Source organism: Nesoenas mayeri, assembly GCF_963082525.1.
Source record: "Nesoenas mayeri genome assembly, chromosome: 9".
Lineage (NCBI taxonomy): Eukaryota > Metazoa > Chordata > Aves > Columbiformes > Columbidae > Nesoenas > Nesoenas mayeri.
The window spans coordinates 30681213-30753047 of NC_137557.1; the positions used below are offsets into that span (position 1 = coordinate 30681213).

Sequence of the window (71835 nt, forward strand, 5' to 3'; positions counted from 1 at the left end):
CACTGCCCTTCCAGTCACATATCTTCCTCCTTATATCCATTCCTCACCTTCCAAGTAGACTTCTTTTTTTACTTTCCTGCTTCTTCCCACTATCAAGAAAAGCTCGACCATCTCATAAACTGCCCTTCATGCGGGGAACTCAAGCCGATAGGCTTCTTGTGGACTTTTACCTGACCAGAGAGAAGTCACCTCACCATGGTCTTCTAAGTCCCATGAGTACTGCTGGCCTTTAAGCTTCTCTGACAGACACAACCATGTCCCAGCCAATTTCCCATCGTGTTCTCAGGTGGGATGGACTTGACAACCCGTCTCTCTTCCTGGGAAAGACCTGTGGGCACTTGGGCAGAGGTTCTTTCCCAGCCATGTCCCTGCTGCTGGGCTGTCACCTCCAGACACAGACCTGACCCCACTATCCCCTTCACAGCCACATGATTCCGCCTGGATTATGAGTGTCTGAGACTCAGCTGACCTCGTAATACGGAACCCATCCATCCCCCTCCCCATAGCCCAGGGCCTGACCAGATAATAGTGTGCTTGTTGTATCAAATTAAACAAATGTATTTCTCTCTAAATGTTTGAGTGCAGAAACTTTCTCTGCAGTAACTGTTGTTTTTGTTTTGACATCATTTCTATCTCCTCTTCTGCCTCCTTTTTTTTTTTTTTTTTTTCCTTCTCTGCAGATATTCTATCTTCAAAAACATGTCCAGGAGAAAGATTCTTTGAATCATAGAGTCAGTCAGGTTTGAAGAGAGCCCTGAACATCTTCGTGCTTCACTCTCCTTCCCAAAGCAGGGTGACCAGGTGAGGTTCTTCAAGGTCTTTGCTCAGCTTTGCATCATCTCCATCACAGCACAGAAGGGAGAATAAAGACCTTCAGCAGTTTTGGCCCAAATGCTGGTCACTGGGGGATGACACACTAACTGCACAGACGACATTGCATCGCAGATGATATTTGGGCTTGATGTTTCAATGAACTTCCCACCAAGCATCCACTTCTTCAGCCCAGACAGCACCAATCCATCTATAAGAACACCAGAAGAGACCATGTCCAAGGCCTGGCACAATTTCAGACACACAACATGCCTATCTTTCCCCCACCCATTTTGATTCACAAGTCTCTTTCTTGTCCTTCAAGTGCCTGCAGATGGCTGCAGGAGGACTTGTCCCATCACCTTCCCAGGGACAGAGACAAGCTGAGCAGCCTGTGATTCTCCCCATTCTCCTTCCTGCCTTTCTTGAAGGTGGGTTTGACGGATGCCAGGACCTCCTCGATTGCACTGTCATTTTGAAAACACAATCCAGAAGCACAGGGCAACTGAGGTGAATCTCACTGGGTTAGTGGGGTTTGTTCTCAGAGTCACACACACAAATGTCAGGGTTGTGGCAGGTGTCCATAACTGAGTTGGCTTTGTGGACTCTCATCTGAGGTAGAATCATAGAATCATAGAATACTCTGATAGGAAGAGAGCCTTGGGATCATTGAGTCCAACCACAGCCCAGCTCTCGCACCAAACCATGTCCCTGAGAACCTTTTCTAAGGTCCTTTTAAACCCCTCCAGAGGTGGTGACTCCCCAATGCCCTGGGCAGCCTGTTCCAATACCTGACAACTTTTTCCAGGAAACATTTTTTTCCTAATATCCAATCTAAACCTCCCCTAGTGCAATTTGGGGCCATTTCATCCTGTCCTATCGCTTGCTACTTTCGAGAAGAGATCAACACCCTCCATGTTCAGCCTCCTATCAGGAATTTTTAGACAGAGATAAGGCTTCCCTCAGCCTCCCGTTCTCCAGGCTGAACAGCCCCAGCTTTCTCAACAACTCCTCATCACACTTGTGCTCCGGACACTCAGCAGCTTTGTCACCTCCTCTGCACTCTCTCTAGTATTTCAATGTTTTTCTTATGATGTGGGACCCAAAACTGAACTCAGCATTCAAGGTGCGTCCTCACCAGTGACGAGCACAGTGGCACAATCACTTCTCTAGTCCTGCTGGCCACAGTATTCCTGATACAAGCCAGGAAGCTGTTGGTCATTTTGGCCACCTGGGAACACGCTGGCTCCTGTTCAGCCACTGTCAGTCAATACCCACAGATGCCTTTCCACCAGGCAGCTTTCCAGACACTCTTCCATGAGCCTGTAGTGTTCATAGAGTTGTTGTGATCCAAGTGCAGGACCCAGCACTTGACCTTGTTAAACCTCAGACAACTGGCCTCAGCCCAACGATCCAGCCGCTCCAGATCCCTAAGTATGGCCATCCTCATGTTCCACGTCATGAGGAATGGACATAGCGACCTCAGTTCAAGGCAGCACATCCTAGTGCTGCACTCAGGCCTTCATGGAACCTGCAGGAATAGTCGATGGGGTTTGTACTGAGTCGGGTTCATCTTATGTACATTAATGCATGCTCATATCTTATCCATACAGTGGAAACATTGGCTTCTGACTTACTCATTCAGTGTTCTTGTGTTGAGGGATGAATAACCTCTCTCAGCTGGGGTGAAGGGCCAGTGCTGGAAATGGTGGTTTTGAGGGGCTGGTCTGTGGTGACTGTGCTGGGCCAGTTTCCCCAGGTTCTCCCATGAATATGGGCACACAGCAGCCCCTGCTCTGCTGGTGCTTCAGGGCTCTCCCAGGAGGCCTGGCTGGGAGAGGACCCTGCTGTGTGCCAGCCCTGCACACTCACACACTTCAGCCCTTCACTGGTATTTTCTTCTCTGGGGCATTTGCCAGTTCAGCCCTCCCACCCCCTCCTGAATTGTGCCACCCCCTGCCCTCTCCCCAGCCCAGCCCAGCAGAGCAGCCACACTGGAACTGGAACTGGTCCCACAGCAGTGGGGACCAGCGAGAATGAAGGACAGTGAGAATGTTCATCCAGCCAGCAAACTGAGTGGGTCTCCAGCACAGGCAGCTTGCAGACCCAGGTCCAGACTGGCTCTCCAGGACAGCATGAGGCATTTGGCCTAGGGGATCCTCAGAAAGGTCCTGTGGCCACAGTGATAGGGCCACCTGCCCCAAGCTGCCACCTGCAGCAAAGGGTTTACATTTCCATGTCTTCTCTGCACACATACAGTGCCCCACGCTTCTTCCATTTCCCCACAGAGCCCTTTGCCAAGACAGCTGGTCTGTGCTGACCTGGCCAGGTGTTCCTGCACCCCCTTCCCATGCTCCACACAGCCCCAAACTGGCGGTGCTGCTCTGCAGAGCAAGTGGGCTGTGGTGACCAGGGCCATGGGGTGAGTCCACAGGCTCATGCTGGGCAGGAAGGGAGGAAGACCCAGCTCAGGGTGGCTCCTGCTCACTCCCCCACAGCACACAGACATGGCTCCTGCAGCCCCAGAGATGTCAGAGAGAGGATTCTGGGCAAACAAGGCAGTGCAGGGTCCTTTATTTCATTTAAACACACAGAGAATACAGCTCTGCATTTACACAAAGATTATGCGTCACATAAGAGAGGTAGATATGGACATAGACATAAGATGATAAATGATTTTGCTTGCAGAGAGCATTAATAAAACCAAGAAAAGCTAAAACCAAAGAAAACAAAAAAACCCTACAAAACTCAGGCTGAGCTGTTTATGAGTTATATTAGAGATAACATGCAGAAGAAAGAGGTCAACTCATGACTGCTTTTGAAAAGCAAACAGTCATCAGTTTCCTTATGGCATCCTTGAGCTCCTGGTTCCTCATGCTGTAGATGAGGGGGTTCACTGCTGGAGGCACCACTGAGTACAGAACAGACACCATCAGGTCCAGGGATGGGGAGGAAATGGGTGAGGGTTTCAGGTAGGCAAACATGCCTGTGCTGACAAACAGGGAGACCACGGCCAGGTGAGGGAGGCAGGTGGAAAAGGCTTTGTGCCATCCATGCTCAGAGAGGATCCTCATCACGGCCCTCAAGATCTGCACATAGGACACCACAATGAACACAAAGCACCGAAATGCTAAACAGACACTGACCACAAGAAGCCCAAGTTCCCTGAGGTAGGATTGTGAGCAGGAGAGCTTGAGGATCTGGGGGATTTCACAGAACTGGCCCAGGGCATTGCCCTTGCACAGGGGCAGTGAAAATGTATTGGCCGTGTGCAGCAGAGCATTGAGAAACCCAGTGGCCCAGGCAGCTACTGCCATGTGGACACAAGCTCTGCTGCCCAGGAGGGTCCTGTAGTGCAGGGGTTTGCAGATGGCAATGTAGTGGTCGTATGACATGACTGTGAGGAGACAATACTCTGCTGCAATCAAGAAGAGAAACAAAAAGAGCTGTGCTGCACACCCTTGAAAGGAAATGACCCTTGTGTTCCAGAGGGAATTTCCCATGGACTTGGGGACAATGGTGGAGATGGAGCCCAGGTTGATGAGGGAGAGGTTGAGCAGGAAGAAGTACATGGGGGTGTGGAGGTGCTGGTCCCAGGCTATGGTGGTGATGATGAGGCCCTTGCCCAGGAGGGCAGCCAGGTAGATGTCCAGGAAGAGCCAGAAGTGCAAGAGCTGAAACTCCCATGTGTCTGTGAACGTCAGGAGGAGGAACTGGGTGATGGAGCTGCTGTTGGACATTGGCTGCCTGTGGGCATGAGGACCTGTGCAAGGAGGAAAAGGCAGTGACAAGTTAGGGGAGACTTCTCTGAGGAAAATCAAAGCAATTTCTCATACACCCTCCCCTGCTCCACAACCCCTTGTCCTTTTCCAGACCTTCCTCCAGCTCGGTGTCTGAGCCCTGTGTGGTGCTGGCTGGAGGTGTTATGAGGAGCAGGGCCTGTGCCCGCTGGCTGCTGAGGAGTCAGCCCTGCAGCAGCGGGCATGGGAACGGGGGGCAGGGGACAGTCCTGGGGTTCAGCTGTGTCAAATGGAGCCACAACACATATCACCCTTTCCTAAGCTTTCAACACCCCACGTTTAGCTCAGGACACACACAGCTTGTTTCACAAACCCAACAGCATTTTATCCATCATCTGTGCTTGTCCTTGGGGCTTTCCGATAACACAGAGATGCTATAGGACAGGTTTACATCCTGGAGGGAAGCTCACAGCTTGGAAGGAAGCCCCAGGGAGATATCCAAGTGTCCTAATGATGGTATTTGATTCAGGGAGACTCAGCTCAGTCCCGAGTCCCACAGACTGCATTGCCCACAGCCCACAGGTCAGAGCAAAGCTGGAACACCTGTTCCCATTGACACACCTGCAGGAAAGGACTCACAAGATCAGGCTGTGACTCTGCAGCTGAAACTGCCATGCCCAGAGAGCCTGACAGCAAGAACAAGACCCCAACAGCAGTGACCCAGAGCACGGGAGCAAGAAGGAAAATGCGGTGAGGGTGGGTGTGAGAGAGGCCAGGGCAGGGGCAGCCGGGCACTCAGACAGTGTCCCCCTTCCCCAGCTGTGCAGCCACCTCCCAGACAGCAACACTGCCGGGCAGCTGCTCTCAGCCCCTGTGCTCTGCAGAGGAACTGGAGCTCTGGCTGCACAGGAGCTGCTTCATGCCTTGGAGCCCCCGGCCCTGAGGGCAGAGGCTTTGCTGGATGGGAGAGGAGGCCAGGGGGCTGCTCACAGGAGGGATCTGCACTGCAGGGGATCATATTGAATTGTCTGTGTTCTCCCTCCCACAATATATCTGGTTTAAATTTCCTCTCCTTCCCAGATTATATCCCTGCTACCTGGAGATTCTCCCTCTGGGAGTTGTTTCCCTGTCCATGTCTGTTCCCTGTCAGTGCTCACAGACCATCCCACCCTCTGTGCCCTCCCCCTGGCCCTACAGATCCTGCCTGTTCACAGGGCAATGCCTGGGGGCATCTTCCTGTCTGCAGGCTGGAAAACAGGACAGGTCAGACTAAGGCTGAGGGGTCCAGCCAAGGTGATGCAGGCGCTGTGCACAGGCAGAGGGGTGGTGAAGGGATGTCATGAGCCTTCTGGCAGATGTACTGATCACTCAGAGTTGCAGTTCAGGAGTCTCAGTGACTTGTTTAAGCATGAGAGCTCATTTTCATTTTATCATTTCCTGCACCCCCCACCCCTTGGGAAAGGAAACTGGAAAGACAGGCTCAGGAAAGCTCCTTATCTGTCTGGTAATCCTTGCACTGATCTTGTCCTTGAGGCATCTTTTTGGAAAAATGCTGGAGGTGATCTGGATGTGTGAGCAGCGCTGACCCACACAGCACCCTCTCCACAGCAGAAGGACCTTTACTGTCCTGATAGTGGTCTCTCCTTCCTCCCACAGCTTCTCCCCACAGCACTGTGGGGATCTCCTGGGCAGGCTGAGCACTGATCCTGGCAGGCGGCAGAGTCCCTGCCCGGCACAGCCCTGGGGTGCAGGGACCCTGCTCTGCAGGACAGCCCTGGGCACCCCTGCCTGTGCAAACAGCTTCACACACCTGGAGTCATCCTCAGCAGGAGGCAGCTGCCATGTGTTATTGCTCTGATGGTTTAAGGAGGAAATCCCTGCTCTTCTGCAGGTCCTCCTTATCTATACAAGAAAGTCTCTAATATTTTTACTTATGCATGTCGTTTAATGTGCCAGTCTCAGGAAATTCCAGCATAATCTACAAATGCAATAACGTGCAGCCACAGACTTACTGTCTGTGAAGATTTCTCTCCTTGTGAACTCACAGCAATCCTCCCCCCAACATTGCCTTTCCACTCTCTCTGCCTGGCTCCTGTGCCCTCGGTGCTGCAGGCAGAGCCCTCAGCCCTGCTGCGTGTGCAGAGGAGCTGCTCCTGGGCAGAGCTGTCTCTCTGCAGCGCTGCCACTGCCATGAGCTCCCTGTGTCCCAGGAGCCCAGCCCAGCTCAGCAGCACAGGAGCAGCCCATGATGTCCCTTTCTCTGTCCCCTCTGGGCTCCCTCGTGGTGTCCCTGGGGCTCCACTGGAACATCCTTTCAAATAACCTGAAGTAATCAGTGATGTTGATTCTCTCTTCTCTGCAGAGGCACTTCTTGCCATCATAGTGTTCTTTCTATTAAACAATAACTTGGTATGAGAATCAACTTTTCTTGTCCCACCATTAGTCAGGACAGCAGGGATGGCAGAGCAAACCTTCTCCAAGCTGGGGGAGGAATATCTTCAGTTGAAGGAATCTGGGCATTTTATTCTGGTTTTATACTCCTAGGTCTAGAGAGACATTCATCAATCTTTGGCCATATCATGTCTGTGCTCTGATTTAAAGCCTTTGCACACATGGGCTCTTGGACACTTGGTACCAGGTTTCTTGTGGCAGGTCAGAGCTGGGCTGGTGCCACAGCTGGGGTGGTTCAGCCCAGATGTGAGGCCATGTCCTCAGCCAGGGACCTGACTGAGGGAGCTGGAGCTGTCAGTGCTGCAGACAGAGCTGTGACATGGATGGAATAAACTGCCAGGCAGGGTGGCAGGAGTGAGTTCATCTGGTCTGCAACGACAGCAGCCTCCAAGCACAGCAACAGTCCAGATCAAAGCTCAGTCCAGACCTGTAAGGAAATTAAAAGGCCCCATAATGAGCTGTTACTACTGCAGGAACAGTTAAAGGAGAAACACAGACACTGTGTGGACACTGATTAGATAAAAAGAGGTGAGAATCCCTGTGTCCTCTTGTCCTCCCTCTTCACCAGCAAGGTCTCCCAGGCCTCTGTGACTAGAGGCAGAACAATCAGCAGTGGATGTGGATCAAGTCAGGGGTAACTGGAACTAACACAATCCTTTCCAGTCTATGGGACAGCAGGGGCAGCATCCCAGGAGCTGGGACAGCAGGACCATGTCACAGTGAGGCCACTCTCCACCATCTTGGAAAGCTCATGGAGACTGGGGGGACTCCCTGACCACTGGCAGCTCTCACACAGTGTGTGCACTTTTCAAAATGGCCAGTGGGTGAGCAGGGGAACTAAGGGCTGTGCTCCAGAGCATGTCCACTGGGACCCCATTTCTGGGTGTCTGGAAGAGAAGGTGATGGGGTTTGCCCAGGGCAGGTTGTGCCTGTCCATCCTCTTTGCTTTCTGTGAGGAAAGGACAGGGTTGTGGATGTGGAGTAACAACGATGGTCTGATACGTGAATGTCAGCAAGGCATTCAGTGTCATCTCCTGTAGCATTATTGTGTCCAAGGTAGGATATTATGGTCTGTGTCAGTATTTAAGTAGATGGGTAAAAAGCCAAGTGACCAAGATGTGTCTGGATCAAGACTGAGTAATCTGGTCTGACCCTGCTTTGATCAGGAGGTTGGTCAAGACACCTCTCGAGGTCCCATCCAGCCTGAATGACGCTGTTCTTCCTACCCCTTCATGTTTTCAATTTAGACAAAGCTCTCAGGTTCTCTGTGACCACAGGAATAATTCACATGAGGTGCAGGGCTGCTTTACAAGTGCCCCCGAACAGTCCTGACCGCAACTTTTCCATCCTTTCTCTTTTGCCCTGACCCAAGGTCTTCTTTTTTTGCTGTCCTAGTGCCTCTCCAGAAAGAACAGCCCATGTTGTTAACCCTTTCAGAGCAGGTTGCTCAAAAGGTGTCAGCATCCATGTACAGATTCTGTACATCAGCCAGGCAGCAAATCCATCATTATAGAAATGGAGACGAGGCTCTCGACCAGCTCCTTGCACCGAGCAATTGGCACAACTTGTCTGCTGAGATTCCAGGGAACACCTGAACTTTAAAAACCAAGAAGTTTTAGTCCTCACTGAGTATCCTGGTTCATCTCTTGAGCCATGTGGTGCTTCTGGCTGTGAAGAGAATCAAAATCAGCCATTTGATTGGGCTAGTTCCATTTTACATGGTGCCAAACAGGGCAGATGAAGGGGGCTTATAACTCCAATCTCTGCTGCACAGTTGGGACTTCAGAGATTAGAAATGTAGGGAACCATGTATTGTCAGTGCACACCACATAAAGATTCTGGCTTCCTTTGTGCCTTTTCACTAACCTGGGATCTGTTCCTTGGCTTTCATTGGCTACAAAGGAAACAACTCCCCTATGCTGTCTGCCCCTCACACCAGAAAAACAAAAAAGGAGAAAATGGATGGAAGAGGGATGATTTGGGAAAAATTCTGACCAAGAGGTGTATTCTTTCAATAATAAAAAGGTGGAAGTGGGAGAAAGCACTGTTCTAAGGACTTCATAGAAGAGGCCAACTACTGAGATGCAATATGTATTTTGAGAAGTGAGAATGACTGCTAGGAGGGAAATTAAAGAGCTTTAATTCATCAACATAACCGAGAATACGGAGTATTCTGTTGCTGTTATTAGTGATAGTACCACTGTTCAAAAACATCCTTGAAAACGTCACTGTCATCCCTTGGCTTCAAAGCTCAGCCTGCTCAGTATTTGACAGGACTGCTTCAAACATCTGTGACCCAAGTCTTTTACCCAAGGAAGGGAAAAACTTCCAGTGCAGGCACCAAACCAGTACCCAACCTGCCTGGAGAGCCAGGACAGTTGTGCTACACCAGAGCCACCCTGGACAGAAGCTACAGTTAGTGAGAATTGAAATATTTAAACTCCAATCATACAATCACAGCATTATAGAATCATTTAGTTGGGAAAAGACACATGAGAACATGGAATTCAAACATAAGAATTCCACATAAGAACTCCAACAATAAACCATATCCCTAAGTGCCACATCTGCACGTCTTTTAAACACCTCCAGCAATGGAAGCTCCAGTCCTGAGCTGGCAGGACACCACTGGCTACAGTTGGACATAAGATACTGGTTATGGCTGTGAGTTCAACCCTCGCTGGCAGAATGTCTCACACCCTCAATGAGGAGGGCAGGGGGCTGGGAGATGGGAGCATGTTTCAGTTTCCTGATTCCAGCACAGAGCCCAAACCATCCTGCCCTTGGACTCTGGATCCCATTTCCTGAGATGCAAAGCTGGTGGGGCTTCTGTGGAAAATCATGTTAAAAGGCACATCTAAGTACACATCTAAGTGGTTCAGATGACGGGTGGTCTGGCAAACATCACCCTTTGTGTCCCCAGGTGATGGACACTGCTCATGTGCCTCTGCAGAGAGTGGCAGGAGCTGGATCCCCTTCTCGGGACAGACTCCTTCCAGGAGAGACACAGACACAGGGGGAACTCATCAGGGCTTTACGGCATTTTGCTCAGCATCAGTATTGACATATTGGGTGCTGTCCTGTGACTGCCCTTTCTGCACAAATGATCATATAAACACAACCATTTAGTGAAACATGGTCATAAAGGGGCTCTTATGGACAAGAAAGCTCACCGTGAACTCTGGAGAGAGCGAGGAAGTTCATAATAAGCACCAGGAAGAACCAAGAAGATTGAAACCTCTTATGAAGGGCCTGAGCAGCCGTGATTGGCCACTGTTGGTGTGGGAGAGGGTCAGGACATGTCAGGGAGAAGCAATGAGATGGCTGGTGGCTTCAGTGAACCCTTCCAGCCATGTCTGAGCCCAGAAATGGAAAGCAGTTGATGTCTGCAGGTGGAGGAGGAACAGGAGGAAGATTTTCCTGGGAATATGGAAGGTAGAAAGGCCTCTCTTGGTCTAATCACGTATGGCAGTGACATTTCCATCTTGTGGGCATGGCTGTGCCTGGGAGATGGGGAACGGCTGCTGCTGGGGTGGCTGTGCTCAGTCATGGCCCATGAGCTGACCCTGCTCTGCTCCTCTCTTACACTACCCACAATTGGATGGTCCTCAGGAATCATCCATGAACCTGGTGGATCCATGAACCTCCTGGAGTGATGGGTACAGATCCAAATAGGGGATTTGAGCAAGTTTGGGACTGGGACAGCTTAGGTGATTGGTGACCATTGCCAGGTGTATGAAAGAAACTGGATGAGTTGTGAGGAACTCACAGGCATTTCAAACTCCACAGAAAACCAGAGCCTTGCAGTTAAAGCAACAGCACTTGACATAAACACCACCCCCAAAACACAAACCACTCACACTGACCACAGGAAAAGCCTTGAAAAACATTGGAGAAAAATCTACCAGGTCCCAGGGGTCAGGGCTCAGCCATTCTGGTGATGAACAAGCATCAAGGGCTGACATGACACCAGAGCCACCTCCAAATGGCCCTCACCACCTGGAACTAGTGTCTCCAAGTCTTTCCTTCACCCGCCTCCAGGGACAGGGACCTGCACTGGTTGTTTCCTTCACAGCTGTGTCAGTGATGGCCCTTCATGGGGTCAGAAACTTGGGATTTGCTTCTGCCTTTCACTTCATTAGAGGTTTGTTCATTCTTTCAGCATCTGCAGTTCAGCATCATGGCAGCAGAGGGCTCATTAACATCGAAAATGCTCTTACAAGCCAAGGCTCTGTGCATCGTTTTCCTAAAGGCTTCAAGTCTGGTGTGGATGACTAAAGAGATTTCAGGAATAGCCAAACAGAGACCATTTCCACAATAAATAGCAATAAAGCCCAATTTCTTTTGTTTCCTTCCCTGCTCACCCTTCCCTCCCTTTCCAGAACAGGTGGCATCAGCATCCTTCAGTTCATATTGATGTGGAGCGACTCTTGATAAAGATTGGATATGTCACAAAAGGGGGTGCCTGATTCACCTTGTGAGTGAGGAGACAGTCCAGGACAGCTCAAGAGGAGTCACACTCCTCTGGACCAAGAGGTGGGTGTTCCTGGGTATCTCAGGTGCCACAGCACAGCGATACTTGTGTTCAGGGAGCTGGTCAAGTGACCCATCTCCTGTTCTGTAATGGTGTCTGAGTTTGCTCAGGTCACCCCTGACTTGAGCACCATTCACTGCTGGGTGTTCTCCAGACTCCTGCCTTCAGGAGGAGTCCCAGGAGACCTTGCTGGTGAAGATGGAGGCAAAGAAGCTATGAAGTACCTCAGTCCTGTCTGATTCTCCTCCTATGAAGTTCAGCAGCAGGCCCACATTCACCCTGTCTACTGTTTTACTGTAAAGAAGCAATGTCAGCTCATCTTGATTCCCTCAGCCTCCCCTGCAGGTATCAAGTCCAAGGCAGCTTTGGCATCATCCCCACATCCATGGACAAGGTTTCTAAATTCCTCCTTTGCAGCTTCCCCTGCTCCCACCTCCTGTGTGCTGCCTTTTTGCCCTGCAGCTCCAACAGTTCAGATGTGCAGCCTTACAAGATTAATGCTTCTTTTCATGGGAATTCGGAGAGATCATTCTTGCGCTTGGAGCAGGCTGTCCTGTAAGGTTTCTCAGATTTCCTGAGCTCCTTCACCCTTCACACCTAATTCCATGTCACAACCTTTATCGGCCACCATCCCCCAGTATGTCTAAGTGTTCTCCTCTGGAGCCCACCAGCCTGTGCTCTGCTGCTGGCCTTCCTCCCTCCCCTCTGGTGCCTGGGACCCCACTGTGTCCTGCTCACAGCAACCAAGGTTGACACTGATGTTCACATCCCTCACCAGTTCTTCCTTGTTTCCCAGTTCCAGATCCAGGTGAGCATCACGCTTATTGACCCACCAGGCAGACATGTTAAGCAGCTGGCCAAAAATCTTCTGGATTGTTGGCACCTGCAGATTTGTCAGGCCAGTGACTGTCATGGCAATTACGGTTCCGCATAGGAAGCTGCTCATTGACTGGTGACTTCTTCAGGTTACTGACAGAAGATCTTTTCCAGTACTTCTCCATTATCCAGTAGTTTGCAACACTCAAAACATTGTCACCCTATGCTGGGTTTCCATGCCAAAATCTTGGAACGGGGGGTGAGTGCGGCTGTGCTACAGTTGTCACCTCTCTGAGAAGACAACAGGAATTTGACCAATGTCAGACAGAGCCAATTTCAGCTGCTCCAAGATGGACCCATTCCTTGCCAAATCTGAGCCACTCAGTGATGTTGGCAGCACCTCTGGGATATTGTATTTGAGAAAGGGTAAAAAATGCTGCACAACAACAGGTGGGAGAGAGGAGGGAGGAAATGGGAGAGAAAAGCACTGCAGACACCAAGGTCATATCCCATAGGACCCAAACAGGTCCCTCAGCAGGCCAAATCCTGCTCTCCTGAAATCCTGCTCTTGTCCTTGTGATCATCTCCCAGGAGCCTCAGCTCCACTTTCCCATCCCTGACTGTTCCATCCTTAACAACTCTTTCTGGTTTGTATGTGTGAAGTCCCACAGGGCACTTGACCTCACTGACTCCTCAGTCACCCATGTCAGGAAGATGTTGTCAATGGGCTCCAAACCTCCTGGATGGCTGCTACCTTGCAGATATTAGGATATCTTAGGTCTGCCATGACAACATGGCCCTGGAAACATGAGGCTTTTTTCATTTGTCTGAAGAAGGCCTCATCTCATTCCTCTTCCTCATCACTGAGTCAGTAGCTGATGTACAGTCACCACAACGTTGCCCATGTTGTTCTGCCCTCTCATGCTGACTCCTCAACATTCAGCTGACATTGTCTGTCCCCAGGCAGAGCTCCACGCATTCCTGCTGCTCTCCCACATTAAGGGAAACCATCCCTTTGACTCCAGACCTCTGCCATTATGAACATCAGACCCCCAAGATCACACTTTTCCTCCAGGAGATGGTATTTGTAGTGTCCTGTAACTCCTCATGCTGTTATCTTGGGAGAGACACCCTCATCAGGATAAGCCATCTGTGTGCAAACAGCTGAGTAAATGGAGCTTCAGTCCAGGGAGAGTCCAGACCTTGTGAATACCTGGTGTTCGCCCATCAGAAATCTCTGAAGGTGTACAAGGAGAAATGAGCAGTGCTGTATCAGAGTGGGACAATAACCCCATCCATCAGGACAGAGCAGGACCTGACACGCTGAGCAGTGACCCTGAGGAGAAGGGTCTGGGCACTACAAGGTCCCCATACCAGCCCGTGGTGCACGCTCACCATGAACAAGGCAGCTGCACATGGGGCTGCATGAGGAGGAGCGTGGGGACCCAGACACCTGCAGTTCTCATCCCATTCGGTTCAGCACTGGTGTGACCCACACACACGGGTGTGTGACAGTGTGCGGCTTCCCAGTCTGGAGCAGCAGGGAGGAACTGCAGAGTGCAGGGCTGTGCCAAGGCAGGTTCAGCACCTTGTGCACATGGTGTGGGGTGCTGAGGGATCTGGGCTGCTTTGGCCCAGCAGCGCTGGGGAGACTGCAGCAGTGCAGGAGTAGCCTGAGAGTGCTTGAAGGGCGGTTTCAGAGGTGGTGGAGGTTTCTTCATAGTGGGAAAGAGCATGAGAAAGAAATAATGGCCCAAAGTGCAGCTGGGGAGGTCCAGGCTGGCCATAAGCAGAAAGGAATGTGAGTGGAAGGGCGGTGCTGTGGTGGAGCAGGTCAGCAGAGGGAGTCTGCATCAGCCCAAGGCTTTGTGCTTCAAGGAACAGCTGGGGAGGATGGAGAGATCTCAGCAAAGGAAGGAAGATGCTCAGACAAGAGCAAGGTGGGGCAGCAGGGGGGATGTCTCCAGCCTGCAGGGACAGAGGTGCAGGGGATGCCACAGCACAGGACAGGCTGTCGTGGAGATGATCAAGGGATGTAAAGAGGCTGAAAGCCCCACCAGCCATGAGCTCCTTCTCCCCTTGGCTATGGCTGTTGTCTGCACCTGTGATGCCTGTGAGGAGACACCTTGTCCTTCCAGCACAGGGGCCTCATGGCCTCCTTGTCCCCAGCCAGGAACCTGGGAGTTGTGGGACCATAGTCCTGCCCTTGGCCTTGCACAGCCCCACATCACACTGTCCCAGGAAGGGCCTGGGCAACGTGGACGGGACAGGATTTGATTTCCAAAGGGGGGTCAAGGTTTGGTCCTTTGGTTAATGAAACATATTCAGCTTTACTGAGCATCAAAGAGACCTTTACTTTGCTTTTCCTGATCTGTCATCGCTGCCTCCAGTTTTCTGCTCTAAACAGACCCTGGGACAATTTCTCAGTAGGTTCCCTCAGGGGGACTCATTAACATTACAAGAAACTTTGGAGCTTTCATCTGACTTTGACTTCTTGACAAGTTTCTTCAGCTTCCCCTCAGGGTCTGAGGTTCATGGACTCAGCATCAAACCCACTAGAGGGGTCATTAAAGCGCCTTGGGCTGCTCCTGTGCTGCTGAGCTGGGCTGGGCTCCTGGGACACAGGGAGCTCATGGCAGCGGCAGCGCTGCAGAGAGACAGCTCTGCCCAGGAGCAGCTCCTCTGCACACGCAGCAGGGCTGAGGGCTCTGCCTGGGGATCTCAGGAGACGAGCAAGGCAGAGAGAGATTAAAGGTGGTCAGGACTGGGAGGAGGGAATAGAGTGCACTATCAGCAAGTTTGCTGATGACACTAAGCTGGGAGGAGTGGCTGACAGGCCAGAAGGCAGTGCTGCCATCCAGCGAGACCTGGGCAGGCTGGAGAGTTGGGCGGGGAATAACTTAATGAAATTTAACAAGGGAAAGTGTAGAGTGCTGCATCTGGGCAGGAACAGCCCCAGGTTCCAGTATAGGTTGGGAAATTACATATTAGAGAGCAGTGTAGGGGAAAGGGACCTGGGGGTCCTGGTGGACAACAGGATGACCATGAGCCAGCACTGGGCCCTTGTGGCCAGGAAGGCCAATGGCATCCTGGGGTGTATTAGAAGGGGGGTGGTTAGTAGATCGAGAGAGGTCCTCCTTCCCCTCTACTCTGCCATGGTGAGACCCCACCTGGAATATTGTGTCCAGTTCTGGGCCCCTCAGTACAAGAAGGACAGGGAACTGCTAGAGAGAGTGTCACGGAATATTACCCCGAGGTTAATTTAAGGGACAACAGGGTCCAAAGCAACCTTTATTAAACCGGTGAAAAACAGGGTTTTAGCATTCCAAAAGTGACTTAAATAAAGGTTCGGATATCAGCTGAGGAAAATTATTTAGGGGCAGCAACCACTACAACAGGCGGTCCACAGAGTGCATGCACGTGGCTTCACTCAAAACAATGCCGGAGTCGCCCCTGAGTCCCGGAGAAGAACACACTTGCCCAAGCCCATAGCAGGATTATTTTTAAAGAGATATGCGTACTCGTAATGAGTACGGAAAGTGTACACTCGCGATTCTGCGAGGGTAAATTTATAATACACTCGCAATCCCGCCAGAGTTAATTTACTTACACGTGCAAATGTGCACGGAATATTACACGTGCTTACGTGGAAGCACGGGAGGAAAATACACTCGCGGTTCTGTGAGGAAATAATTTAAAGTACGCGTGCAAATGTGCACGGAAAGTATTAATATACTCGCAATCCTGCGAGAAGTTTTACTCACAGCCGTGGCGGCGAGGAAAGCGGAGACTCCATTCCGGGGAGCCGGAGGGGCCGTGGCTCCTGGCTAAGCTTGTGCTCCGAGAAACTCCACGACAAAAGGGGGGGAAAGTTTCGACGAGAGTCCCATTTTATATAGCCTTGACCTGACTGTAGTCAGTGTTAAAGCTCCTCTGCATCCCCTCCACTCGCTGTGGGTGCCCCGAAGCCTCCCAAAAACATCCCCCACCCTGGGCGTGGGCCCCAGCGGCTCTGCTAATGGCTCTGGCCAGGGTGCTCTGGGGCCAAACAAAAGAAGCTATTAGGCCCACGGGAGCCGGGAGAGAGGGGGATGTGCCCACTCCTCCATACTGAAGGAGGGAGGGGGAGAGTGGGGGCAGAGAGGGGGAGAGAGGCGAGGGGGGTTGCATTCTGCCACAGAGGGTCCAGCGTAGGGCAACAAAGATGATTAAGGGAGTGGAGCACCTCCCTTATGAGGAAAGGCTGAGGGAGCTGGGGCTCTTTAGTTTGGAGAAGAAGAGACTGAGGGGTGACCTTATTAATGTTTATAAGTATATAAAGGGTGAATGCCACGAGGATGGAGCCAGGCTCTTCTCAGAGGCAAACAATGATAGGACAAGGGGTAATGGGATCAAGCTGGAACACAAGAGGTTCCACTTAAATTTGAGAAAATACTTCTTCTCAGTAAGGGTGACAGAACACTGGAACAGGCTGCCCAGGGGGGTTGTGGAGTCTCTGTCTCTGGAGACATTCAAAACCCACTTGGACATGTTCCTGTGCGGCCTCACCTAGGCTTTCCTGCTTCAGCAGGGGGATTGGACTAGATGATCTTTTGAGGTCCGTTCCAATCCCAAACATACTGTGATACTGTGATGACTGAGAGCTCACTGTGTTGGCAAAAAGAACACATAACCACGGACGTAGTTATATGCGGTGCTTTTATTCCAGCGCTGGGAAACCAGGGGTTCACATCCAAAGCTGGCTTCGACCACCGATCCAAAACTCACTACATTTATACAACTTAGTTACATACATATTCATCACAACTCTTAACAACCATTAGCATATTCCACACCTATTCTAACACAAACTGTCTATCTAGCCGATGCTAAGTAACATTCGCATGTTTTTGGTTATTTCTAAGTTACCTGTTTTAAGAGAATATATCATAAATCTTTGTCAACTAGAAGAATAGGGTACGGTTATATAAGACCATGCCTGAATGCACATCTCCCTGGACACAGTCCGAAAACTTCAAAATAAGGTAAAAATCTTGGATATGGCATCTTAGATACAGTTTACTAAACCAAGAATCTTAGATACAGTTATATAGTTTACGAAACTAAGAATCTTAGATACGGTTTGCAAAACAGAAAACTGATTCAACCATAAGAAAACTAATTTCAACTATTTGATGCAAAACTTATTTCAACTATAAGATGTAAAAACTAATTCAACTATAACATTTCCCCCCTTTGAAAATGCTTTTCTATTCTTAGACAATGCATTTTCACTTCATTGTTTCCTTATCAGCTGGAGGGTTGTCAATGAGTGGATTAGTATTTCTGCTAAGGACAGTAAAGATGCGATCGTTCCTGGCATTTGATTGATTTACTTGACGCTTAACACAAGCGTACAGCAAAAAGAGAAGAGTGACTATAACTGCAAGCAGGAATAAGTTTTCTAGTAATGAATGTACACATCCTCCCAAATTCAGGTTCAATTTACCTAGTAAGGCCCCAATCCAGCTCTGCTCTGCATCTTGCTTTTCCTTTTGTAGTTCCTTTTCTGTTTGGGTTAATTGGGAAATATCTTTCTCCACTTCAGAAGTTACATTTGGGATATGAATGCAGCAATGATCAGATCAACCCTATCTTTTAAATATCCGCAAACACCGTTTTCTTTCAGCAACATTATGTCAAGTGCCATTCTGTTCTGCAAGGTCATTCTGGTTGTAGCTTGCAATTGTATATTGAAATCTCGAAAACCCTTTTTGGTTATCCTTGCCAATCGATCCATCTGCCCAATTAATTTGTCAATCATTTCTCTGTTTCTATAAGCTGCAATCGGTGCAAAGAAGGATTCTAATGCCCAGCCAAATTTAACACTGCTTGACGGTTCATGCCACACATCATCTTCATCTATCTCTCGCTTGTGCCTAACTTGTAGAAGTTCCTGCCTATTCTTCAAGGGTGACTTTTTCCAAATGGGACATAGGGTTGGTAACCCCAAAGTAATTTCCCTTGCAGGTCCTGCTACCGGTAAATGTGTTGTCCAGGTTCCATTGCTTAAGGCCCAAACTAAATGTCCCACATCCGTCTGGCAGGTTATTACTCACGAGCAATTCCACCATGGTACTGTTATCCCTCTTGTTACATTGGACCATTGTACACACCATGGGAATGCTTCACTATATTGATATTGTTGTACAGTACTCAACATCCACATGTTATTCCATAATTCAGTTATGTTCTGATTATCCTGATCTTTACATTCCCAATAGGTTCGGTTGACTTTTTCATATACTATCTTTTTGGTCCAACTTTCTTTGAGAACTATCTTTCCTCCAAATTCCACTGGTTCGGGTCCTGGTTTTTTTTTCATTGTTCAGTTGGCACTTGCTCTAACTTAGTGTGAGATTCACACACTATCCTACCAGTTTTGTTTATTTCTGGTAAGGTTGTAGATATTATTCCCCATTGTATTGGGTCTTCGGCCAATTTCGGAATGGGAAGGCAAGCAGTGATGCTACTGGTGTTCTGGGTTCGTGCAAAATTTCGAATCAATCCTATCATTAGGTTCTCTGCCTGATTCTGTACACTCTGCACTACTTGTGGCATTTAAGTGTCGTCACCATTTCCTATAGCCCTTCGTGTCCTACATAATTGTTCTCCAGTGACTTTGCAAATCAGAGTGGCATTCTCTGTTCCTTCTTCAAGAAGTGTTCCCACAAAAGCAAACAGTCTGGGTACATTTACTACTATAAACACAATATGGTAACAAAAACTAGACATCCTGTGTCGTAATTTTAAGTGTGGTAGGACCCACTACTTGCGATTGCCACAGTTTTGGGACTTTCTTTACTCGGGTGTAGTGTATCCAGGAATCTACTTCAGCAACCTTGATTGCGGTGAATGTAGTTAAAAGTACTTGATAGGGTCCGTCCCAACGTTCTTTTAAAGGATCCTCTCTCCAGGTCTTTATATACACTGTGTCTCCAGGCTCTATATCATGTACCAGATTCTCGAGTGCTAGTGGGCGATTCCACACTAGTGTGGATCTGAGTTGATTCAATATCCTGCCGAGAGACAACACATAACTGTATACATCCTGATTACCTTTTACATGTACACTTGGATTTGGATCAGGTGCTTCATATGATTTGCCATACAAAATTTCGTATGGACTTACTGACATTCCGCTCCTGGGTTTAATCCTAATTCGCAATAACGCTATTGGTAAGGCCTGAGGCCATTGAATTTTTGCTTCCTGGCAAATTTTGCTAAGTTGTCTTTTTAATGTCTGATTCATTTTCTCCACTTGTCCACTAGATTGGGGTCTCCATGGGGTATGTAATTCCCATTTGATTCCTAAACATCTACTGACTTCCTTCACCACTTGAGCAACAAAGTGTGGTCCCCTGTCGGATGATATTCCCAATGGTACCCCAAATCTTGGAATTATCTCTTTTAATAGCCATTTTACAGTTTCTTGTGCCTGGTTGGTGCGACAAGGAAAGGCTTCTGGCCATCCTGAAAAGGTGCACACCCCAACTATTAGATATCTGAATCCTCGAGTTTTGGGGAGTTCTACATAATCTATTTGCCAATAATCTCCTGGTTGTATGCCTGTGTTAATTTTTCCCATATCTACTTTTCTTTTTACTAAAGGATTATTTTTCAAACAAATTTCACACTTAGCCGTAATAGACTTTGCCATTGTTAACATCTGGACTGAGATAATCCATTTTCTCAGGTATTTTACCAATGCTTCTGCACCCTAATGACACTTCTGGTGCTCCACTTGAAGTATTCCTCTCATAGTCATGGTTGGCACCACAACTTGTCCGTTGGTGGTTACATACCATCCAGAATTATCCTTGACAGCTTTTACTAATTTTGCCAATTTCTCGTCTTCTGTAGAATATTTAGGTGCCTCTAAAGGTGTAGGTAATAAATCAATTGCTCTTACCTTCTGGGAGATAAGACCCACCATTGTCCAGACTTGTCGTGCCACTGATCGAGCTGTTTGATCAGCAAGTCGATTTCCTTCAATAATTTTTGATGTTCCACTCTGATGAGCTTTGCAATGCATGATGGCAACCTGCAATGGTTTCTGAACAGCATTAATTAAGTTTAATATTTCCCTCTGGTATTTGATGTTTGTTCCTTGGGAGGAAAGTAGTCCACGCTCTTTCCAGAGAGCTCCGTGCACATGAACAACTCCAAATACATACTTTGAGTCAGTCCAAATATTGACCCTTTTGTCCTTGCTGAGCTCTAATGCCCTAGTTAGGGCAATCAACTCAGCTTTCTGTGCTGATGTGTTTGATGGTAGGGATTTGGCTTCAATCACTGTTTTGACAGTAGTAATCGCATATCCTGCATACCGCACTCCGCTTTCCACGAAACTACTGCCATCAGTGAAAAGTTTCCAATCCGTCTCCTCCAATGGAGTATCCTTCAGGTCAGGACGACTTGCGTGGGTATATTCGATGACCTCCACACAGTCATGTTCCAAATCCCCTTCTTCTGTTTCTGCATTTAAAAACACAGCTGGATTCCTTAGGTTAGTTGTTGTTAAAATAACATCATCTTGTTCTGTCAAAATCGCTTGATATTTCATCATTCTACTTGGGGAAAGCCAATGGCCCCCCTTTTGTTCCAATACAGTAGTCACCATGTGGGATACAAATACTTCGATCCTTTTCCCCATGGTCAGTTTCCGAACTTCCTGGATTAATATCACGGTAGCAGCCACCGCCTGCAAGCACGCCGGCCATCCAGCACTTACCGGGTCAAGTTGTTTGGAAAAATAACCTACGGGCCGTTTCCAAGATCCCAGCCGTTGGGTTAACACCCCTAGAGCAAGTCTCTGTCGCTCATGTACAAATAACTGAAAGTCCTTACTCAGATCAGGTAGGCCCAAAGCAGGCGCTTGCATTAAAGCTTGTTTCAGTTTTCGGAAAGCTTCTTGTTGCGGTTTTTCCCACACCAAAACCTTATTCTTCTGTGCCTCATATAAAGGTTTGGCAATAAGTCCATAGTCCATAATCCAGAGCCTGCACCATCCTGCCATTCCTAGAAAAGATCTTAATTCATGTAAGTTACACGGTTCAGAGATAGCACAGATAGCATGCACACGGTTTATAACTAGTCTTCGTTGTCCTTGAGAAAGCTCGCATCCTAGATAGATCACAGTCGTGGATGCAATCTGAGCCTTATTTTTCGACACTTTATATCCATTCATTCCTAATTGATTCAATATTTCAATTGTTACCTGGATGCAAAGTTCTTGGGTTTCAGCAGCAATCAGAATGTCATCCACATATTGCAGCAACAAATACCACTGTCGGGGAATTCCGATATGGCCTCTTGTAGTCCACTCCTCAAGCTCTTTGGCTAGTTGATTTCCAAAGATGGTCGGACTATTCTTAAATCCTTGTGGAAGACGTGTCCAGGTCAATTGAGTCTTTCTGCCGTTGTGAGGATTTTCCCATTTGAAAGCGAATAGCTTTTTGCTTTCCTGGTCAAGGGGTATGCAGAAGAAGGCATCTTTTAAATCAAGTACTGTAAACTATTTATATTTCTCCTTCACAGATGTTAACAAGGTATAGGGATTTGCAACTACTGGATGTATGTCCTTAGTGATCTGGTTTATTGCTCGTAAGTCTTGAACTAGTCGATAACTACCATCCGGTTTCTTTACTGGAAAAATTGGAGTATTATACTCTGATTCACATTCTTCCAGAATTCCATATTTCAAAAATTTCTTAATTAAAGATACTATTCCTAATTTGGCTTCCAATTTCAATGGATACTGTCTCAACTGTACTGGTTTAGTATCCTCCTTCAGCTCCACTTTCACAGGTCTAGCTGGTTTTGACCTTCCAGGTATGTCAGTTTCCCATACTGTGGGAATTACTGCATCTTCTATTGCCTGTGGTATTTTTACAAACGATTTTTCTTTTAATAGTAAAATCTGTCCTACCTTTGACTCTGGAATTTCATTACCAACTCTCCATCCTCAAATGTTATTGTGGCATCCAATTTAGTCAGCAAATCTCATCCTAAAAGAGGAACTGGACAATCTGGAACATACAAGAACTCATGAGTTAGTTCCTTTTCTCCAAAACACAAATCCAAGGGTTGCAGGAATGGCCGTACTTCCTCCTTCCCTGTGGCACCAACAATTGTAGCTCTGTGACCTACCGCCCCTTGTAAGGAATTCAGTACAGAGTAAGTAGCCCCTGTATCTACTAAAAATTTTACATCCCGGTTTTGGCAGCTTCTTTTAATCTTTCTAAAAAGGCCGAGGGATATTCATTCTTTTCCTGCCTCACATTATACAGTTTTGACCAATTCATTTGCTTCAGCATAGCAGTTTAAATGCCAATCAATAACCAATCCTGATATCTCCAGAGACGGCATAACCCGCCTCCTGTATTATAATTCCATCGGGGATCTTCTTTTGGAAAGTTCTCATCAACGTTACCCTCTACTTTCCCATTCCGAATATCTTCTCTCACTTTATCCCTCGAAACCTGTATAACCATATATTTTCTGTAGAGTCCATTAATGTATCCAAAATCACTTGTAAATAATCCCAATGAGGATTCTGCATTTTAATTATCATCTTAATTATTGCAACCTTATCTGGATTTTCCCGATAAGGACCAGCTGATTGCTTCCAGGTTACTAAATCCCCTGGCGAAAACGGAACTTCTACATAGACTGGTTCCCCCCCCCCTTTTCATCCCCGCGGGCGGCAAGCCCGGAGGAGAGGAGCTGCAGCTCCAGCTCTAGCAGCCGCCGCTCCCCCCCCGGCTTTTCCACCGCTTTAGCAGACAGTCAGCTTTTTACCCTTCTTTTTTTTTTTTTTTTTTTTTTTTTTTTTTCTCTCCGCAGCTTATCAAAGAGAAGCTGCCGGGCACAGGTTTGGGCTCCTTTTGCCCTTTTTCTCTCTTCATTTAATTCCTGCGATTATAAACTTTATATGTAATTCCAATTAGCTGAACAATAGTTACATTCCTCAGCTGCTACCTTTTGTAACTTCTTACAAATATCAATCAACAGCACATTAAGCATCAATCCCTGACATTAATTTTAGATCCAAATCAGTCTATCCACAGGACAAGCCTAACTGCAATACAGATAACTCAATTTACTTTCATGTATACAGATGCATCTGAAGGGGGAGCAAGGTGATACTTTAGTAACAGAACCGGTTCTTATTTTGTAATTATTTCCCCAAACGAATTCTTTTGGTACCAAATATAAACATACAAACTAAAATACTGAGCTCAGACACACAAACCAAATACAGAAACCAAACCAAATTAACACAAACACAAAGACAAACACAAGAACCAGCTTAAATATAGAAACTAATGCAAAAACCAGACCAAAATAGAATCAGAAACCAAGGTTCAGGACCTGCCACGAATACATGAACCAGACCAAATAGCACCTAGGAACTGAACCGAACCAGAACAAGTACAGAAACAAATACAAGAACCACACCAAATACAGGAACAAATACAGGAACCAGACCAGAACAAATTCAGAGACCAAGATTAGGATGCCGAGCCTGCAGCAAATACACAAACCAAACCAAATGGCGCCTAACCAAGTGCTGAACCTTTCAGCTACACAAACTAATTGGCGTCTAACCAAATGCCGAACCTGCAGAAGTTTCCCTCTGTCTGACGGACGGCGCCTATAGGCTTTACCGAACGGGAGCTCCCTGCCCAACCGAGCGTGGCTTTCGCCGCGTCTGACCGACAGGCTACCAAACCAAATGGGGTACCCCAAATCCAAAAATAAAAGCACCTTCTTACCAATCAGAGGTCCGTCCAGAGCAGCGGAGGGTCGGTCGCGTCCGATGCGCTCCCCAAGAATATCTCGGTGCTAGCCGGAGCAGGATCAAGACGCGATCCGCCTCAGCAGTGCTCGCGAGGTCCCACCTGGGTCGCCAAAAATGTTGGCAAAAAGGACACATAACCACGGACGTAGTTATATGCGGTGTTTTTATTCCAGCACTGGGAAACCAGGGGTTCACACCCAAAGCTGGCTTCGACCACCGATCCAAAACTCACTACATTTATACAACTTAGTTACATACATATTCATCACAACTCTTAACAACCATTAGCATATTCCACACCTATTCTAACACAAACTGTCTATCTAGCCGATGCTAAGTAACATTCGCATGTTTTTGGTTATTTCTAAGTTACCTGTTTTAAGAGAATATATCATAAATCTTTGTCAACTAGAAGAATAGGGTACGGTTATATAAGACCATGCCTGAATGCACATCTCCCTGGACACAGTCCGAAAACTTCAAAATAAGGTAAAAATCTTGGATATGGCATCTTAGATACAGTTTACTAAACCAAGAATCTTAGATACAGTTATATAGTTTACGAAACTAAGAATCTTAGATACGGTTTGCAAAACAGAAAACTGATTCAACCATAAGAAAACTAATTTCAACTATTTGATGCAAAACTTATTTCAACTATAAGATGTAAAAACTAATTCAACTATAACAACTGGAGGAGAAACATTTGCAGCCATGGTAAGTCTCTGGGTGCAAAGCAGTGCAGCTGTAGCTCCTGGAGGCATCTCCTGCAACTGGCACAGGCACAGCTTGTGGGATCTGTAAGGACGGGGCTCTTGTCAGGCCATGTTGAACAGCTGTGAAGCCGGGTGAGCACCCAGGGGTGCCCAGGGCTATCCTGCAGAGCAGGGTCCCTGCACCCCAGGGCTGTGCCGGGGCAGGGACTCTGCCGCCTGCCAGGGTCAGCGCTCAGCCTGCCCGGGAGATCCCATGGCAGCAGCTGTGGGGGGAAGGAGCAACCCCCGGCAGGGTAGGCAGGGAGCTTGTGGGGTTGAAGGGGGCTGTGTGGGTCAGGGCTGCTCAGATCTCCAGATCCCCCCACAGACACGGCAGATGGTCCTTCTGAACAATGACATAGAGACAGGAACAGCAGCAAGGGAAAGCGTCTGTGCTTTCAGTTTTTTACTCTTGGTTGGCTGGGTGTGCAGTGGAGATGGGGATTTATTTCTCTCTTTGGAGAAGACACTGAGACCCCAGTTCTCATTAGGACATGTCTGAGCTGCTCCTGAGCCCCTGCACACACAGAGCTGCCTCTGGGCAGGGCCAGGAGGTGTGAGCAGGACAGAGCTGAGCACACAGCGAGTGGGACGGGGTCTGTGACACTGACAGGGAGCAGACCAGGGACAGAGACATAGCTGCAGGCATCACAGACATGGGCAGGGAGAGGGAGATGGACCAAAAATGCTGGGACAGGATTTAGGAACTTCTCTCTCATGCTTTTGATTGCAGACACATTTCCCAGTGCAACCCCTGGTCTCCTCTCCTCCCCAGCAGACCCTCTGCCCCAAAGCCATGGGCTCCAGGTCACGAGTCTACCCCTCAGCAGCTGGATCTCCAAGTGAAGGGTTCCTGGAATGTGGTACACAAAAAAGGTGCTAAAAGAACTTGTTCTCCAGTGTCATTATGTGAGTGGCAGCAGCACAGCTGGGTAAGGAGAAGGTTCCACAGCATGCCCATCTGCCTTTCTGTCCCTGCTTTATTTTCTGGTAGGACTGCAGTGCCCTTCCCTGTTTCTCCACCTATCCCTGGTGCTCTTGCTCTCTGGGGTTGGGGTGCGAGTGTCAGTCACTTCTTGTTCTGACATCAAGGGGTCTTGCCCCAGAGGTGTGTTCATGGAAACTAGATGCCCAAGCTGCATTTTAAGCTGTGATGAACTGTTTTTCTCACTTGGTAGAAAGCGAGAATGAGCTGAAACATCCCTCCATCAGGGAGGGGGTTTTCCATGAGAAACACCGTGATATTTTCCCCAGAGAAGTCTCCCTTAACTTGTCACTGCCTTTTCCTCCTTGCACAGGTCCTCATGCCCACAGGCAGCAAATGTCCAACAGCAGCTTCATCACCCAGTTCCTCCTCCTGCCATTCACAGACACACGGGAGCTGCAGCTCTTGCACTTCTGGCTCTTCCTGGGCATCTACCTGGCTGCCCTCCTGGGCAATGGCCTCAACATCACCACCATAGGCTGGGACCAGCACCTCCACACCCCCATGTACTTCTTCCTGCTCAACCTCTCCCATATCGACCTGGGCTGCATCTCCACCATTGTACCCAAGTCCATGGCCAACTCTCTGTGGGATACCAGGGTCATTTCCTACGCAGGATGTGATACACAACTCTTTCTGTTTGTCTTTTTAGCTTCAGCAGAGTTTTACATTCTCACCATCATGTCCTACGACCGCTACGTTGCCATCTGCAAACCCCTGCACTATGGGACCCTCCTGGGCAGCAGAGCTTGTGTCCACATGGCAGCAGCCGCAGGGGCCACTGGGATTCTCAATGCTCTGCTGCACAGGGCCAATACATTTTCACTGCCCCTGTGCAAGGGCAATGCCCTGGGCCAGTTCTTCTGTGAAATGCCCCAGATCCTCAAGCTCTCCTGCTCACACTCCTACCTCAGGGAACTTGGGCTTCCTGTGGTTAGTGTCTGTTTAGCATTTGGCTGTTTTGTGTTCATTGTGGTCTCCTATGTGCAGATCTTGAGGGCCGTGCTGAGGATCCCCTCTGAGCAGGGACGGCACAAAGCCTTTTCCACCTGCCTCCCCCACCTGGCAGTGGTCTCTCTGTTCATCAGCACTGTCATGTTTGCCAACCTGAAGCCCCTCTCCATGTACTCCCCATGGCTGGACCTGGTGGTGTCTGTTCTGTACTCGGTGGTGCCTCCAGCAGTGAACCCCCTCATCTACAGCATAAGGAACCAGGAGCTCAAGGATGCTCTGTGGAAACTCGTATCTTAGTGTTTTCTGAAGCAATAAACTGCTCATCTGCTTCTTCATAGAAGTTTTAATGTAACTTGTTTGCAAACTCATATCCCTCTGGTTTCTGAAGCAATAAACTGTCCATCTTCTTCTATACAGGAGTTTTAATATAGCTAATTACAAGCCTAGTCTGTCAACTGGATTTTCTGATGTTGTTGGTTGTTTTCTTATTGTGATAATGTTGTCAACCCCTTTCTAATTCACTGCTGGCTTTTCTTTTATAACTGTTGGCTGCTTAAATGAGCAGCAGTGCTCTCCTTGTCTCTAAAAAGAATAAAGGGCTCTTTAGTGACTTGTTTTTCTCTATATCCTTCCTGCAAGGGCTTTTTGGAGCTGCAGGGACAATTTCTGTGTGTGGGTGGAAGGGAAAACAGCTCTGGCATGTCAGCCCTGCCAGGGAGCAGCAGCACTTGTTCTTCCAGAGCTGTTCTGGTTCCACTCCACACTCTCCTTCTCATCCCTGGTGTTGGTGCAAGGCCTGAGTGCTCTGGCAGCTTGGTCAGCATCCTGCTGTGTGTCAGTCCTGTGGGCACAGGCAGGGACAGGCAACGGGTACTGTTGTGACAAAGCTGGCCTCAGTAACTACTTGCAAAAGGAAAAGTGATCTTCTTTGGGCAGTGCATGATGGTTTATCTCTTCTGGCAAAGTTTCTCGCAAGCTTATTCCTACAGAAATGGCCACAGATGAAACATCAGTGTGCAGCTGAACAGTGTGTGTGTGCAGGGCTGGCACACAGCATTGTCCTCTCACAGCCAGGCTCCTGTCAGAAACCTGCAGGACCAGCAGAGCAGGGGCTGGTCTGTGCCCCTGTGCACTGGACACCCCATGGAAGGAGCCCCAGGTCAATCACCATGGACTGGCCCCTCACAACCACCAATTCCAGCACTGGCCTCTCACCCCAGCTTAGAGGTCTTTGTCCCTTCATGGAATTACACTTAATGAGTAGGTCAGAAATCCATGTTTGCATTGTACAGATGGGACGTGAGCATGCAGAACAGGTACATGAGCTGACATGAACTTGAGTCAGCACAAACACCATCAGCTATTCCTTGGGGTTCCATGATGGCCTGTGGGACAGACAGGGTCTCCAGGTCATTTCTCATTGGGAGTAACATTGCATGGGAACTTTTTGAATGCAGCACTGGGATGTGCTTCCTTTAACCAATGTGCCTGTGTCCATTCCTCATGATATGGGACATGTCAGATGAGTGCAGAGCAGGTGACACACCACAGGGCTCACAGATGTCTCCCGTCCTTTGGGAGTGGCAACAGGAGGCCGGAGGGACACTGTGACTCCTGTCGCTGTGTATAAAAGGGACAGACTCTGTCTCTGAACATCCCTGGGTGCATAAGGAGCCCATGAGGCCTGCTCAGATGTGGACACCTGACAGACACTGACATTTCTGTGTGTGACTCCAGAACAAACCTCACTGGCCCAGACAGATCAATCTCATGTGGTCATGTCTGCTACGTCATCCTTACCCATGAGTCTGGATTGTGATCTGAAATGTGCCAGAGCAATCAGAGAGGTTCTGAGGTCCTTGGAAAACACAGTTGTCAAACCTGTCTTCAAGAAGGGCAGGAATGAGAACTGGGAGAATTACAGACTGCTCAGCCTGTGTCCTTCCATGGGAAGGGAATGGGACAAGTCTCCTGCAGCCAGTTACCAGTGGCATCTCTCAGGGACCAGCATTTGGGCCAACACTGTTGAACGTCTCTATTCTCCCCCTGTATGATGTGACCGAGTGAACCTTCAGACTCCACCACTGCCCTGAGCTGCCTTTTCCAATGCCTGTGAGAAAGACAGTTCATTGAGGTCACATCATGTTGGGACTAATATCCCATAGGAAACTACCAGAATGTAGCTCTGGGATGTGCTTCCTTGAACCAATGTCCATTGCTAATGATGAGGGACATTAAAGATAACTGTAGAACATGGCGACACACCACGGGGCTGAGGTGCCTCCCAACCTTTGGGAATAGGAACAGGAGCCCAGAGAGACACTGTGACTCCTGCCTCTGTGTGTATAAGGGAAACTGTCTGTCCCTGAATATCTCACTGTGTTTTAAGAGTCCACGAGGCCAACTCAGATGTGGACACCTGACAGAATCCTGATATTTCTGTGTGTGACTCCAAAGACAAATCCCAGTGGCACAGTGAGATTCATCTCAGCTCCCTTGGACAGGCTCATTGCAAGTGTCCCTATTTGCTACCTCTCCTTTGCCATTTCCATCACATGCTGTTCTACACAGTCCTACACCTGCCCCTCTTTCCCTGTGGGAAATTCTGGATTGTGGTCTCAAAAGTGCCAGAGTGATCAGAGAGGTTCAGAGGTCCCTCAGAAAGGCAGACGTCAAACCCATCTTCAGGAATGGCAGGAAGGAGAACTGGGAGAACGACAGGATGCTCAGCCTACATCTGACCCTGGGAGGGTGATGGGCCACATTTTCCTGCAGGCATCTCCAGGCAGTTGAAGGACAAGGAAGGGATTACTGAACCCAAATGGGCAGGAGAAAGAAAGGCATGTTGAGTACATGGAGATTTGCAAGGCCCCAGACATGGTCTCCTGTGGTGCCTTAGAGCAGATTGATGAGATCTGGGATGCAGATGTGGATGTTGTGATGGGTGGAGAGTTGGCAGCATGACCAAACCCAAACATCATCAGTGGTACAAAGTCCTGTGTTCAGCCAGTTTCTTGTGGCAACCCTCAGTGATGAGTACTCGGGCCAACACTGTCCAATGGCTTTATTCTGCCTCTTCATCATGTCATGGAGCACATTTTCAGCTCCTTTGTGGAGGATGCAAAGCTAGACAGAGGCCTAGAACAACCTCACCTGGTGCCCCCTGCCTTGAGCAAAAGAGTGAGACAAGATGTTGTTCAGGGCTCTCTTCACACCTGAGTTATTCTATGGTTCAATGAGACTTTACATTGGAGAGGTGTTTGAAGGCAGAAGATGTAGTCCTTACCAGTTAAAAGAATGAATCCTGCCTGCAATTGCTAACCTAAAACATGAAAATCCTCTCAGTTTTGGTCAGTCTGCTGCTCTAACAAAGATAAAAGTGACGTTTAAAACACCTAATCAGAACCTGCAAAGAATACTGTCCTTGCAGTGCAGACACTCTGGAGCCTGCACAATTAGCTGAGTCTTGTTTTAACATTTGTCTCAAGATGGTTACATAAAGTGTCCTTTAGCTGAGCTTTGTTCCTTTTACGCTCATTATAATAGTAAAACACACATCCCCAGGATGGGAGCCCCAGACTCAGCCCGGGACCCTCTCTCAACAAGCATGTGTAGTGGTAAAATGATTATGTAACCAATGTGCCAATGCGTAAACACTTGGCTCTTTAGGACTGCCGGGAGGGTCTGAATGTAGGGATAAGATTTGTATATAATAGATGCTCCTTCTCTATCTATTCTGCTGGTTTCATTCCAGCATCCAGACTTGCACAACTCTGGAATAAACAAGATCTCACCTCTGGGTGTGGGATTGGCTTTGCACTTCAGGTAGCGAATTCACCATGAGCAACCAGGAAGGAGGAAAACAATAAGAAATAAAAGAGGTAGGAGAGGATATAGAAAAGGTTTCAACATTTCACGTTCCTGTCAGGAATTCTTCTCCTCTCAGATCTTTAGCAGGAAATAGATTTGATCAGTTTGATAAAACAAGCATAGTTTTATCTAGTCAGGTTGCGGCCCATAAGGAGGGGGATGGATGGGTGTGTGATTATGATGGCAGTTGAGTCTCCGAAACTCATAATTGAGTGGAAAGACTTTGGCTGTGAAGGGGACAGTGGGATCAGTTCTGTGTCTGGAGGTGACAGTCCAGCAGCAGGGACATGGCTGGGAAAGAACCTCTGCCCAAGTGCCCACAGGTCTTACCCAGGAAGAGAGACGGGTTGTCATGTCCATCCCACCTGAGAACATGACGGGACATGGGCAGGGACATTGTCATGTCTGTCAGAGAAGCTGAAAGGCCAGCAGCACTCATGGGATTTAGAAGATCATGACGAAGTGACTTCTCTCTGGTCAGGTAAAAGACCACAAGAAGCCTAACGGTTTGGGTTCCCTGCATGAAGGGCAGTTTATGAGATGGTTGAGTTTTCTTGGTAGTGGGAAGAAGCAGGAAAGAGAAAAAAGAAGTCTACTTGGAAGGTGAGGAATGAATATGAGGACGAAGAAATGTGACTGGAAGGGCAGTGCTGTGGTGCAAGAGGTGACCCAGAGGGAGCTGGATCAGCCCATGGTTGTGTTCCAAAGAGCAGCCGGTGAGGGTGCAGAAACATCAGTGAAAGTGCAGAAATGCTGGGGTGAGAGCAGGTGGGGAAGCGAGATGGATGTCTGCAGCCTGCAGGGAAAGAGGGGCAGGGGTAGGACCATGTAGAACAGCCTGTGGTGGAGATGGCAAAGGGCGCTGTAAGGCTGTAAGGGACCCACAGAACCCAGGTCTCTGTCCCCTTGGCCATGGCTGTTGTCTGTGCCACTGAGGCCCAGGAGAAGACATGTTGTCCCCATGGCGCTGGGACCTCAGTGCCTTCTTGCAGCACCATGGGGAAGCTGGAAGTTGTCGTACTGATGTTGTCCTTCCCTGGGCCTTGCACACCGACATCTCATGGTCCCAGGAAGAGCCCTGAGCCATGTGTGAGGGACAGGATCCCCCTTCCCATTGCCTGGAGGTCATGGCTTCTCCTTTCTGCTTCTGAAAGCAAACCAAGGAGTTTCTGAGCATCAGAGCTGAAGAAAAGACTCAAAGGAGACCTCATGGTGGTTACAGCTTCCTCACAAGGGGAGAAGGAGGAAAAGATACTGATCTGTTCTCTGTGGTGACCAATGATAGAACCTGAGGGAATGGAAGAAGGGTGTGCCAGGGGAGGTTAAGGTTGGACATGAGGAAAAGGTTCTTCCCCTAGAGGTGCTGGACACTGAACAGGCTCCCCAGGGAGGTGTCACGGCCACAACCTGACAGTGTTCAAGAAGAGACTGGACAATGTCTTCAGACACACAGGGTGACCTTTGGGGTGTCCTGTGCAGGGACAGGAGTTGGACTCGATGATCCTTTGGGTCCTTCCAACTCAGGACATTCTATGATTCTATGAAACACTATGTCAAAAGTCCATGTTTTCATTATCCAGATGAGCAGTAAATGTCCATATCATATGCATGTCCAGTGTGTGCATGTGGTGAGATGAACCCAAGTGAGCACAAATGCAATCAGCTATTCCTTGGGGTGCCATAAAGGTCAGTGGGAAAGAGATGCTGTTCAGTGGTCTCTTACAACCTGCGTTATTGCAGGATTCCATGAATCTTTTCCTTGGAGAGCTCTTTCACATCAGAATAGACAGAGGAAGAAGAAGAAAAAAACAGAGGCAGAAGCAGAGATGTAAAATGCCCCAGAGTAAATACAGTGGCTCCTGTGAGGAACATTTCTCCACTCAAACCCTTGATAGGAAATCTATCAGATACATTTGATGAAAGCACCTTAGTTTGATCTGCTCACACACTGGACCAAAGGGAGGGTGATAGTGGGTACGATGTCGTGTGGTCACTTGTGTCTCAAAAACTCATAGTCCAGTAGGAACCAATGGGTGTGGAGGGGACTGTGAGGTCACTTCTGCCTCTGCAGGGGATTGGCCAATAGCAGGAACATGGCTGGCAAAGGACTGCGATGTCACACACATGAGACGAGAAATCAGGCCCCATCCGCAAGGCTTGATGAAAGGCAGGTCCTGCTTGACCAGCCTGATCTCCTTCTGTGACAAGGTGACCGCTGAGCAGATGAGGGAAAGTCTGTCGTGGGGAATGAATCCGCCACACAGGATGTGGGTGTTGTGTCCTTAGACTGCAGTAAAGCCTTTGACACCGTGTCCCACAGCATCTCCTGGAGAAGCTGCAGCTCGTGGCCTGGATGGTGTATGTGCGATGGAGGGCTGGACCAAAAGAATTGTGGTGAACAGAGCCAAATCCAGTGGGTGTCCGGTCACAAGTGGTGTCCCCTGGGCTCAGTATTTGACTCAGTTCTATTTAAGCTTTATCAATGGTGTGGATGAGAGAATCGAGTGCGCCCTCATTAAGTTTGCAGATGACACCAAATTGGTTGGGAGTGTTGATCTGCTGCAGGGTGGGAAGGCCATGCAGAGGGATCTGGACCCGCTGCATCTTTGGAATGAGGCCATTTGTATGAGGTTTGACCAGACCAAGTGCCGAGTCCTGCACTTGGGTCACAACAACCCCAGGCTCAGGAAAGAGTGGCTGGAAAATTTACTGGTGGAAAGGAATCATGAGATGTTGAATGACAGTGGCTGAACATGAACCTGTGTGTGCCCAGGTGGCCAAAAAGGCCACCAACATTATCCTGGCTTGTATCAGGAATGGTGTGGCCAGCTTGACTAGAGAAGTGATTGTGCCGCTGTACTCATCACTAGTGAGGTCCCACTTTGAATTCTGTGTTCAGTTTTGCGTCCCTCTTCATTAGAAGGACATTGAGGCACCAGAGAGATTGCAGAGGAGGCGGCGAAGCTGCTCAGTGTCTGGAGCACAAGTGCGATGAGGAGCGGCTGAGGGAACTGTTGGGTTCAGCCTGGAGAACAGGAGGCTGAGGGGAGACCTTCTCACTGTCCACAGCTGCCTGAAAGGAGGTAGAACATGGAGGGGGTTGGTCTCTTCTCCCAAGTGGCAAGTGATAGGACGAGAGGATATGGCTTCAAATTGTTCCAGGGAAGGTTCAGACTGGATATTAGAAAAAAATTCTTCCTGGAAAGGGTTGTCAGACATTAGAACAGGCAGCTCTGGGCAGTGGTGGAGTCACCATTCCTGCAGGGGCTTATAGGATGTTTAGACGAGGTTCTTAGGGACACGGTTTAGTTCTAGATTTTGGCTGTGGTTGGACTCAATGGTCCTGAGGGTCTCTTCCAACTGAAATTATTCTATGATTCTCTATTATCAACTGGAATATTCTTCTAAGTGCTCTTCACATATCTGCCTCTTCACCTACAGTCCTGAAACTTCTCTAATTAGATGCACAAGTGTTGAATACTAATTGTAAATGATGAAAGCACCATCGCTCTATCAGTCTGGTCTGATACCTGCCCGTCCCAGGCAAACACCTCAGGTACACGGGGGCCTCTCGAGGTTTGCACTGGGTGCTTATAGTGAGACCATGGAGCTCAGCCCAAAAACCTGAGAACTCCCCTCAAAACTTAGAAACCAAACCAACAACAACAACAAAAAGAACAAAAAACCCAACACTCTTTTTTTCATCAGATGAAATTATTCAATATTTCCAATAAAATGTCTGTGGAATTTCTATCCTGCCAAAATACGAATTTTCAGAATGTGTATAGACTGTGGGAGATGAAACATTGGCCTTTCCCTGTGCTGGCAGTGCCAGAACTCTGTCTATTAATACGTGTATTTAATGCCCTGGACATCCAGTAGTTTCCACCCGTCCTTACCCAGCTCACCGTGTCTGAACTCATCTCTTCAGAAGCCTGTCTGGACATTTGCACTTTCCATCGCTCCCCAGAGGTTCTTCACCTCTCACTCTTGGCTCATTCAGAGTCTCTCAGCTCTCACTCTGCTTTGAGCTTCAGGCACGTAAAGTCTTTCAGCAGTTGTTCTCGTACTCCCTACAGGCAACTCTTCAATTATGGCAATGGACCTCGCTGGAAACTACTTAATTTAACCATAGAACTGAGAAACATCATTAAGTTCTATTGCGTTTTCTTTTTTTTTCTCCTTTTTTTTTCCGTTTCCTCTAATTAAAAATTCCCCGGTGCCTGTTTACATCCAGTTCTCTAAGGAAACATGAAGCAATTCCTGCAAAGAAGCTGTAACAAACAGTGCGAACTTCAGTGCAGAATCTGATGTAAAGAAATGTGCTGTAAATCCCAGGGGCCAATGAGCAGAACATGGAGTTTGGGGAGCTGGTTATAGATTTCCTGCTAACCGTCTGAGTAGAGAAACATTCTTCACAGAACTGCTCTGTTTATTTGACACCTTTTAGGTCTCCTCCTCTGCCTGTATTTTTATTTTCTTATTCCTCCACCTCTTCCTTCTTCCAAAACATTTCCAAGGGAAAGATTCCTGGAATCACAGAGCAACTCAGGTTTGAACATCATCTTGTCTCACTGTCCTGCTCAGGGTAGGGTGACCCAGGTGAGGTTGTCCAAGGCCTCTGCCCAGCTTTGCACCATCCACTAAGGAGCTGAAGGTTCACTGTGTCACATCATACAGGGGGAGAATAGAGACGTTCAACAGTGTTGGCCCAAGTGCTGGTCCCTGAGGGATCCCACTGGTAACTGGCTCTGTGGGCACTTTTACTACTGGTGACATTTGGGCTCTACGGGGGACTATAGATGCTATATAAAATGCTATATAAAAAGATGTGCTCAGGCTTTTGTGACACTAGTGTATTGAAAAATTAAAAAGTCATGAGTTTGCCTGTTGAAGAGTTGGGGTGTTCAGCTGGAGAAGAGAGGCTCCTGGGAGACCTTATTGCAGCCTTTCTGGACCGAAAAGGGGCCGATAAGAACAATGAGGACAGACTTTTGAGCAGGGGCTGTTGCGACAGGACAAAGGGTGATGGTTTAAACTAGAAGAGGGGAGAGTCAAGGAATGAAATGAGGAAGAGGTTGTTTACACTGAGGGTGGCAGAACACTGGGACTGCATTCCCAGAGAGGTGGTGGATGAACCATCCTGGAGACATCCCAGGCCATGCTGGACGGGGCTCTGAGCAACCTGAGCTGCTGAAGATGTCCCTGATCACTGAGGGGAGTTGGACCAGACGGGCTGTGAATGTCACTTCCAACTCAAACTACTTTGTGATTCCAGGATTCAGTGACAGGAAAGACTGGATGCATCGATGCTGAGAACCAGAAAAGGTCTTGTCTGGCTTGTGCGAGCCAGGCCGGCAGCTTCACCCAGCAGCTCTGCCCACCCGAGTGGAGAGCTGACCCACTTGTGTACAGCCCACCCTGCCCCTGCCCCACAGTGCCCAGAGGATGCTGCCCAGGCCCCCAGGATGGACATTTGTGGGGGAGTATTGGGAGCACTGGGAGGGCTACTGGGAACACTGGGGGTTTACTGGGACTTCTTGGAGGTTTACTGGGAACAATGGGGGTTGCTGGGATCACTGGAGAGGATAGTGGGGGTTACTACGTACACTAGAAAGATTAGTAGGGGAGTACTGGGAATACTGGGAGGGTTACTGGGAGCATGTGGTGTTGCCTGAGTGTTACTGGGAGTACTGGGTGGTTACTGGGAGCACTGGGAGGGCTACTGGGAACACTGGGGCTTTACTGGGAGTCCTTTCAGGATTACTGGGAACAATGGGGATTGCTGTGAGCACTGGAGGGGTTAGTGGGGGTCACTCGGTGCTCTGGGGAGGTGTCTGGGAACACTGGGGGTTGCTGGGGAGTTACTGGGAGCACTAGGTGGTTACTGGGAGCACTGGGAAGGTTACTGGGAACAGTAGGTTTATTAGTGGCGGGTTTCTGGGAACACTGGGAGGGTTACTGGGAGCACTGGGGGTTTACTGGGAGTTTTTGCAGGATTACTGGGAACACTGGGGATTGCTGGGGCTTTACTGGGAGGGTTATTGGAAGTGTAACTGGTAACATTAGAAGGATTAGTGCAGGGAACATTGGGAACATTGTGGGGTTTACTGGGAACAATCCAGTTGATGGGGGTTTACTGGGAGTACTAGGTGGTTGCTGGGAGCACTGGGAGGGTGATTGGGAGCACTGAGGGTTTATTGTGAAGCTTTGGAGGATTACTGGGAACATTGGGAGTTGCTGGGAGCACTGGAGGGGTTCGTGGGGGGTTTCTGGGAGCACTGGGAGGGGTTACTAGGAACAGTGGGGTTGCTGAGGGTCACATGAAAGCACTCGGTGGTTACTGGGATCACTGGGAGGGCTAGCGGGGGATTACTGGGGGCAATGAGGGGGTTACTGGGGCTCACTGTGAGCACTGGGGGTGTTGATGGGAGCACTGGGAGGTTTACTGAGAGCACTGGGAGGTTTACTGGGAGGATTACTGGAAACAGTAGGACGATTAGTGGGGGGTTAATGGGAACACAACATGGTTACTGGGAGCACTGTGGGGGCCTGCTTGGAGCACAAGGACAGTTAGTGGGAGCACTGGGGGTTAACTGGGAGTTCTTGGAGGATTACTGGGAACAATGGGGGCTGCTGGGAGCACTGGAAAGGTTAGTTGGGGGGTACTGGAAGCACTGGGGGGCTTAATGGGAGGGTTACTGGAAGCACTGGAGGGGTTAGTGGAAGGGTTACTGGGAGCACTGGAGGCATCAGTGGGAGGGTTACTGGGAGCACTGGAGGGGTTAGTGAGGGCTACTGGGAGCACTGGAGGGATTGCTGGGAGCACTGGAGGGGTCAGTGGAAGCATTACTGGGAGCACTGGAGGGGTTAGTGGGGGTTACTGGGGGCACTGGAGGGGTGAGTGGGGGTTACTAGGGGCACTGGAGGGGTTAGTGGGGGTTACTGGCAGCACTGGAGGGGTTAGTGGGAGGGTTACTGGGAGCACTGGGAGCATTAGGGTGATACTGCTGTGGGTGTCCATCACAACCCACCAGCTCAGGGTGAGGACATTGCTGAGGCCTCTCCAGCAGCTAAGAGCAGCCTCAGTCACAGGCCCTGGTTGTCATGGGGGTTTAAACTCCCATGATGTTTCTGGAAGGACAACTCAGCCAGACACAGTCCAGGAGGTTCACCAAGTGCATCCATGGGAACTTCCTGATGCAAAGGGTGGAGGAGCTGACCAGGAGAGGAGCTGCTGGACCTCATCCTCACTGACAAGGAGGGGCTGATTGAGGCGGTAAAGGTTGAGGGCTGCCTTGGCTGCAGCAACCATGAGATGGTGGAGTTCAGGATCTCATGTGGCTGGAGCAGGTTAGCAAGCAGAATTGCAACCCTGGATTTCAGCAGGGCAAACTTTGGCCTTTTCAGGCAATTGCTGGGGGAAATCCCGTGGGCAAGGCTGCTTGAAGGTAAATCCATAAATCCATGGGTCTGGATGGGATGCACCTGCGGATGCTTAGGAAGCTGGCTGAGGTCATTGCTGGGCTGCTCTCCATCATCTTTGCTAAGTTGTGGCAAATTGAGAGGTGCCTGAGGACTGGAGGGTAGCAAATGTCACTGCAGTCTTCAAAAAGGGCAAGAAGGAGGACCCAGGGAACAATAAACTGGTCAGCCTCACCTCCATTCCTGGAAAATTGATGGAACGACTTCTCCTTGGTGCCATCTCAAGGCATATCAGGGATAAGAGGGTCATTAGGGGCAGTCAACATGGCTTCACCAAGGGGAAGTTGTGCTTGACCAACCTCATTGACTTTCATGAAGACATAACGAGGTGGATACATGATGACAAAACAGTGGATGTGGTCTACCTTGACTTCAGTAAAGCCTTTGGCACAGTCTCCCACAGCATCCTCACAGCTAAACTGGGGGAGTGCGGTCTGGATGAGCGGGCAGTGAGGTGACTGTGAACTGGCTGAAGGGAAGAAGCCAGAGGGTCGTGGTCAGTGGGCAGAGTCCAGTTGAGGCCTGTATCTAGTGCAGTGCCTCAGGGGGCAGTGCTGGGGCCAGTACTATTCAATAAATTCATCAGTGACTTAAATGAGGGATAGAGTGACTGTCAGCAAGTTTGCTGATGACACCAAGCTGGAAGGAGTGGCTGACACTGGAAGCTATGCTGCCATCCAGAGACCTGGACAGGTTGGAGAGTTGGGCGGGGAAAATGTAATGACATAGAACAAGGGCAAGTGTAGTGTCTTACATCTGGGCAAGAAGAACTCCAGGTTCCAGTGCAAGTTGGGGAAGGACCTGTTGGAGAGCAGTGTAGGGGAAAGGGACCTGGGGGTCCTGGGCACAGCAGGATGACCATGATCCAGCACTGGGCCCTTGTGGCCAGGAAGGCCAATGGTACCTGGAGTGGGTTAGAAGGGGGTGGTCAGTAGCTCAGAGAGGTTCTCCTGCCCCTCTGCTCTGCCCTGGGGAGACCACACCTGGAATATTCTCATACCAATTTATTTTTTACTAGCAAGAATACAATGCTGGCAAGAAGTATCTCTGCAGAGTAGACACAACTAACATTACTGATTACTTGAGGTTGTCTCAAAGGATGTGTCACTGGAGCCCCTGGAGGGACCCCGAGGGGACAGAGAAAGGGACATCATGGGCTGCTCCTGTGCTGCTGAGCTAGACTGGGCTCCTGGGACACAGGGAGCTCATGGCAGCGGCAGCGCTGCAGAGAGACAGCTCTGCCCAGGAGCAGCTCCTCTGCACACGCAGCAGGGCTGAGGGCTCTGCCGGCAGCAGCGAGGGCACAGGAGCCAGGCACAGAGAGGGAAACGCAGTCTGGGCTGGGAGGATGCTGAGAGTTCACTGGAAATGAAATCCTCTCAGATATGAAGCCTGTGGCTGCAGGGCATTGCATCTGTAAATCATGGTAGGATCTCAGAAAGCTGTCACATTGCAGAGCCTGCGAGAGATGTAAGTACAGCTCTCAGAGGTTCTCTGATCAGAGGGGAGGAAGTGCTGCAGAGCAGGGATTGCCTTCTGCATTGTCAGAGTGACAAGACGGGAATGCTGCGTTCTCCCCAGGGTGGCTGTGGGGCGTAAATGTCAATGTGCAGGCAGGAGTGCCCAGGGCTGTCCTGCAGAGCAGAGTCCCTGCACCCCAGGGCTGTGCCGAGCAGGGACTCTGCCGCCTGCCAGGGTCAGCACTCAGCCTGCCTAGGGAGATCCCCACAGTGCTGTGGGGAGAAGCTGTGGGTGGAAGGAGTGACCTCCAAAATGACAGGGTCCTTCTGCTGTGGAGAGGGTGCTGTGTGGGTCAGGGCTGCTCATACATCCAGATCACCCCCAGGATTTTTCCAAGGAGATGCCTCAAGGGCAAGATCAGTGCAAGGATTACCAGACAGATAAGGAGCTTTCCTGAGCCTGTCTTTTCAGTTTCCAATCCCAAGGGTCAGGGCGGGCAGGAAAGGATAAAATGAAAATGAGCTCTCATGCTTAAACAAGTCACTGAGACTCCTGAACTGCAACTCTGAGTGATCAGCACATCTGCCAGAAGGCTCATGACATCCCTTCCCCACCCCTCTGCCTGTGCACAGCACCTGCATCACCTTGGCTGGACCCGTCAGCCTCAGTCTGACCTGTCCTGTTTTCCAGCCTGCAAACAGGAAGATGCCCCCAGGCATTGCCCTGTGAACAGGCAGGATCTGTAGGGCCAGGGGGAGGGCACAGAGGGTGGGATGGTCTGTGAGCACTGACAGGGAACAGACATGGACAGGGAAACATCTCCCAGGGGAGAATCTCCAGGCAGCAGGGAAATGATCAGAAATGAGAGGAAACTGAACCCGGAATGGTTATGGGAGGGAGAAGAGAGAAAAGTCCCTGTGACCCCCTGCAGTGCAGATCCCTCCTGTGAGCAGCCCCCTGGCCTCCTGTCCCACCCAGCAAAGCCTCTGCCCTCAGGGCCAGGGGCTCCAAGGCATGAAGCAGCTCCTGTGCAGCCAGAGCTCCAGTTCCTCTGCAGAGCACAGGGGCTGAGAGCAGCTGCCCGGCACTGTTGGTGTCTGGGAGGTGGCTGCACAGCTGGGGAAGGGGGACGCTGTCTGAGTGCCCGGCTGCCTCTGCCCTGGCCTCTCTCACACCCACCCTCACCGCATTTTCCTTCTTGCTCCCGTGCTCTGGGTCACTGCTGTTGGGATCTTGTTCTTGCTGTCAGGCTCTCTGGGGATGGCAGTTTCAGCTGCAGAGTCACAGCCTGATCTTGTGGGTCCTTTCCTGCAGGTGTGTCCATGGGCACACGTGTCCCAGCTTTGCTCTGACCTGTGGGCTGTGGGCAATGCATTCTGTGGGGCTGGGGAATGAGCTGTGTGTGTCCTGGGCTAAACGTTGGGTGCTGAGACCTTAGGAAAGGGTGAGACCTGTCATGGTCTGAGGTGGATCCCTCTGCTCTCAGCAGTGCCTGGTGGCTTTTCAGGGTAACATGGGAGTGTGATCAGCCTCCATCTCAGAAAGGTGCCAGCCCAGGGCAGCTGGAGAAAGTCAGAGGGACAGAGCAGCTGCCCTCACTCTGCACTGACCGCAGACATCCTCTGGTCTTGCAGGACTCGCTCTGTTCTCCCTGAGTGCAGTAGAAATGCTGAGGGTTTCTGACACCCAAGAACACTCCCCAGCGTGGGAGGGGACAAGGAGCTGTAGAAACCCCAGACCTCTCGAAATGGCTTGTGCCGTCCTGGTTCCGTATCACTGGCAGAACAAATGCCGACAGTCCCTTCTGCACTAGGAGTGGTTCCATCTGACAAAGCTGAACCCCAGGACTGGCCACGGCCCCATCCGATCACACAGGGTCAAGCTGACTCCTCAGGAGGCCCTGGGCAGAGACCCTGCTCTTCATTGCACACTCATCAAGCACCAATAAGGGCTAGAGCCATGACTTTCTCCTGGAAAAAGAAAAGTGTCTCTGTGTGTGATGGGGTCGGAGGGCCTGGGGGAAATGGCTTTGGATTTTCCCAGAGAAGTCTAACCTAAACCATCACTATATTTTCCTCCTTGCACAGGTCCTCATGCCCACAGGCAGCCAATGTCCAACAGCAGCTCCATCACCCAGTTCCTCCTCCTGCTGTTCACAGACACACGGGAGCTGCAGCTCTTGCACTTCTGGCTCTTCCTGGGCATCTACCTGGCTGCCCTCCTGGGCAACGGCCTCATCATCACCACCATAGCCTGGGACCAGCACCTCCACATCCCCATGTACTTCTTCCTGCTCAACCTTGCCCTCCTCGACCTGGACTTCATCTCCACCACTCTCCTCAAGTTCATGACCAATTCTCTGTGGGACAGCAGGACCATCTCTTACATAGGATGCGCTGCACAGGTCTTCCATGTATGTTTCTTCTTTGATGCAGAGTATTGTCTCCTCACCACCATGTCGTACGACCGCTACGTTGCCATTTGCAAACCCCTGCACTACGGGACCCTCCTGGGCAGCAGAGCTTGTGTCCACATGGCAGTAGCTGCCTGGGCCACTGGGTTTCTCAATGCTCTGCTGCACACGGCCAATACATTTTCACTGCCCCTGTGCAAGGGCAATGCCCTGGGACAGTTCTTCTGTGAAATCTCCCAGATCCTCAAGCTCTCCTGCTCACACTCCTGCCTCAGGGAACTTGGGCTTCTTGTGGTCAGTGGTTTTTTTTTTGAGGGATGTTTTGTGTTCTTTGTGGTGTCCTATGTGCAGATCTTGAGGGCCGTGCTGAAGATCCCCTCTGAGCAGGGACGGCACAAAGCCTTTTCCACCTGCCTCCCTCACCTGGTCGTGGTCTCTCTGTTCACCAGCACTGGCACGTTTTCCAGCCTGAAGCCCCGTTCTTCTTCTCCACATCCCTGGATCTGGTGCTGTCTGTTCTGTACTCAGTGGTGCCTCCAGTAGTGAACCCCCTCATCTACAGCATGAGGAATCAAAAGTCATATCTTAGTGTTTTCTGAAGTAATAAGCTGCTCATCTGCTTCTACATAGAAGTTTTAATGTTCACCTGTTAGAGGTCCAGCTTGTCATCTAAATTTGCTGTTATCATTGGAATTTTTTTATTCTGATAATGTTGTCATCCCTTTTCTAAATCACTGTCTGCTTTTCTTTTGTAACGCCTGGTTGTGTAAATGAGGAGCCATGATCTGTGTGTATTTAAACAAAATAAAGGGTCCTGTAGTGACTTGTTTTTCACTATATCGTTCTTGCAAGTCCTTTTGGAGCTGCAGGGACAGTTCCTGTCCATGGGAGGAGGGGAAAAGAGTCCATCCTTGCAGCTCTGCCAGGGAGCAGCAGCGCTTGGTCGTCCAGAGCTGTTCCGGTTCCACTCCCACACTCTCCTTCTCATCTCTTGTGTTGGTACAAGGCCTGAGTGCTCTGGCAGCTTGGTCAGCGTCCTGCTGTGTGTCAGCCCTGTGGGCGCAGGCAGGGACAGGCAATGGGCACTGCTGTGACAGAGCTGGCCTCAGTAACAGTACTTGCACAAGGAAAAGTGATCTTCTTTGGGCAGTGCATGATGGTTTATATCTTCTGGCAAAGTTTCTCGCAAGCTTATTCCTACAGAAATGGCCACAGATGAAACATCAGTGTGCAGCTGAACAGTGTGTGTGTGCAGGGCTGGCACACAGCAGTGTCCTCTCACAGCCAGGCTCCTGCCAGAGACCTGCAGGACCAGCAGAGCAGGGGCTGGTCTGTGCCCCTGTGCACTGGACACCCCGTGGAAGGAGCCCCAGGTCAATCAACATGGACTGGCCCCTCACAACCACCATTTCCAGCACTGGCTTCTCACCCCAGCTCAGAGGTCTTTGTCCCTCCATGGAATTACACTGAATGAGATTCGTGTTCACATTGTACAAATGAGATGTGAGCATGTACATCATGTATGTGAGGTAAGACGAACATGAGTGAGCTATTCCTTGGGGTTCCATGAAGGCCTGTGAGACAGACAGTTCATTGAGGTCACATTATTTTAGGACTAATATCCCATAGGAAACCACCAGAATGCAGCACTGGGATGTGCTTCCTTGAACCAATGTCCACTCCTAATGACGACGGACATCAAAGATAAACGTAGAACACGGCGACGCACCACGGGGCTGAGGTGTCTTCCAACATTTGGGAATAGGAATAGGAGCCCAGGGAGACATTGTGACTCCTGCCTCTGTGTGTATAAGGGAAGATGTCTGTCCCTGAATATCTAAATGTGTTTTAAGAGTCCACAGGGCCAGCTCAGATGTGGATGTCTGACAGAACCCTGATATTTCTATGTGTGACTCCAAAGACAAACCCCAGTGGCACAGTGAGATTCATCTCAGCTCCCTTGGACAGGCTCATTGCAAATGTCCCTATTTGCTCCATCACCTTTGCTATCTCCATCACATGCTATTCTACACAGTCCTACACCTGCACTTCTTTCCCTGTGGGAAATTCTGGATTGTGTTCTCAGAAGTGCCAGAGTGATCAGAGAGGTTCAGAGGTCCCTCAGAAAGGCAGACGTCAAATCCATCTTCAGGAATGGCAGGAAGGAGAACTGGGAGACAGACAGGCTGCTCAGCCTACGTCTGTCCCTGGGAGGTGGCCGGACCACATTCTCCTGCAGGCATCTCCAGGCAGTTGAAGTACAATGAAGAAATTGCTGAACCCAAATGGGCAGGGGAAAGAAAGGCATGTTGAGTACATGGAGTTTTGCAAGGCCCCAGACATGGTCTCCTGTGGTGCCTTAGAGCAGATTGGTGAGATCTGGGATGCAGATGTGGATGTTGTGATGGGTGGAGAGTTGGCAGCATGACCAAACCCAAACATCATCAGTGGTACAAAGTCCTGTGTTCAGCCAGTTTCTAGTGGCATCCCTCAGTGATGAGTACTCGGGCCAACACTGTTGAACGGCTTTATTCTGCCTCTTCATTATGTCATGGAGCACATTTTCAGCTCCTTTGTGGAGGATGCAAAGCTAGACAGAGGCCTAGAACAACCTCACCTGGTGCCCCCTGCCTTGAGCAAAAGAGTGAGACAAGATGTTGTTCAGGGCTCTCTTCACACCTGAGTTATTCTATGGTTCAATGAGACTTTACATTGGAGAGGTGTTTGAAGGCAGAAGATGTAGTCCTTACCAGTTAAAAGAATGAATCCTGCCTGCAATTGCTAACCTAAAACATGAAAATCCTCTCAGTTTTGGTCAGTCTGCTGCTCTAACAAAGATAAAAGTGACGTTTAAAACACCTAATCAGAACCTGCAAAGAATACTGTCCTTGCAGTGCAGACACTCTGGAGCCTGCACAATTACCTGAGTCTTGTTTTAACATTTGTCTCAAGAGGGTTACATAAAGTGTCCTTTAGCTGAGCTTTGTTCCTTTTACGCTCATTATAATAGTAAAACACACACCCCCAGGGTGGGAGTCCCAGGCTCAGCCTGGGAACCTCTCTCAACAAGCATGTGTAGTGGTAAAATGATTATGTAACCAATGTGCCAATGCGTGAACACTTGGCTCTTTAGGACTGCCAGGAGGGTCTGAATGTAGGGATATGTGTAGAATAGATGTTCCTTCTCTGTCTGTTGTGCTGGTTTCATTCCAGTGTCCAGACTTGCATAACTCTGGAATAAACAAGATCTTATCTCTGGGTGTGGGATTGGCTTTGCACTTCATGTAGTGAATTCACCATGAGCAACCAGGCAGAAGGAAAACAATAAGAAATAAAAGAGGTAGGAGAGGACATAGAAAAGGTTTCAACATTCCACATTCCTGTCAAGAATGCTTCTCCTCTCAGATCTTTAACAGGAAATAGATTTGATCAGTTTGATAAAACAAGCATAGTTTTATCTAGTTAGGTTGCGGCCCATAAGGAGAGGGATGGATGGGTGTGTGATTATGATGGCAGTTGAGTCTCCGAAACTCATAACTGAGTGGAAAGACTTTGGCTGTGAAGGGGACAGTGGGGTCAGTTCTGTGTCTGGAGGTGACAGCCCAGCAGCAGGGACATGGCTGGGAAAGAACCTCTGCCCAAGTGCCCACAGGTCTTACCCAGGAAGAGAGACGGGTTGTCATGTCCATCCCACCTGAGAACACGATGGGACATCGGCAGGGACATGGTCGTGTCTTCAGAGAAGCTGAAAGGCCAGCAGCACTCATGGGATTTAGAAGATCATGGCGAGGTGACTTCTCTCTGATCAGGTAAAAGACCACAAGAAGCCTAACGGGTTGGGTTCCCTGCATGAAGGACAGTTTATGAGATGGTTGAGCTTTTCTTGATAGTGGGAAGAAGTAGGGAAGAGAAAAAAGAAGTCTACTTGGAAGGTGAGGAATGGATATGAGGAGTAAGAAATGTCACTGTAAGGGCAGTGCTGTGGTGCAAGAGGTGACCCAGAGGGAGCTGGATCAGCCCATGGTTTGTGTTCCAAAGAGCAGCCAGTGAGGATGCAGACACAGCAGTGAAAGTGCAGAAATGCTGGGGTGAGAGCAGGTGGGGAAGCGAGATGGGTGTCTGCAGCCTGCAGGGAAAGAGGGGCAGGGGTAGGACCATGTAGAATAGCCTGTGGTGGAGATGGCAAAGGGCGCTGTAAGGCTGGAAGGGACCCACAGAACCCAGGTCTGTGTCTCCTTGGCCAGGGCAGTTGTCTCTGCCACTGAGGCCCAGGAGAAGACATGTTGTCCTCATGGCACTCGGGCCTTGGTGCCTCCTTGCTGCCCCATGGGGAAGCTGGAAGTTGTTGTAACAGTGTTGTTCTTCCCTGAGCCTTGCACACCCACATCCCACAGTCCCAGGAAGATCCTGAGCCGTGTGTGAGGGACAGGATCCCCCTTCCCATTGCCTGGGGGTAATGGCTTTCCCTTTCTGCTTCAGAAAGTAAACCAAGAGGTTTCTCAGCATCTTAGCTGAAGAAAAGACTCAAAGGAGACCTCATGGTGGCTACAGCTTCCTCACAAGGGGAGAAGGAAGGGAAGTTATTGATCTCTTCTCTCTGGTGACCAATGAGACAACCCAAGGGAACGGAATAAATATTTGCCAGGGGGGTCTGTTGCACATGAGGAGAAAGTTCTTCACCCAGACGTGCTGGACACTGAACAGGCTCCCCAGGGAGCTGTCATGGCCCCAACCTGACAGTGTTCAAGAAGAGACTGGACAACGTCCTCAGACACACGGGGTGACCTGTGGGGTGTCCTGTGCAGGGACAGGAGTTGGATTCCATGATCCTTGTGGGTCCTTCCAACTCAGGACATTCATTGATTTTATGAAATACTAGATCAAAAGACCATGTTTTCATTGTGCAGATGAGTTGTAAACATACACATCATGTGCATGTCCAGTGTGTGCATGTGGTGAGATGAACCCAAGGGAGCACAAATGCCATCAGCTATTCCTTGAGGTGCCATAAAGGTCAGTGGGACAGAGATGGTGTTCAGGGGTCTCTTCCAACCTGTGTTATTGTAGGATTCCATGAATCTTTTCCATGGAGAGCTCTTTTATGTCAGAATAGACAGAGGAAGAAGAGAAAAAAAATCAAGGCAGAAGCAGGGATGTAAAATGCCCCAGGCTAAATACAGCAGCTCCTCTGAGGAACATTTCTCCACTCAAACCCTTGATAGGAAATCTATGAGATACATTTGATGAAAGCAGCTTAGTTTGATCTGCTCACACAGTGGACCACAAGGAGCGTGATGGTGGCTACGATGTCATGTGGTCACTTGTGCCTCAGTAACTCATAGTCCAGTAGGAAGCCAATGGCTGTGGCGGGCACTGTGAGGTCACTTCTGCCTCTGCAGGGGATTAGAGAACAGCAGGAACACAGCTGGCAAAGGATTGTGAGGTCACACACACGAGACGAGCAATCGGGCCCAATGAGCATGGCTTGATGAAAGGCAGGTCCTGCATGACCAGCCTGATCTTCTTCTGTGACAAGGTGACCGGCTGAGCAGATGAGGGAAAGTCTGTCGTGGGGAGTCAATCCGCCACACAGGCTGTGGGTGTTGTGTCCTTAGACTGCAGTAAAGCCTTTGACACCGTGACCCACAGCATCTCCTGGAGAAGCTGCAGCTCATGGCCTGGGATGGTGTATCTGTGATGGATCAAGAACTGGCTGGAGGGCCAGGCCCAAATATTTGTGGTGAATGGAGCCACATCCAGTGGGTGGCCGGTCATGAGTGGTGTCCCCTGGGCTCAGTATTGGGGCCAGTTCTCTCTCATCTCTTTATCAATGATCTGGATGAGGGGATCGGGTGCACCCTGACTATGTTTTCAGATGACACCAAATTGGGTGGGAGTGTTGATCTGCTGGAGGGTACGAAGCATCTACAGAGGGATCTGGAGCTGCTGCTTCATTAGGCTGAGGCCATTTGTCTGAGGTTTAACAAGGCCAAATGTCAGATCCTGCACTTTGGTCATAACAATCCCCTACAACACTACAGGCTTGGGGAAGAGTAGCTGGAAAGCTGCCTGGTGGAAAAGGACCTGGGGTTGTTGATTGACAGCAGCTGAACATGAGCCTGCATGTGCCCAGGTTGCCAAAAAGGCCAATGGCTTGATGTGCATCAAGAACAGCGTAGTGGGCAGAACCGGAGCAGCGATCATCCCCTTGTACTCGGCACTGGTGAGGCCACAACTCAAATCCTTGGTTCAGTTTTGGGCCCCTCACTATAGGAAAGATCTTGGGGTGTTGGAGTGAGTGCAGAGGAGGGGGACAAGGCTGTTGAGGGTCTGGAGCACAGGTCTGCCGAGGAGCAGTTGGGGGTTCTGAGGCTGTTTATCCTGGAGAAAAGGAGACTGAAAGGAGACCTTTTTGCACTCTACAACTATCTGAAAAGATGTTGTAGCATGGAGGGTGTTGGTCTTCTCCTGAGTAGCAAGTGAGAGGATGAGAGGAAATGGACTCAGCTTGTTCCAGAGAAATTTCAGAATTGATACTAGGAAACATTTAGTCATGGAAAAGGTTGTGAAGCAGTGGAACAGGCTGCCCAGGGAAGTGGTTGAGTCACCATTCTCTGTTCCTTAGCACAGCTTCTGGGAGGATCTGTTCCATCATCTTCCCAGGCACAGGTAAGAGGCTGACAGGTCAGTAGTTTTCAGGGTCCTTCTTTCTACAGCAGAGAAACACTGCCACACATCGCAGGTTAAAACGTGGAGACTGGACATGAGGAGGAAGAAATGTCAGTCAAAGGGCAGTGCTGTGGTACGAGAAATCATCCAGAAGGAGCAGGAGATCAGTCCATGTACTTGTGTTTCCAGGAACAGAACATGAGAGTGGAGACACATCAGTCAATGTATGGAAATACCAGGGTGAGAGCAAGGGGAGGAAGCGAGATGGGTGTCTACAGCCTGCAGGGAAACAGAAGCAGCTGAGGGACAGTGTAGGACAGCCTGTGGTGGAGATGGCAAAGGGCACTGGCAAGGCTGGATGTCACCAAGAGAACCAAAGTCTTTGTCCCCGTGGCTATGGCCATCGCCTCTGCCACCAGGGCCTGTGAGGAGACATGTTGTCCTCGGGCACTGGGGCACCTCATGGCCTTCTTGCACACCCCCAGGAAGGCTGGGAACTGTCACAGCATTGTTCTTCACTCAGCACCACACAGCCCACATCCCCTGCCCCAGGAAGAGCCCTGAGCAATGTGTGAGGGACAGGATCTGCCTTCCCAGGGGCTGGGGGTCAGGCCTTGGCCTCTCTGCTTCAGCCAACTAAACCAGGGTTTTCTCAGCACCTCAGCTGCCTGCACGTTTCCCTTTGTTTATCTGCCATCATGGCCTCTGATTCTCTGCTCTAACGAGTCCCTGGGGAGGCTTTGCTGGTACTTGGCCGCAGTGGAACTCATTAATACTTCAAGGAACTTAGTACTTTTTTCTTCTGGCTTTGACTTATGGAAAGGTTTGTGCAATCTCTTCTCAGCACCTGAGTAATGTTCAAGGACTCAGCACCAAATGCACCATGGAGATAATTACATTCAGAAAGCTCTAACAAACCATGTCTCTTGTAATTTCTTTCCAATCCTGTATAGTTAATTAGAGAGTTTTCTTTGTGTAATTATGGAGAAAGATTTCAAAAAGCTTCTGATAAAAAAGTCTTTCTATTGTAAAGGGTGTATTTTAATACTTTTCAGCTTGGAGAAGATGTGATTGCAGCATTGTCTGATGTTGATCCAGGGTCTCTTCTAAGGAGGTCTGGACTGGATGGAGAAGCTGTCCCTTGAGGTCTCACACCGTGTGGACAACCTTGCTCCTCACCTCCCCAACCCCATCGTTTCTCTCATTGGCCCCCTGGGCCTTGCATCCCTTTTCCTCACACCAGACTTCACTGCAGTCTGCAGCTGGATGTGCCAACTCCTTTGCACCAGCTCCCATCTGCTCTCCTTGGAGACCCAAGTGCACACAGGAAACAGGGACTTTTCTTTACCCTTGAACAAACAAAATACAACTGCTGAGAGTCACGATTAAAGGTTAACACACTCCTCAATTGTACACCAAGGACAAGCTGCCACCACTGAGGTTCATCTTCTCCAAGGCAGAATCGTGCAAGAAATATTTTAGACAGAAAGGAAATTATAAAATAAACACAATAAAAGAGTTGGCTAAAGACAGAATTAGACAGACTACTGAAAGACAAGGAAGCTTTTAACTCCTTGAAGCTGAAAGCAGCGACTGGGTTGTTGACAAGTGTCTGAGTGACCAAACAGTAAGAGGAAGGGGAACCCAGAGAACAATCACAAGTGTTGTGTGCAGATCAGCTGCTGGAAATGGGACTTCAGACATAGTCAGTTTAGTCAGTGCAGGAGGAAATACCTGGAGGATGAGGGATATGAGATGCACAGATAAGAGAGAGAGTGCTGAGAAGGCAAATGTAGTGGAGGATCAGAAGTTCTCCTCTTGTTCTTAATGTACATCCTGAAAAGTCTCATTTTGATCTAATGAGAAAACACTGATATTTAAAGTATTCAAAAGAAAGAAAGGAGAATTACAACACCAACAGTGTTTGATGTTTAAAGTTATAAGAACACATTTCCTTCACTCTACATCTTTCATTTGGTTTCTTTTTCCCTCCATTTATAAAAAAGATTCTCTAGATTTCTCTCCTACCAAAGCCTCCAGTATTAAGAAAGATAATCCTTGTGCCTTGTACAGAGCCGAAGGCACCAAACAATTCACAGCCATGGGCTGTCAGTGCCACTTTTTACCCTTGGCACACAGTGAGTCATGCTGGAAGCTGTTGGCCACTCTTGACTGATGGAGGAAAGAGGGATAAAAAGGTTAATTGAGCTGTTCTCTTTTTAGATGGCCATGTTGACAGTGATCTCAACAGATCTGTGTTGTCTGTCTTTCTATGTGATCATAAGGAAAATATTATATTTATGTGTTGGTAAATATATAGTAAAATGTATAAGTGTGTCCAGTTATATTTCCCACCAGCACTCTCCAAGGAAGAATCTGCTGTTTTGATATTGTCTTTGTCACCCGTCCCCTGCCCCACTGGCCACGGGGACCAGGGTACTCTCAGCCGCCTTCCTTATGCTGACCATATCTTTGGAGAAGCCCTCCTGGGTGCCCTTCCGTTGCACAGCCATTTCAGCCACTGCTCAGCGTTGGCTTTGCTGGCTCCATCCCTGCACCTCTAGGCCAGGTGTCTGTCTGTCTGTCTGTCTCCTGGGCAGCCTGTTCCCCTCCAGCCTCCCTGCACGTCCTTCTGCTGTTTGATCTCCTAAGTGAGGGGGTCCCTGTTCATCCACGCTGACCTCTTGCCAGGCCCTGCTGGACTCCCTGGCCATCAGATTGGTTTCTTCCTGGGCTCTGAGGACATCGCCCCTGAACAGGGACTCACAGCCTGTTTGTTCTCCAGGACAGCCAAAGCAGATCCTCCAGTAATGAAATCAGCTCTCCTGCAGGACTGCACTCTTGTTCTGCAGTTGTCCTGCTTCTCCACCATCTCATGATCACTGTAGCCATGGCCGCTCTCATCCTTCAGATCCCCAGCCTGATCCACCTTGTCTGTCAGTAGGAGACCAGCCATAGTCAGCTCATCCGTGTTTGTCTCAAAATGCTGTATTCCACACCTGCAGGAGCCTCCTGGGTTCTTGTGCCCAGCGCTGCTCCCCTCCCAGCAGACCAAGCCATGGTCCAACTTGCCATGTACTCGAGGACCTGTGACCATGAAGCTTCCTCCAAGGCAAGGCTCTGTGCACACCAGGCTCCCCTCTGCACAGAGCTCATCTCCAGCTCCTCATCCACCTGCCTGCCTTCCCAAGAAGCCCTGACCACCCCTGGCTGCCCTCCCACCACTGAGCTGCCCCAACAGGGCTCTGCAGTCTCCATGGGGAACACGGTGCTGCCTGCCCAGCAGAAACGACAGTGCTGGGTGGGAAAAAGGAGAGGCAGGTGCAGGAAAGTGTCTGGAGGTTGGCTGTGAGGTGACCCCTGGTGCCAGAAGAGGATGATGCAAGGTGAGGCATCATGGGAAGGAGGTAGATTTTGAAGTCACATTTTTGAGAACAACCCAACTGGGCACGTGGTGAGTCAGGCCTAGTGATGTCACCTGGATGCTGGAAAGCACACCCAGCAGTGCTGAGAACCTGGGAGATGGGAGATGCAGGAGAAGGGGAAGATGACACGGCTGGAGGTGGCTTGTGGTGCCACTTCTATTGCGGTTACCTGGGGGTACATGTAGGCAAAGCAAACATGGCTGGATTATCACTGGTGAGGTCACCTCATGACAGCAATGTGATTGGCTAGAGTTAGGCAGGTATGATGAGGTCATCAAGGACACCAGATGGGAAGGCTGCAGACAAATGCCTGTGCCCCTGGTGAGGCCCTGCCCTGGGTGAAACCACCTGTACTTGCCATGGGAAACTGTGGCACCTGCGTGAGAAGCTGAGGGATGTGAGGAGGGACCAGCAGTGTGGGCAGCTCCGTGTGTCCCAGCTGGGCCTCACAGGCGGCTGTGGATGTGACCAGGTTGGCCAAACGGCACAGACGGGAGCACTTCCCACAGTCTGGGCAGTCAAGTCTTGCAAGGCCATCAGTGCCTGGAGGAGCCACCAGTGATGCCGCTGAAGTCCCAGAGGAACAAGGCAATGGCATCCAAACTATCAAATTTAAGTAGAAGTGGAAGTAACCTGAACCCCACTGGGGAAAAACTAACTGATGATGGTTATGAATTGGGGAGGAGACTGGAGCAGAGAAAGCTGGATCATGGAAGAAGCAGCCTGTGGAAGGGGGAGAAGGATTCAAGGGACAAGCTGCCCATGGGGAGGTGGCTGCTCAGTGCTGCTCTGGCCAAGCCCCCTGCCTGATCACCATGGTCTGTACCGCTTACTAGACTGGTTTCAGCTGGGATAGAGTTACTTATCTTCACAGCAACTTGTATGAGTCTATTTTACATTTGTGATGGAAACAATGTTGATCCCACCGCATGTTTCAGTCATTGCTGAGCAGTGCTTGCACAGTATCAAGGGGTTTTCTGCTTCTCACACCAAACCCACCAGCATGGGGGCCGGGGATGCACAAGAAATCGGGAGGGGACATGGCTGGAACAGCTGAACCAAACTGACCAAAGGAATGTTTCACAACATATGATACCATGGTCAACAATAAAATCTGGGAGGGAAGGGACAGGAGGACATTCGGAGTGATGGTGTTTGTCTTCCCAAGTAACAGTCACGTATGACGGAGCCCATCTTTTCTGAAGACAGTTGAACACCCTCCTGGCAATGATGCAGTGACTGAATTCCTTAGTTTTCATTGACTATGTGGATAGATTTTGCTTTACCTATTAATTGTCTTTATCTCACCCCATGAGTTTTTATTTGTGTTTCTGATCCTCTGCATCATCCTGCTGTGGGGCAGTAAGTGACAGACTGTGTGGTGCTGAGCTGCCTGTCAGGGTTAAACTACAGAACTAATTAAACTGCTCCTGGCTCTTTGCTGTGTGAGTGGGCTCACTAGAGTGTGTGCGTTTGGGGGTGATGGTATGCACACATCTTCTTGGTCAATTCTAAGAGGCTAGCAAGAAGGAGGAGGGCCCCAGGATCTGGAGAAACCCAGGGTTAGGATGGCTAAATGGCTAATATCTCTGAGTCTGGGCTGACCCAAACCCCAAGTCCACACTGGAGGGACCACAGGAGTGTGTGTGAGACTGTGGGTAAGTTCTACCTGGGATGTACAGACCACTCGTGCAACCTTCACACCAGCTCAGGGAGAGCTGGACACGGTCAGTACTGTTGCTCATGGTTGTGTAAGTGCTGCTGTTGGTGTGGTGGCTGTGAAGATGCTGTTTCCTGTTGGAGCTGGTCTGTGTCAGATTGTCTGTGTCCATCTTTGTTTCCCTGCAGATACCTGTTTCAGTGTGACACAGAGGATTTTTCTCTGGCTGTTTTTGGGGTGAAACTCCTGGGCTTGTTGTTGATATCAGCTTTAAAACAACAGCCAAATCTAGAGGAAATGCAAGGGAGAGAGATCATTTTATTATAGAAAGGCAATGAAAGAAAATAAAGAGGTTAAAACAATCAATAGAGTACAGGACTGCATTGGGATACAGTAAAGTCATTTGTGAAGAGTCATTGAAAGTTTATCAGCATCAACAAACATCCATGAAATCCCTTTCCTAATGGACTCCTTGAGCTCCCTGTTCCTCATGCTGTAGATGAGGGGGTTCACTGCTGGAGGCACCACTGAGTACAGAACAGACACCACCAGGTCCAGGGATGGGGAGGAGATGGATGAGGGTTTCAGGTAGGCAAACATGGCAGTGCTAACAAACAGGGAGACCACGGCAAGGTGAGGGAGGCAGGTGGAAAAGGCTTTGTGCCGTCCCTGCTCAGAGGGGATCCTCAGCACGGCCCTCAAGATCTGCACATAGGACACCACAATGAATACAAAACAGCCAAAACCAATTAACAGACTAACCACAAGAAGCCCAAGTTCCCTGAGGTAGGAGTGTGAACAGGAGAGCCTGAGGATCTGGGGGATTTCACAGAAGAATTGGCCCAGGGCATTGCCCTTGCACAGGGGCAGTGAAAATGTATTGGCCGTGTGCAGCAGAGCATTGAGAAACCCAGTGGCCCAGGCAGCTGCTGCCATGTGGACACAAGCTCTGCTGCCCAGGAGGGTCCCGTAGTGCAGGGGTTTGCAGATGGCAACGTAGCGGTCATAGGACATGATGGTGAGAAGGGAACACTCTGCACCAAGCAAGAAAAATACAAAGAAGACCTGGGCAGCACACCCTGCATAGGAAATGACACTGGAATCCCACAGGGAATTGGCCATGGATTTGGGGACAGTGATGGAGATGCAGCCCAGGTCGAGGAGGGCGAGGTTGAGCAGGAAGAAGTACATGGGGGTGTGGAGGTGCTGGTCCCAGCCTATGGTGGTGATGATGAGACCGTTGCCCAGGAGGGCAGCCAGGTAGATGCCCAGGAAGAGCCAGAAGTGCAAGAGCTGCAGCTCCCGTGTGTCTGTGAACAGCAGGAGGAGGAACTGGGTGATGGAGCTGCTGTTGGACATTTGCTGCCTCTGGGCATGAGGACCTGTGCAAGGAGGAAAAGGCAGTGACAAGTTAGGGGAGAGTTCTCTGGGGAAAATAAACAGGCTGTTTCTCATGGAAAACCCCCTCCCTGATGGAGGGATGTTTCAGATCATTCTCTCTTTCTACCAAGTGAGAAAAAACTGTTCATCACAGCTTAAAACACAGCTTGGGCATCTGGTTTCCATGAACATACCTCTGGGGCAAGACCCCTTGAGTTGATGTCAGAACAAGAAGTGACCGACACTCGCACCCCAACCCCAGAGAGCAAGAGCACCAGGTACAGGTGGAGAAACAGGGAAGAACACTGCAGTGCTACCAGAATATAAAGCAAGGACAGAAGGGCAGACGGGCATGCTGTGGAACCTTCTCCTTACCCGGCTGTGCTGCTGCCACTCACATAATGACACTGTGGAGCAAGTACTTTTAGCACCTTATTTGTGTACCACGTTGCAGGAACCCTTCACCTGAAGGTCCAACTGCTGAGGTGGAGACTCATGACCTGGAGCCCATGGCTTTGGAGCAGAGGGTCTGCTGGGGAGGAGCAGAGACCAGGGGTTGCACTGGGAAATGTGTCTGAACTGCGAGAGATGGCAGGGGACCCTGAATCTCGTCTCAAGCATTTCAGGTTGTAGCTCCCTCTCCCTGCCCATGTCTGTGCTGCCTGCAGCTGTGTGTCTGTCCCTGGATCTGCTCCCTGTCAGTGGCATAGACCCCATCCCCCATCCCACCCGCTGTGTGCTCAGCTCTGCCCTGCTCACACCTCCTGGCACTGCCCAGGGGCAGCTCTGTGTGTGCAGGGGCTCAGGAGCAGCTCAGACATGTCCTAATGAGAACTGGGGTCTCAGTGTCTTCTCCAAAGTGAGAAATAAATCCCCATCTCCCACTGCACACCCAGACGAGCAAGAGTAGAAAACTGAAAGCACAGACTCCTTCCCTTGCAGCTGTTCCTGTCTTGATGTCCTTGTTCAGAAGGACCCTCTACCATGTCTGGGGGGGGATCTGGAGCTCTGAGCAGCCCTGACCCACACAGCCCCCTTCAACCCCACAAGCTCCCTGCCTGCCCTGCTGGGGGTCTCTCCTTCCACCCACAGTTGCTGCCATGGGATCTCCCAGGCAGGCTGAGCGCTGACCCTGGCAGGCGGCAGATTCCCTGCCCGGCACAGCCCTGGGGTGCAGGGACCCTGCTCTGCAGGACAGCCCTGGGCACCCCTGGGTGCTCACCCGGCTTCACAGCTGTTCAACATGGCCTGACAAGAACCTCGTCCTTACAGATCCCACAAGCTGTGCCTGTGCCAGTTTCAGGAGATGCCTCCAGGAGCTACAGCTGCACTGCCCTGCACCCAGAGACTTACCATGGCAAGGGCTGCAAAGGTTTCTCCTCCAGTGAGCTCTCAGTCATCCTCCAGTCCTGACCACCTTTAATCTCTCTCTGCCTTGCTCATCTCCTGAGATCCCCAGGCAGAGCCCTCAGCCCTGCTGCGTGTGCAGAGGAGCTGCTCCTGGGCAGAGCTGTCTCTCTGCAGCGCTGCCGCTGCCATGAGCTCCCTGTGTCCCAGGAGCCCAGCCCAGCTCAGCAGCACAGGAGAAGCCCAAGGCCCTTTAATGACCCCTCTGGTGGGTTTGATGCTGAGTCCATGAACTTCAGACCCTGGAGGAAGGTAATGAAACTTCTCAAGAAGTCAAAGTTAGATTCTACCTCCAAAGTTTCTTGTACTGTTAATGGGCCCCACTGAGGGAACCTACTGAGAAACAATATCCAGGTTTCGTTAGAGAAGAAAACTGTAGGTCAGGAAAAGCAAAGTAAAGATACCTCTGATGCTGAGGAAACCTGGCTGTGTTTCTTTAACCAAAAGCCAAGCCCTGACCTCGTACCATGGGAAGTCAGATCCTGTCCCTCCCACGTTGCCCAGGGCCCTTCCTGGGACAGTGTGATGTGGGGCTGTGCAGGGCTAAGGGCAGTACAATGGTCCCACACCTCCCAGGTTCCGGGCTGGGGACAAGGAGGCCATGAGGCCCCTGTGCTGGAAGGACAAGGTGTCTCCTCACAGGCATCACAGGTGCAGACAACAGCCATAGCCAAGGGGAGAAGGAGCTCATGGCTGGTGGGGCTTTCAGCCTCTTTACATCCCTTGATCATCTCCACGACAGCCTGTCCTGTGCTGTGGCATCCCCTGCACCTCTTTCCCTGCAGGCTAGAGACATCCCCCCTGCTGCCCCACCTTGCTCTTGTCTGAGCATCTTCCTTCCTTTGCCAAGATCTCTCCATCCTCCCCAGCTGCTCCTTGAAGCACAAAGCCTTGGGCTGATGCAGACTCCCTCTGCTGACCTGCTCCACCACAGCACTGCCCTTCCACTCACATTCCTTTCTGATCATGTCCAGCCTGGACCTCCCCAGCTGCACTTTGGGCCATTATTTCCTTCTTAAGCTCTTTCCCACTATGAAGAAACCTCCACCACTTCTGAAACCACCCTTCAAGCACTCTCAGGCTACTCCTGCACTGCTGCAGCCTCCCCAGCGCTGCTGGGCCAAAGCAGCCCAGGTCCCTCAGCATCCCACACCATGTGCACAAGGTGCTGAACCTGCCTTGGCACAGCCCTGCACTCTGCAGTTCCTCCCTGCTTCTCCAGACTGGGAAGCCGCACACTGGCACACACCCGTGTGTGTGGGTCACACCAGAGCTGAACCGAATGGGATGAGAACTGCAGGTGTCTGGGTCCCCACGCTCCTCCTCATGCAGCCCCGTGTGCAGCTGCCTTGTTCATGGTGAGCGTGCACCACGGGCTGGTGTGGGGACCTTGTAGTGCCCAGGCCCTTCTCCTCAGGGCCACTGAGAACTCGTCATTTCATCTTGTCAAAAATCAGAGATTTTTGATGGGCGAACACCAGATATTCACAAGGTCTGGACTCTCCCTGGACTGAAGTTCCATTTGCTCAGCTGTTAATGTTTGCACACAGACGGCTTACCCTGATGAAGGTGTCTCTCCCAACATAACAGCATGAGGAGTTAAAGGACACTATAAATATAATCTCCTGGAGAAACAGTGGGTTTTTGGGTGTCTGATACTCATAATGCCAGAGGTCTGGAGTTTCTGATGTTTCCCTTCATATGGTAGAGCATTAGGATTACGTGGACCGCTGCCTGGGGACAGATAATGTCAGCTGAACGTTGAGGAGGCAGCATGAGAGGGCAGAACAACACGGGCAGTGTTGTGGTGACTGGACATCAGCTACAGGCCCATTGATCAGGAAGAGGAATGACATGAGGCCTCCTTCAGACAAATGAAAGAAGCCTCATATTTCCAGGGCAGTGTCCTCGTGGCAGACCTGCGATATCCCAGTATCTACAAGGTACCGGCCATCCAGGAGGGTTTGGAGCTCATTGACAACATCTTCCTGACACAGGTGACTGAGGAATCAGTGGGGTGAGGTGCCCTGTGGGACTTCACACTTACAAACCAGAAAGAGTTGGTCAGAATGGAACAGTCAGGGATGGGAAAGTGGAGCTGAGGCTCCTGGGAGATGAGAACAAGGCCAAGAGCAGGATTTCAGGAGAGCAGGATTTGGCCTGCTGAGGGACCTGTTTGGGTCCTATGGGATATGACCTTGATGTCTGCAGTGCTTTTCTCTCCCATTTCCTCCCTCCTCTCTCCCACCTGCTGTTGTGCAGCGTTTTTTACCCTTTCTCAAATACAATATCCCAGAGGTGCTGCCAGCATCACTGAGTGGCTCAGATCTGGCAAGGAGTGGGTCCATCTTGGAGCAGCTGAAATCGGCTCTGTCTGACGTTGGGCAAACTCCTGTTGTCTTCTCAGAGACGTGACACCTGCAGCACAGCCACACTCACCCCCACTTCCAAGACTTTGCCATGTAAACCCAGTACAGTGTGACAATGTGTTGGGTGTTACAAACTACTTGATCATGGAGAAGAAATGTCTTCTGTCAGCAACATGAGGAAGTCACCAGTCAATGAGCAGGTTCCTATGGAGAACTGTAATTGCTCTGATATTCACTAGCCTGGCAAAGTGGCAAGTGCCAACAGTCCAGAGGATCATAGGTCAACTGCTTAACATGTCTGCATCGTGGGCCAATGGGAGTGATGCTCACCTGGATCTGGAACTGCGAAACAAGGAAACCCTGGTGAGGGATGTGAACATCAGTGTCCACCTTGGTTGTTGTGACCAGGACACAGTGGCTCCCAGGCACCAGAGGGGAAGGAGGAAGGCCAGCAGCAGAGGACAGGCTGGTGGGCTCCAGAAGAGAAGACTTTGCGAAACTGGGGGGGGGGCTGATTCAGGTGGTGCCATGGGAAGAAGCTCAGAAGGGTGAAGGAGCTCAGGAAATCTGATCAGCCTTACAGGACAGGCTGCTCCAAGCACAAGAATGATCTATCTGAGAACCAGTGAAATGAAGCATTTATCTCGTGAAGGTGTTTGTCTGAACTGATGGAGCTGCAGGGCACAAAGGCAGCACACAGGAGGCGGAAGCAGGGGAAGCTGCAAAGGAGGAATTTAGAAACCTTGTCCATGGATGTGGGGATTATGCCAAAGCTGCCCTGGACTTCCTTACAGAAAAAGACCAGGGTAACATAGGCCTGCTGCTGAACTTCGTAAGAGTAGAATCAGACAGGACTGAGGTTCTTCATGGCTTCTTTGCCTCCATCTTCACCAGCAAGGTCTCCTGGGACTTGATTCCTGAAGGCAGGAGTCTGGAGAACACCCAGCAGTGGATGGGGCTCAAGTCAGGGGTGACCTGAGCAAACTCAGACACCATTACAGAACAGGAGATGGGTCACTTGACCAGCTCCCCAAACACAAGTATCGCTGTGCTGTGGCACCTGAGATTGCCAGGAACACCCACCTCTTGGTCCAGAGGAGTGTGACTCCTCTTAAGGTGTCTTGGACTATCTCCTGATTCACATGGTGATTTAGACAACCCATTTTTCTGACATATTCAGTCTTTATCAGGAGACGCTCCATACAGATATGAACTGGAGTCTGCTGATACCATCTGTTCTGGAAAGGGAGGGAAGGATGAGCAGGAGAGGGAATAGAAGAAGTTTGGATTAATTGCTATTTATTATGCAAATTCTCTCTGTTTGGTTATTCCTGAAATCTCCCTAATCATCCACACCAGACTTGAAGCCTTTAGGATAATGATGCACAGAACCTTGGCTTGGAAGAGCATTTTTGATGTTTATGAGCCCTCTGCTGCCATGAACCTGAACTGCAGCTACTGAAACAACGAACAAAACTCTAATGAAGTGAAAGGCAGAAGCAAACCCCAAGTTTCTGAGGGTGCTTGCGACCCCATGAAGGGCCATCAGTGACACAGCTGTGAAGGAAACAACCAGTTCAGGTCCCTGTCCCTGGAGGCTGGTGAAGGAAAGACTTGGAGACACTGGTTCCAGGTGGTGACGGCCATGTGGAGGTGGCTCTGATGCCATGTCAGCCCTTGATGCTTGTTCATCACCAGAACGGCTGAGCCTTGACCCCTGGGACCTGGTAGATTTTTCTGAACTGTTTTTCAAGGTTTTTCCTGTGGCCAGTGTGAGTGTTTTTTGTTTTGGTGGTGAGCTTTATGCCAACTGATCTTGGTTTCATTGTAAGGCTCTGGTTTTCTGTGGAGTCGGAAATGCCTGTGAGCTCCTCAAAACTCATCCAGCTTCTTTCATTCACTTGGCAATGGCCACCAGTCACCTCAATGTCCCAGTCCCACACTTGCTTGAATCTCCTATTTGGATCCATACCCATCACTCCAGGAGGTTCATGCATCCACCAGGCTCACGGATGATTCCTGAGGACCATCCAAGTGTGGGCAGTGTAAGAGAGGAGCAGAGCAAGGTCAGCTCATGGGCCATGACTGAGCACAGCCACCCCAGCAGCATCCGTTCCCCATCTCCCAGGCACAGCCATGCCCACAGGATGGAAATGTCACTGCCATACATGATTAGCCCAAGAGAGGCCTTTCTTCCTTCCGTATTCCCAGGAAGATCTTCCTCCTGTTCCTCCTCCACCTGCAGACATCAACTGCTTTCCATTTCTGGGCTCAGACATAACTGGAAGGGTTCACTAAAGCCATCAGCCATCTCACTGCTTCTCCCTGACAGTCCCTGACCCTCTCCCACACCTACAATGGCCAATCACGGCTGCTCAGGCCTCCCGCTCTTCAGAAGACGCCTTGAGCCTCTTCGTTCTTCCTGGTGCTTATTATAAACTTCCTCGCTCTCTCCAGAGTTCACGGTGAGCTTTCTTGTCCATAACAGCCCTTTATGACCATGTCTCACTAAATGGTTGTTGTTTTATGATCATTTGTGCAGAAAGGGCAGTCACAGGACAGCACCCAATATGTCAAAACTGATGCCGAGTGAAATGCTGTAAAGACCCGATGAGTTCCCCCTGTGTCTGTGTCTCTCCTGGAAGGAGTCTGTCCCGAGAAGGGGATCCAGCTCCTGCCACTCTCTGCAGAGGCACATGAGCAGTGTCCATCACCTGGGGACACAAAGGGTGACGTTTGCCATACCACCCGCCATCTGAACCACTTAGACGTGTGCTTGTGGATGAGGTATGGAGCCTTATAGTGCAAATACCTATTTAATTGTCATTGCCAGAGGGGCTACCACATATGCAGGGTACTATTTTACAGATATGTAAATATAAGCATATACGACTGACATTCTGTCACGGAATATTACCCCGAGGTTAATTTAAGGGACAACAGGGTCCAAAGCAACCTTTATTAAACTGGTGAAAACAGGGTTTTAGTATTCCAAAAGTGACTTAAATAGAGGTTTGGATATCAGCTGAGGGAACTTATTTAGGGGCAGCAACCACTACAACAGGTGGTCCACAGAGTGCATGCACGTGGCTTCACTCAAAACAATGCCGGAGTCGGCCCTGAGTCCCGGAGAAGCACACACTTGCCCAAGCCCATAGCAGAATTATTTTTAAAGAGATACGCGTGCTTGTAGTGAGTACAGAAAGTGTACACTCGCGATTCCGCGAGGGTAAATTTGTAATACACTCGCAATTGTGTGAGAGTTAATTTACTTACATGTGCAAGTGTGCACGGAATATTACACGTGCTTATGTGGAAGCACGGGAGGAAAACACACTCGCGGTCGTGTGAGGAAATAATTTAAAGTACGTGTGCAAACGTGCACAGAAAGTATAAATATACTCGCAATCCTGCGAGAAGTTTTACTCACAGCCGTGGCGGCGAGGCAAGTGGAGTCTCCATCCCGGGGAGCTGCAGAGGCCGTGGCTCCTGGCGGCAGCGGCTAAGCTCGTGCTCCGAGAAAACTCCACGGCAAAGGGAAGTTTTCGATGAGAGTCCCGTTTTTATGAGACCTTGACCAGACTGTAGTCATTCCTCCTGTTCCCAGAAGCCCCCCCGAAAACATCTCCCACCCTGGGTGTGGGCGCCCAGCGGCTTTTGCACTCCCTACCGTCACTAACGACTCTGGTCAGGGTGCTCTGGGGCCAGACAAAGAAGCTGTTAGGCCCACGGCAGCCGCGAGAGAGGGGGATGTGCCCACTCCTCCATACTGAAGGAGGGAGGGGGAGAGTGGGGGCAGAGAGGGGGAGAGAGGCGAGGGGGGGGTTGCATTCTCCCACACATTCCTAGACAAATTACACAAACACCTGAAGGATTATTCACGCCTTTTAACATTATTATCCACAGAAGTCCCACCAGCTTTGCATCTCAGGAAATGTAATCCAGAGTCCAAGGGCAGGATGGTTTGGGCTCTATCCTGGGATCTGGAAACTGAAACGTGCTCCCATCTCCCAGCCCCCTGCCCTCCTCAGTGAGGGTGTGAGACATTCTGCCAGCGAGGGCTGAACTCACAGCCATGACCAGTATTTTATGTCCAACTGCAGCCAATGGTGTCCTGCCAGCTCAGGATTGGAGCTTCCATTGCGGCAGGTGTTTAAAAGAGATGGAGATGTGGCACTTTGGGATATGGTTTAGTGGTGGACGGGGCAATGTTTGATTTAAGGTTGGACTACATGTTCTTAATGGTCTTTTCCAGCCTAAATGATTCTATGATTCTCTGATTCTCTGATTTGGGTTGAAACCATTTCCATTCCATCACCTCCAGGTTCCCTTGGAGGCTGCTGTTGTGTGGCACAACTGTCCTGGCTCTCCAGGCAGGTTGGGTACTGGGTTGGTGCCTGCATCGGCAGTTTTCCCCTTCCTGTGGCAAAAGGCTGTTGAGCAGAGACAGTTGTAGAGATTTGGGTCACAGGGGTTTGAAGCAATCCTGTCAAAATCTGAGCAGGATGAGCTTTGGAGCCAAGGGAGGACAGAGACATTCTCAAGGATGTTTTTGAACAGCAAGAGGGAACTCCTCATTCTTGATTATGCTGCTGAACTAAAGCTCTTTAGTGTCCCTCCTAGCAGTCATTGTCACTTCTCAAAACAGATACTACATCTCAGTAGGTATCCTCTTGCATGAGGTTCTTAGAACAGTGCTTTCTCTCACTTCTACCTTTTTTATTATTGAAAGAATACACCTCTTGGTCAGAATTTTTCCCAAATCATCCCTCTTCCATACATTTTCTCCTTTCTGTGTCTGGTGTGAGGGGCAGGCGGCATAGGGGAGTTGTTTCCTTTTCAGCCAATGAAAGCCAAGGAACAGATCCCAGCTTAGTGAAAAGGCACAAAGGAAGCCAGAATCTTTATGTGATGTGCACTGACAATACTTTGTTCCCTACATTTCTAATCTCTGAAGTCCCAACTGTGCAGCAGAGATTGGAGTTATAAGCCCCCTTCATCTGCCCTGTTTGGCACCATGTAAAATGAAACTAGCCCAGTCAAGAAGTTGGTTTGGATTCTCTTCACAGCCTGGAGCAGCACATGGGTCAAGAGATGAACCAGGATAGTCAGTGAGGACTAAAACTTCTCAGTTCTTGAAGTTCCAGTGTTCCCTGGAATCTCAGCAGACAAGGCATGCCAATTGCTCGGTGCAAGGAACTGATCAAGAGCCTCGTCTCTATTTCTATAATGATGGATTTGCTGCCTGGCTGATGTGCAGACTCTGTACATGGATGCTGACACCTTTTGAGCAACTTGCTCTTAAAGGGTTAACAACATGGGCTGTTCTTTCTGGAAGGGCATTAGGAAAGCAAAAAAGAAGATCTTGGCTCAGGGCAAAAGAGAAAGGATGGAAAAGTTGTGGTCAGGACTGTTCAGGGGCACTTGTAAATCAGCCTTGCACCTCAGGTGAATTATTCCTGTGGTCAGGAAGAACCTGAGAGCTCTCCCTAATTTGAAAATCACAGAACCACAGAATCGAGTGGGTTCAAAACACCTCAGAGATCATCCAGTCCAACCCTTGGTCCAACTCCAGTCCGTTGACTAGATCATGGCACAAAGTGCCATGCCCAATCTCAGTTTAAAAACCTCCAGAGGTGGTGAGTCCAGCACCTCCCTGGGCAGCCATTCCAATGCCTGACCACTCTCTCTGCACAGAATTGCTTTCTAATATCCAGCCTAAATTTCCCCTGGCAGAGTTGAAGCCCATGCCCCCTTGTCCTATTGCTGACTGCCTGGGAGAAGAGACCAATCCCCATCTGGCTAGAACTGCCCTTCAGGTAGTTCTAGAGAGTGCTGAGCTCACCTCTAAGCCTCCTCTTCTCCAGACTGAACAAGCCAAGGTCCCTCAGCCTCTCCCCATAGGGCTTGTGTTCAAGTCCCTTCCCCAGTCTTGCTGTCCTTCTCTGGACCTGCTCCAGCACCTCAATCTCTTTCCTGACCTGAAGGGCCCAGAACTGAACACAACACTCCAGATGTGGCCTCCCCAATGCAGAGCACACGGGAAGGATCACTTCCCTTTTCCTGCTGACCACACTGTTTTTGATACAGAGTCTCTTCAATCTCCATGAGCTTTCCAAGATGGTGGAGAGTGGCCTCACTGTGACATCGTCCTGCTGTCCCAGCTCCTGGGATGCTGCCCCTCCTGTTCCATAGACTGGAAAGGATTGTGTTAGTTCCAATGACTCCTGACTTGATCCCCATCCACTGCTGGTTGTTCTGACTCCAGTCACAGAGGCCTGGGAGACCTTGCTGGTGAAGAGGGAGGACAAGAAGACACAGGGATTCTCACCTCTTTTTATATTAATCAGTGTCCACACAGTGTCGGTGTTGCTTCTTTAATTGTTCCTGCAGTAGTAACAGCTCATTATGGGGCCCTTTAATTGCCTTACAGGTCCGGACTGAGTTCTGATCTGGGCTGTTGCTGTGCTTGGAGGCTGCTGTCCTTGGAGACCAGATGAAGTCACTCCTGCCACCCTGCCTGGCAGTTCATTCCATCCGTGTCACAGCTCTGTCTGCAGCACTGACAGCTCCAGCTTCCTCAGTCAGGTCCCTGGCTGAGGACATGGCCTCACATCTGGGCTGAACCACCCCAGCTGTGGCACCAGCCCAGCTCTGACCTGCCACAAGAAACCTGGTACCAAGTGTCCAAGAGCCCATGTGTGCAAAGGCTTTGCTGCAGAGCACAGACAAGACATGGCCTTAGACTGATGAATGTCTCTCTAGACCTAGGAGTATAAAACCAGAAAAAAATGCCTGAACTCATTCAACGGAAGATATTCCTTCCCCAGCTTGGAGAAATTAGATCCTTTGCTGTAACATTGCCGGAACTGTTATGGGAGGGAGAAGAGAGAAAAGTCCCTGTGACCCCCTGCAGTGCAGATCCCTCCTGTGAGCAGCCCCCTGGCCTCCTCTCCCACCCAGCAAAGCCTCTGCCCTCAGGGCTGGGGGCTCCAAGGCATGAAGCAGCTCCTGTGCAGCCAGAGCTCCAGTTCCTCTGCAGAGCACAGAGGCTGAGAGCAGCTGCAGTGAATATGAGGGGAGATGTAAAAATACCTCTAACTCTTAAACTACCTTTACCATCTTTTGTTCCTTATCTCTGGGAAAGCAAGTGCTGTCCGCCCTTCTGTATTAGCAGAACCAGGACAGTCCCCAATGTTCCTGTGGCCCCACTTCTGCCCAGCTGGGCTGACTTATTGAGTGCCCATGGGCAGAGGCCCTGCTCTTGGTTGCACATTTTCCAGCACCGAACAGGGCTCCAGGCACAGTGCTGAAGAATTTTGTCCTAGAAAAACAAAAAGGTGTCTGTGTGTGACAGGGGAGGGTCTATGGGACTTGGTTTGATTTTTGTCAGAGAACACTTCCCTGGCTTCACATTGTCTTTTTTTTCTCATGTCAGCACCCCGTGCTCAGGAAAAACAAATGTCCAACAGCGGCTCCATCACCCAGTTCCTCCTCCTGCCATTCACAGAGACACAGGAGCTGCAGCTCTTGCACTTCTGGCTCTTCCTGGGCATCTACCTGGCTGCCCTCCTGGGCCATGGCCTCATCATCACCACCATAGCCTGGGACCAGCACCTCCACACCCCCATGTACTTCTTCCTCCTCAGCCTCGCCCTTTTCGACCTGGGCTCCATCTCCACCATTGTCTCCAAATCCATGGCCAATTCCCTCTGGGACACCAGGGCCATCTCACACTCAGGATGTGCTACCCAGGTCTTTGTTTTGTTTTTCTGTGCTACAGCAAAGTATACTCTCCTCACTGTCATGTCATACGACTGCTACGTTGCCATCTGCAAACCCCTGCACTACGGGGCCCTCCTGGGCAGCAGAGCTTGTGTCCACATGGCAGCAGCTGCCGGGGCCACTGGGTTTCTCAATGCTCTGCTGCACACGGCCAATACATTTTCACTGCCCCTGTGCAAGGGCAATGCCCTGGGCCAGTTCTTCTGTGAAGTCCCCCAGATCCTCAAGCTCTCCTGCTTACACTCCTATCTCAGGGAAGTCTGGCTTCTTGTAGTCAGTGCCTGTTTAACTTTTGGCTGTTTTGTGTTCATTGTGGTGTCCTATGTGCAGATCTTGAGGGCCATGCTGAGGATCCCCTCTGAGCAGGGATGGCACAAAGCCTTTTGCAGCCGCCTCCCTCACCTGGCCGTCATCTATCTGTTCCTCAGCACTGCCATATTTGCACATCTGAAGCCCCCCTCCATCTCTTCCCCATCCCTGGACCTGTTGGTGTCTGTTCTGTACTCGGTGGTGCCTCCAGCAGTGAACCCCCTCATCTACAGCATGAGGAACAAAGAGCTCAAGGCTGCCCTGAATAAACTAATGGTGGGAAGCATTTAAAAAATAATGAAGTGTCTGTCATCTGCTCTTTGACAGATAACAGCTTTAATGTAACTCATTAGAGGCCCAGACTTCTGTGTGTGTGTGGTGGTGGTGGATTTTTGTTTAATAAATCGTGATATTTTTCTCATCCCCTTTCTAATTAATTGTCTTGGTTTTTTTTTCAAACCCACTGCCTGTATAAATATGAAGTCATGCTCTCTGCAAAATAAAGATCTCTGCTGTGACTTTTTTTCTCTGAGATTCTTCCTTCAAGGCCTGTTTTGAGTTGCAGGGACTATCTCTTTGTCAATGGGAGGATGGGAAAAGAGTCCATCATGACAGCCCTGCCAGGGAGCACCAGCGATTGGTCTTCCAGAGCTGTTCTGGTTCCACTCCCACACTCTCCTTCTCATCCCTTGTGTTGGTGCAAGGCCTGAGTGCTCTGGCAGCTTGGTCACTGTCCTGCTGTGTGGCAGTTCTTCTAGAACATGCCCAAGAAAGTGGCCACAGACGCAAACACCAAGATACAGAAAAAAAGAGCGTGTGTGTGCAGGGCTGGCACACAGCAGTGTTCTCTCACAGCCAGGCTCCTGCCAGAGACCTGCAGGACCAGCAGAGCAGGGCTGGGCTGTGCCCCTGTGCACTGGACACCTCATAGAAGGAGCCTCAGGTCAATCACCATGGACTGGCCCTTCACAACCACCATTTCCAACACTGGCTTCTCACCCACAGAGGTTGTTCTTCCCTCCATGAATGGACACTCAATGAATAGTTCAGCAGTCTGTGTTTGCTTTGTACAGTTGAGATGTGAGCACGCACATCATGTACGTGAGGTGACATGAACGTGAGCAACCATAAACACCACCAACTATTCCTTGGGGCCCCATGAAGGTCTGTGGCACAGACAGGGGCTTGAGGTCACATCACATTGAGAAACCACCTGAATGCAGCACTGGGATATGCATCCTTGATCTGAGGTCTCCATGTCCATTCCTCATGACGTTGGACATTTCAGACACACCACAGGGCTGAGGTGTCTCCTGTCCCTTTGGAGTGGCAACAGGAGGCCAGAGGGACACTGTGACTCCTGCCTCTGTGTGTATAAAGGACAGACTCTGAGCATCCCTGGGTGCATAAGGAGTCCTGAGACCAGCTCTGATGTGGACACCTCACAGAACCCTGATATTTCTGTGTGTGACTCCAGGAACAAACCCCACTGGATCAGTGACATTCGTTTCAGCTGCCTTGGACAGTATCATTGCAAGTGCTCTTGTCTGCTACATCACCCTTGCCCTTGATTCTGCATTGTGCTCTCAAAAGTGTCATAGAAACCAGAGAGGTTCTGGGGTCCTTAAAAAATGCAGAACTCGGTCCCATCTTCAAGAAGAGCACAAACAGGAATGGGGAGAATAACAGTCTGGCCACCCTACCTCCCTCACTGGGAAGGGGATGGGACAAGCCTCCTGCAGCCATTTCCAGGAATGTGAGTGACAAGGAAGGGATTGCTGAACCCAAATGGACAGGGGAAAGAAAGACATGTTGTGTACAGGGTGTTTGCAAGCCTCAGCCATGGTCTCATTCTGGACAGAGTGGTGCTGATGGGGCTAAAGCAGTGGATGCTGGGTGGGAAGCTGGCTGAACCATCAAGCCCAAATATCACCAGTGGTACAAAGTCCTGTGTGCAGCCAGTTACTGGTGTCATCTCTCAGTGACTAGCACTTCGACCAATGCTGTTGAACATCTTTATTCTCCCCTTCTATGATGTATCAGAGTGCACTTTCAGTGCCTTTGAGAATGACGCGAACCTGGGTGGAGGCCTTGAGCAACCTCACCTGGTTCACCCTGCCCTGAGAGCAGGAGAGTGAGACAAGATGGGTGAGACAAGGACTCTCTGCAAACCTGAGTTATTCTGTGATTTGACAGAATTTTTGCCTTGGACAGATTTCTGGAGAGAGCATAGGTGGAAGAATAGGAAAAAAAAAAAAAAGGCAAAAGAGGACATATGTGCTGTGTTAACATAAATACAGCAGTTCCAGTGAGGAGTGCTTTTCACTATCGTTGTTAGTAGGAAATATATTTGACAAATTTGAACAAGGTGAGGAAGCGAGATGGGTGTCTACAGCCTGTGGGAAAGAGGGGCAGGGGTAGGACTGTGTAGAGCACGGTTCAGTCTTGGCCACGGGTCACGGGTGCTAAGGAGGGGGATCGATGGGTGTGGTATTATAGGTATTATAAGGTCAGTTGTGTCTCAGACACTCATAATCCAGTCAGAAGCGTGTGGCTGTGAAGGGGACAGTGGTGTCAGTTCTGTCTCTGGAGGTGATAGCCCAGCAGCAGGGACATGGCTGGGAAAGAACCTCTGCCAAGGTACCCACAGGCCCTACCCAGGAAGAGAGATGGCTTGTCATGTCCATCCCACCTGAGAACATGACGGGACATCGGCAGGGACATGGTCGTGTCTGTCAGAGAAGCTGAAGGAGCAGCAGCAGTTGTGGGATTTAGATGATCATGGTGAGGTGATTTCTCTCTGGTCAGGTAAAAGACCATAAGAAGCCTAACAGGTTGGGTTCCCTGCATGAAGGGCAGTTTCTGAGGTGGCTGAGCTTTCCTTGATAGTGGGAAGAGGCAGGAAAGACAAAAAAATGACAGAAAGTACAGCTTGGAAGGTGAGGAATGGATATGAGGAGTAAGAAATGTCACTGAAAGGGCAGTGCTGTGGTGCAAGGGGTGACCTAGAGGGAGCTGGATCAGCCCATGGTTTGTGTTCCAAAGAGCAGCCAGTGAGGATGCAGACACAGCAGTGAAGGTGCAGAAATGCTGGGGTGAGAGCAGGTAGATGGGTGTCTGCAGCCTGCAGGGAAAGAGGGGCAGGCGTAGCACCGTGTAGAACAGCCCGTGGTGGAGATGGCAAAGGGCGCTGTAAGGCTGGAAGGGACCCACAGAACCCAGGTCTGTGTCCCCTTGGTCAGGGCAGTTGTCTCTGCCACTGAGGCCCACGAGAAGACATGTTGTCCTCATGGCACTGGGGCCTCGGTGCCTCCTTGCAGCGCCATGGGGAAGCTGGAAGTTGTTGTCCCAGTGTTGTCCTTCCCTGGGCCTTGCACACCCACATCCCACGGTCCCAGGAAGAGCCCTGAGCCGTGTGTGAGGGACAGGATCCCCCTTCCCATTGCCTGGAGCTCATGGCTCCTCCTTTCTGCTTCAGAAAGCAAACCAAGCAAACTCCCCCTGGGAGTTCCATTACTTTTCTTTACATCAGATTCTCCACTGAAGTTTGCGCCTGGTTGTTACAGCTTTTCTGCAGTTGGCAAATGTGATGCCCATCTACAGGAATGGCCAAAAGGAGGATCTGGGGAACTACTGTCAGTCTAACTTCTGTGCTGGGAAAGGTCATGGAGCAGATGATCTTGAGGAACATCACATTGCACTTACAAGAGAACCATGTGATTGGGCTCAGTTAACATGAGTTTATGAAAGACAGGTGTTTTTTAACCAACCTGATCTCCTTCTATGACAAGGTGACCCCCCTAGTAGATGAGGGAAAGGCTGTGGATGTTGTGCATTTAGACTGCAGTAAAGCCTTTGACACCTTATCCCACAGCATCTCCTGGAGAAGCTGTAGCTCATGGCCTGGATGGTGTATTTGTGATGGATCAAGAACTGGCTGCAGGGCCGGGCCCAAAGAGTTGTGGTGAACGGAGCCAAATCCAGTTGGTGGCCGGTCATGTGTGGTATCCCCAGGACTCAGTATCACGGCCAATTCTGTTTAATCTCTATCAATGATCTGGGTGAGGTGATCGAGGGCACCCTTAGTAAGTTTGCAGATGACACCACGTTGGATGGGAGTGTTGATCTGCTGGAGGGTGGGACAGCCATGCAGAGGGATCTGGAGCTGCTGGATCATTGGGCTGAGGTCAGTTGTCTGAGGTTTAACCAGAACAAATGCCAGGTCCTGCATTTGTGTCACAACAACCCCAGGCAGCGCTACAGGCTCAGGGAAGAGTGGCTGGAAAATTTTCTGGTGGGGAAGGATATGGGCGTGTTGGTCGATAGCAGCTGAACAGGAGCCAGCGTGTGCCCAGGTGGCCAAAAAGGCCACCAATAGTATCCTGGCTTGTATCAGGAATAGTGTGGCCAGCGGGACTAGAGAAGTGATTGTGCCACTGTACTTGGAACTGATGTGGCTGCACCTTGAATCTGGTCCTTATCATAAGGACATTGAGGCACTAGAGGGAGTGCAGAGGAGGTGACAAAGCTGCTGAGGGGCTGGAGCACAAGTGTGATGAGGAGTGGTTGAGGGAACTGGTGGGTTCAGTCTGGAGAAGAGGAGGCTGAGGAGAGACCTTATCACTGTCTACAACTGCCCGAAAGGAGGTTGGAACATGGAGGGTGTTGGTCTCTTCTCATGACTAATAAGTGATAGGACAAGAGGAAATGGC

General features: G+C 50.0%; 1 protein-coding gene across 1 annotated transcript; it reads right to left on the bottom strand.

Moving 5' to 3' along the window:
- Positions 1-3611: 3611 nt before the first annotated feature.
- LOC308043847 (olfactory receptor 14A16-like) lies at positions 3612-55232 on the bottom strand (the record flags this gene model as incomplete). The annotated part of the gene is made up of 2 exons (XM_080350163.1): positions 3612-3801; positions 54472-55232. The coding sequence occupies 2 exons, from the start codon at positions 55230-55232 to the stop codon at positions 3612-3614; spliced, it is 951 nt and encodes a 316-aa protein (XP_080206289.1).
- Positions 55233-71835: the final 16603 nt, after the last annotated feature.